Source organism: Neltuma alba, unplaced genomic scaffold (genome assembly GCF_004799145.2).
Source record: "Neltuma alba isolate B1F8T4 unplaced genomic scaffold, ASM479914v2 tig00003792_pilon, whole genome shotgun sequence".
NCBI classification, from domain to species: domain Eukaryota; kingdom Viridiplantae; phylum Streptophyta; class Magnoliopsida; order Fabales; family Fabaceae; genus Neltuma; species Neltuma alba.
This window is the reverse complement of record NW_021633428.1, coordinates 1-66630: the sequence shown is the minus strand read 5'-3', so window position 1 is coordinate 66630 and position 66630 is coordinate 1. Positions and strand designations below refer to the sequence as shown.

Genomic DNA, 66630 nt, shown 5'->3' with positions numbered 1-66630 from the left:
AAATTAATACAATCATGCTATTAGTGCCGCCCTTTAATTTTAAAAAAAACGGAGGAGTATGGCTTTTATGTACGACAACGGGGGGAGGCACAGGGAAAAGCACCCTTTCGCAAAATAAATAAATAACGTTTCAGGTCACCTCACCCACTTTTGCGTCTCTCACGTGTCTCTTTCTTAACTTTCTGTTTAAATAACATTCTGCTGTAAGCATACTTGGTGCTTGGGTTAGCGCGCCACAGGGAGTCATGGAGAGCAAGTGGTGGCGCCGGTGGAGTTTGTTGGCTTTGGTGATCATAGTTGGCGCCGAAGCTTCCGACGTCACCTACGACGGAAGATCTCTGCTCATCGATGGCCAGAGGAAGATCCTCTTCTCAGGCTCCATTCACTATCCTCGCAGCACTCCGCAGGTACCGATTTACTCAATTCATTCTTCTTCTTTCGTCTTCATTCGTCGCTCGAACTAATCAATGCGCCTTCCGATGAGTTTGTAATTTCTGTTATTAGGATTAAGTTCTCATGGATTCGTTTCATTAGATTTTTTTTTGGGCCAAAGTTTCATTGGATTCATTCAACTAGTTTGCGCGCATCTTGCGATTTCTGAATTTAATGTATTCAGTAGTTGGCATTAGAACAGGGGAAAGGTATGAAGCAGAGGAGCTCATGGCCTTTTAGTTTCAATTTTCATCATTAGTCTCTCTTGGTAGGTGAGGTCCCCTCGAAGCAAGCGCTCACTCCATCCTCGTGTCCTGATTTTCGTTTCAAAAAAGCTTCACTGTTGTGTGGTAGGGTCTATAGCAAAGCTCTAATCCCTCGGTACAATTCCTATTGGAAAAAGAAAAATTATTTACAAAAAATTTGGCATACTCTATATTCATGCGTGATCTTCTATGATACATTGGAGGTGTGTGAATATTTTGGGCTGATTATAAAACCAAAATTTTGCTCCAAATTGGGATGGACTTTCCGAGAAAATAATTATTGGGAAACTCAAGCTACAAATTTAACAGAACTCACGGAGCTGTCCCCTGGCCAGAATAACGCAAACTCCTCTCGAAGCATTTACAGCTGTAGTATATTTTCCTATCGCATCACGGGTAAAATAGATAATTGAAAAGTTTTGGCTCCAACCATTTTGGAATCATCATTGCGGATGCTTGTGCGGAGAATAAAACAAAGGATTGATTGGAATGAGCAAATTAATGTTTGTCAGTTGTCACGAGTGAACTTAAAGTGTTACACATGAATTGCTTAGAGCGAAAAAGTACAAAAACAATAGGAAGAAAGCAAAAGAGTACGGGACGATAACGAATTCATAACCATAGAAGCTTGAATTTGATGCAGATGTGGCCATCATTGATAGCGAAGGCCAAAGAAGGAGGAATAGATGTGATTCAGACCTATGTGTTTTGGAACGTCCATGAGCCACAACCTGGTCAGGTCAGTGCTCTCTCCCTCATCGTCTCTCGACTGTAAAATTAAGATGGCATGTCTGTTTCTGCAACTAAAAAGACATGGCACAGTATGATTTCAGCGGCAGATATGATTTGGTGAGGTTCGTTAAGGAAGTCCAAGCACAAGGTCTCTACATTACCCTTAGGATTGGACCTTTCATTGAGAGCGAATGGACCTATGGGTACTTCTCGTTTCCTTTTCTCCACCTTTATTTTTATAAATGGAGTTCAATTACGGGCGATGGCCGAACAAAGAAAGAAAGAAAGAAAGAAAGAAACAATTCAATTACTAGACTTTAGCTCTAATTACTACGTATTTTTTAATACACGCACCTTCCTCCTTCTGGTTATGAAAACATACGCAATAATTTCAAATTTAGCTAAGAATATATATTATATAATTTATTAGAGCATATGGTTCTTGAAATTATATATATAAACATTCAATGTATTAGATGAGTGGTCAATATCATGTTATTTTCGGGAAACAAATGCAACTAAATTTTTTTGCTGTAGAGAAATTAGGGAACTGCTGCTTATTTTTAAAGTACATGTGTGAAATTTTAAAAATAGACAAATCTAGTATTCAAATATGTTTTAAAAGAGTAGGGCAGATTTTTTTTTAAAATTTTTAGAATTTTAATTATTCAAACTGTTATCAGTGTAATTTACGTTAGCTTTTGTTTCTTGATTAAACTTTGAAACTCCTATATGAATATATTATTCTAACATTTCAAATATGTATAATTCTAACCAATCATGAAAATCACTTGACATAAAATAATTTTGATTTTCTTATTTTTTATTAACACATTTCACGTGTTAGAATGACATATAAGATTACTGTAACAACAAGTTTTTAACCAAAAAGTAAAATAAAAAAGAATTAAAATTAAAATAACCTTGTGAAAATCCTAAATAAAGTAAAATGACAAAAGAAAACAACAGCTAAACATTAACTTAACATTATCGCACCAAACAATACGATTTCTTTATATTTAATTTAGTAAGCAGATGAAATTTCACCCTTCTTTTTCATTATGGAAAGTAATAGTAGTAAAGTTGCAGAGGCTTCCCCTTTTGGTTACATGATGTCCCGGGGATAGTCTTCCGAACGGACAATGAGCCTTTCAAGGTACGCATGGCGATGGTCCCCTTTCAGTCTCTTCTTAATTTTTAGTAACGTAGGAGGCCGGCGAATTTGATCTGATTTGACTTTTCTGTTTAAATTTTCGTCAAGTTATTCATTCATTTCAATTTTTTTTTTTTCAATTTGTGTATTCATATGTTTAGTTTTACATGCAAAATTTCACGACAAAAATAGTGGATACGATGAAATCAGAGGGTTTATATGCCCCGCAAGGAGGCCCCATCATACTGTCACAGGTGCGAACACAACCAAAAAATGAGTGACATTTATATGTGTATTACTTTTTTTTTTTTGGATCTTTGTTTATTTCTCAATATGGTAAATATATTCAGTTGCTGAGAACAATTATAAAAATTCAGATTGAGAATGAATATCAAAACATCCAAAAGGCGTTTGGTCCAGCAGCATCCCGATATGTTAAATGGGCTGCGCAAATGGCAGTGGGCCTCCAAACTGGTGTACCATGGGTTATGTGCAAGCAAACAGATGCTCCTGATCCTGTGGTAAGCCCAATTCTTTTAACCGAATAATTTTCACGCTCAGGAGTTATTTTCAAAAGAAAAATATCCAATGTTTATGCAGATTAATACATGCAACGGAATGAGATGTGGAGAAACTTTTACAGGGCCGAACTCGCCCGATAAGCCCTCGTTGTGGACAGAGAACTGGACATCTTTGTAAGTTTCATCATCAAATTTTCGTATTCGTTTCACACCTTCAGCTAATTTAAACTAAAAAATGACATGTTATGAAATTATTCATGACATTATTTCTCAAAAGACATTATACTTTTAGTGCCCCCTCATTTGTTCTGTGTTATACCTTTTTTATTTTTTAATTTTTGTTCCCAGCTATCAAGTTTATGGTGGATTGCCATACATAAGGTCTGCAGAAGACATTGCATTCCATGTCACTCTTTTCGTTGCAAGAAATGGAAGCTATGTCAACTACTATATGGTACCTATACTCCCTTTTCAAACAATCGTTCACTTTAATAAAGTCCTCTTTCAGTCTGAAGATTCATTTCTTTGAACTGACGATAGTATCATGGTGGAACTAACTTGGGGAGAACGGGCTCTGCTTATGTTATAACAGCCTATTATGATCAAGCTCCCCTGGATGAATATGGTAAGCAATTATTGTACAATTTTAGTGAATTTTCATTGCTGCTTGTATAGTCGGCTCGTACATTCTCTTCTTCCATTACATTAATTGATCAGAGTAATATAACAGTTCTACTTTCTTTTCTTTTTATTCTTTCTTTCTTTGTTTTTTAAGGTCTGCTAAGGCAACCCAAATGGGGACATCTTAAGGATTTGCATGCTGCTATCAAGTCTTGTTCTTCAACCTTATTGCAGGGAGTGCAGAAGAATCTCTCGTTAGGACAAATGCAAGAGGTGGACTCTCATTTCCTTTCCCACTGTGTGTTAACAAATTTTCACTCATTAAATAAGCATCCCGATATCCAAGTTATTTTTTCTCTTTAAATTCAGGGTTATGTTTTCGAAGAAGAGAAAGGAGGATGTGTCGCATTCCTAATAAACAACGACAAAGAGAATAATGTTACCGTCCAATTCCGCAATAGATCATACGTATTGCTCCCGAAGTCCATAAGCATCTTACCAGACTGTGAAAAAGTGACTTTCAATACTGCAAATGTAAGTAACAGATTGTTTTGATCAAAGGGTGTTATTAGTTAACCACCTTTTAAAACATTTTATTTCAAACAGTTCATGTTTTTTATTTTGTTAAATTTAATAGTATTCCATATTCTTGTATATAGGTAAATGCAGAGAGCAACAGAAGAATCGTGACTCCTGCACAGAATTTCAGCTCAGCCGATATGTGGGAGCAATTTCAAGAAGGAGTCCCGAACTTTGATGACACTTCATTTAAATCAAACTCACTACTTGAGCATATGAATACAACCAAAGATAAATCTGATTATCTTTGGTATACTCTTAGGTACCTGTCTTCTCTTCTAACAGACATGATGATCATTTATTATGCTATATCTAACATGTCATATAATAACCATTTTTCATGAACAGGTTTGAAAATAATTTATCTTGCAATGCACCAACACTTAACATTCAATCCGCTGCACATGTTGCCCACGTTTTTGCGAACGACACTTATGTAGGTAAATATAAACAAATATTGTTCAAGTCAGTAGATGTGAATGGTTAACCAGAAATTTTAAGTTCAAGTCTCTTGCATGTAACTCATTACGAACCCTTTTTAATATATCGCCATACATATTTGTAAAGTTAATTTTTCTTCAGGATTGAAGTTTTTTCTTGTCCATCCTAACTCTGTCAGGAGGGGCACATGGAAATCATGATGTAAAGTCATTTACCTTGGAACTCCCAGTGACACTAAACGAAGGGCCAAACAACATTTCCATACTCGGTGCTATGGTTGGATTACCGGTAATGCCTTTTGTAAGGAAATGATTTAAATGAATTAATTGTTCTTTCTTTCCCCTTCATAACCACAAAAATTGAAGTCTCATAAACAAGTTTGAGGTTGATGGATTAATGTTCTATATGAAAAGGATTCAGGGGCATTTCTTGAAAGGAGATTTGCTGGCTTAACCAGCGTTCAGATTCAATGTAGCGAAGAAGAGTCTTATGATCTTACCAATTCTACATGGGGATACCAGGTTGTCTTCTTTCACAGTTCTATTTTACAACTCTACTTTAACCTATGCTATGCAGTGCAGAATAATTTCCTTTTCTGACATAGGTTGGATTAGTGGGAGAGCAACTACAAGTTTACAACGAACAAAATAGCGGTAATGAAGTACAATGGAGTCAACTTGGAGATATCAATAATCAAATGCTCACTTGGTACAAGGTATATTATTATGCCTGCATGAAGTTATGATCAAAATTGGCACCATTTTTTTTAACTGCAATAAAATGAATAAGATCGGTTTATTAAGGTAGAAAATTAAATGAACTGGAAAAAGAATTTCAGTAGAATTAAAGCAGCACCCACGGTTTATAGTGACCGAATAAGAGTTGGGCTTTGCCCCGTATCATTCACCAAAAGAAAAAAAATTTGCTGAGTATTTCCCGGAATTATTGAAGAGGGAGAGATATTTCATATGGGCTCTTATCCTTTTTCCTTTTGCTTTTGGGAGCCGGGGGGCCCTGGGCTTTGAGTTTTTTTAATTTTGGGAATGTGGGAAGTGTATGCAGTGGAGTGGACATGAAACGAAAGTGGTCTTTTCTGGTGGATTAAAAGATTTGGTACCACTAATAGGATTGTATTTAACGAAACGGATTAATTCTTCATAATATAACAAATTAAGGATTAAATTTTTATTAGAAAAAGTACTCATATTTAGTATCATATAACTCCTCGAATAGAATTACTTCTATTAGGAAGATACTTATACATATACATAGTGAAAAAATGGACTTAATATAATATAAGAAATTTTGGCCAAAAAATATAGTATAAAAAATATTTACATATTTTTTAAAATTTTTTATATAATATTTTTTTATTTTAAACATAAAATATGAAATAAAAACATTTATTATTCGCAAGAAAACTGTTTTTTGTTGAAACTTGAATATTTTCATCTTATATTTTTTTGAATATATTAAAAATTTAATCTGAATATTTAAAATTGTTTTACTTAGAACAACAGCATGCAATGGAGAATTTACTTCCAAACAAAACATACTTATGCGTGAGTACGCTGGCCCAAAAAAAATAAAAAAGCGCGAGTAGGGTGAACAGTCGGATTACCTCCCTTAAAAAATGGGATAACATGTAGAAAAGTGACAAGTGTCTGTTTTCCTTCCTAAGCTGCACGCAACAACGACGGCAATAATAATTTATGAAAGACAATGTGACATAAATTTCACATGAAATATTGATGCCTACTCACATAAGGCTTTTCGATCCAAGAAATTATACGCACAATAGTCAAAATAATACGACTTAGCAACTGTATCATTTTGTTTCTGTGAAAGATCACCTCGAAATTTATATGCTGTAAAGTTCTTATATTTGTTCATAATAGTGGTCGGTCAACAACAGTTACACGATTTGTTCATAATATAACAGTGTCCGTGTATTACTACTGTAAGTACCTTTGGCCTGGTCCGCCTATTAAATCATTAGTCTTATAACTAATCTCTTCAACCAAAAAGACACAAATTATGATCGACTATTTCGGCTGCAAATACCATGGGCTACAGTGAATAGCTGTGCATAAGTACTACTGTAAACAGAAATAAACGTGCATTATTTTGTTACTACTGTAAATACGGGGGACTACAACTTCTGATACTGTAGCTCAATATTTCTATATACTGATATATCCCTTGGCAGACTACATTTGAGGCACCTGAGGTAGATGAGCCGATTGCCTTGGACCTTGGCTCCATGGGAAAAGGTGAGGCCTGGGTAAACGGCGAAAGCATCGGTCGTTATTGGATCTTGTTCCATGATAACAACGGCAACCCTTCTCAAGCACTGTGAGTTGCTGTGTCCTCTCATTTTATACTAGTATATTCATACATTTAATTCTGGTTTACTCCCTCCCTCCTCTATTAGAAGATCTTTTTAATTAAATGACGCGTTTTAAAAAAACAGTTAAAATTAGTTAAAAGCAATTAATACGTAACAAATGTAATTTTTTTTTCAATATACCCTTATATATATATATGAGTAAATGTGAAAGAGTAATAGTGAGATAAATGAAAAAAGAGGATGTATTTAATGCATTAAATTAGGGGTAAAATAGATAATAATGTATTAAATATTTAAAACAAACTCAAAGAGAATCTTATAAAAAGGGATAGACCTATTTAAAAAATTGAATCTTATAATAAGGGAGTATGTGGCTTCCATTGTTCTGCTACTTCGTTTATAAAAGAAGAACACTGTGAGAAACACTATGTCCAATATTTAATTAATGTTAATTAAATATGGACATTAATTATCATGTGTTGCGATAATTGATACGACAGGTATCATGTGCCTCGGTCCTTCCTGAAAGCATCCGGAAACGTTCTGGTTGTAATGGAAGAAGGTGGTGGGAATCCTCTTGGTGTCTCCTTGAACACTGTTTCTGTCAAGACTACTTCACATGAACATTTTCCCAAATTGTCTTTTCCTTCTGCTACCTAGTTTGTTAATTCTACGCAAAGAGTTACAGCAAAACACACACTCATGGGCACACACAGAATCTTTTTTTTTTTTGGGGGGGCGGTAATTGGGCCTGGCATACACACAATGCATAATTTATTAACTCACTCCGAATAAAATACTGAGTATTCTGGCATGGATTCTTCTGTTGCATCCACCACTATTATATTTACTCTTCGATTTGTGCATCCACACGATCGGCACACATTTCCAACAAAATTCTTCTGTTTCAAACAGTTAATTCAACTCTCTCTATCATTTGTTACCCCAAAAAAAAAAATTCCGCAATTATTTTTCCTGATATTCTTTTCTTTCTTTTACAAATATTGTCATATAAATATTTTCTTTTTATATACTAAAATGTATAAAACCATGTACTATATCATATGAGAACATCAAATCCATTTTTTTTATTATTAATAATTAAATAGATATCCAAAGTACCTCCCGTATGTTATAATATAGTAGAAAACAATGCAAATGGAGAACGTGGGATGACTGGGATCACGTCAGGAGGGTAAATGGCGGTCAGGTTCTTAAACAGCAGAGATACGTCGCACTACGCGGGAATTTAATGCAGGGCCTTTTTCTGGTGTCATGCGCGACGTGCGAGAGATAATAATAAAAATAAAAAATATCAATTAAAAGTAGAAGCATCATCTGCACAAATATGTTAAATTCTCTAATTACACATAATCATATGTTTTTTTTAATTTTATGTGAATTTATAATTAAATATTATTAAATACTAATATTAAAAAAATTACCACATGGTCATGGGTGAGTAGACAATTTGACATAATAAATAAAAAGAATTTGATATAAGTATTGTCCTACATATATAATAATATGTTTAGCTAAAAGAATTAATTCCTAATAACAAGATGAATTACATTTTAAATTTTATTAAAATATGTTTATATTTAGAGTAAAATATTTTGATTACTCTTCTAGTTTGCATCAATTATATAGATCTTTCTTCTATTTTAAAAATATACAGTTTAATCCAATATGTTAACATCGTTAGAAATATTCTGAATCTAAAAAAATTATTTTAACTAAAATTTATATTAAAACAAATTTTACTTACTATTTTACCCTTCATTTTAGTAAATTTATAAATTATATTTTTACAGGATTAGATGAATGAATGGAGTCACGCCTTATGTCTCCCAGTGCTTGTTGCTTGACACCAAAGGCAATACCCCACAGAGAAACGCGCTGACACTGGTGAGAGCTGTATCATGGCTGTCTTTGTCTTCACTCTGTGTCGGTTCATCTTTCCCTTGGCCTTGCGGTTTTATTTTTATTATTGTTTTTCTTAAATAAATGGACTCCATATCCACTCATAATATATATAATCGATATTCGTTTTCTTAAGCAGGGAGGTCATACTAGGATCTAAGAAAGATCAATCCAATAAAGATTTAAGCAATTTGTTTTCGCAGATCAAATTTGGGGTTGGGGCTCCTTCTGCGGGGCCTACCATATTCACCACATTTCCCCCTAACATGATATGTATAGATAGATACTAAGGTAAAATTCAGATCATTATACATTTAATTAGGCTTTTTTAAATCATAATTCTCACATTCACTGTAGTCTCACAATCTCATAACTAAAAAGAATTTTAAAAAAATGTTCACTCTAATTCGGATAACTAGTACGGTATTATGCAATAAACTGATATGAATTAATAGTCTTTTATGTACCATAAAAACTTGAATCATCACATAGTTAGTTAAAAAAAAAACATTTTTGCTTTAAGTCATACTTTCAGCTTAATATCAATAAAGTATTCATAAGTTTTTAAAGCGTGCAAAATTTTTATATATATATATAAATTCGTTATCGGCCTTTTATTGCTCAGTGTTATATCCGATATTTAAACAAAGCCTACTATTCCACAGTTTGGCTTCTTTTGAGAATTTAATCTTGTTAAAATTAATGCATATTCAACATCAACAAATCCAATTCGAGGAGAATTCTTAAAACGACAATATAACAAAATTTATGTAATCAAGAAGTTCATATTCAAGTTTAAACCCATGTATAAGAATAATGTGCAAATATAGTACTCTTTCCGGTTCTAAATATAAGACTTATTTTATAATGTAATTTATACTATAAAATAGGTCTAAGGAAGAGTAACGTATAGGTAAAATGATAAAAGGAACAAAGTAAAAACCCCATTTCATAACTCTACTATACAGAGCGCTATTATTTTATGAAGTTTATTTATTTATATAAATTTTTTTTTAACAATTATGATTGTTTTGAAAATTAAACGTAATATATTATCATTTGAGAATATTTTATCAACATTTAAAATCTCAATGTCATTATTTTTTGTTAATAATTTTAGGGTTAAAAGACTAAAAATATAATTTTTTAAAAATTAAAATACCAAATTAAAATTTTCTATAAAATTAAAAAACCAAATGTATATTTTAACTTTGAATTAATCAACACTAAAAATATGTTTGTAGTTTGCTTAAAAATGCATTTAGGAGTCAAACAAAGGAGTTGGTAATGCGTTTAAATCGGCACCATTATTAGGTAGACCAGCGATGAGCCTTTAGCGTTGGCAATAGCATATGTGTTGACTGTTGAGCTCTGCCGATAGAGTCAAAGCACCAACTTGACTGTTGTGCTTTGACCGTACTCATATGCCACTTTTCATCTTCATACTCTTTTAAGTATATTAATGATACTATTTCCTGTTTTAATTATAAGACCTCATTTATAATTTACAAATAAGGCCTTATAAATACGATCAGAAGTAATACAAGAAAATAAGAGAAATTTTAATTAATTCAATTTTTATTAAAATATTTATTTGATCAGATTCTAGTTTTGATCTATATAATTTCAAATAAGTAGATTTGATCCCTATATTTTTGTAATTTTTTGTTTGAATTTAACGAATAATCTCTACAAAGAGTTTAGGTTTTAAGTCCTAACAAACTCCTTATGAAATTATAGGAACTAAATAAAAATTTGATCAAACTATGAGGACTATTAATGATATTAATCTTTACAAGAATTTAACCGTTGTAGCTGATGTAAAGTGTTTATTAATTCTTGTTAAAATCATAAAATGTTCCATTTGGATGGACATTCCCATCAAAATATATAAATTTCTAACCACCTTCTAAATAATTTATTTTTCTATTTTAAGCCATCATTATATTTTAAAATTCATTACCACTTAAAACTTAACGACTTGTTAAAGTTCCTGTTATATTTTCTTTAACGATTTCTCTATATTTATATGGAATTTATTTTTTTTCCCAACATATTTATATGGAGTTTAAATGAGGTTCATTACTCACAATAGATACATTATTGATGTTGGAGGATGTAAATATTTTCGGATATTTATTGTTCTATAAATAGGACAGGATATAAATATTGCTAGCAGATCAGATCAGAATAATTATTAATCTATTTGCGCGCTGGCCACAATACATACGCTGATCTTCTTTCCCATCGAAATGTGTTCCTGAAGATTTCCCCAAAAACAAATAAGATAGGAGTAAAATTTAGCAGTCGGTGACGTTGAGAGATAGAGAGAGACATCTACGCACACAAAATTAATTAATTCACCTTTATTAGGTGGGAAAGCGGGATATTAATTATTCCGACTTCATAAAAACAAATTTCTATCGTTATTTTTCAATTTTTTTTGCCGGAGTTATTTTTTAATGAAAATGACAATGCCATTTGTGGCATGATAAATTTTAATTACGAGATGTATTGCATACTGATATAACTTAATTTATTTAATAATATATAACTTGAAATACTTAATTTTTCTAAACTAATTTTTATAACTTATAAATTAATATATAATATAATATTTTAAAAATATTATTTCTAATTTATTAAAAATTAAGAAATTTTTTAATTATTAATAACTTTGGCAAAAAAAAAATCTATATAACTAGTCATTCCTGTTCTAAATATAAAAACTAACGTGTACTGTAAATTATACTATAAACTAGATCTTATATTTATGACTAAAAATAGTAGTTCTTTAGTCTTTCATGTATGACCTAATTGGTGAGTTGATCTTTGTCGTAAATATAAGACCTATTTATCATATTTATTAATTTTTTTAAATTATCTTTACTAATACTCCTTCAACTATACTTAAGTAGAACATGGAGGGAGGGTATTAAAAAAGATGATTATGGTATTTTAGGAAAAATATATCATATTTTTTATAATTAACTAACTTAGTTAACTTTTTTAATGTAATTAAATTAATTAAATAGGTCTTATATTAAGGATCCGAGAAATATCTTATGGGCCAATTTAAAATAAGTTATAAATAATTTATAAATAATTTATTAATTATGATTTACTAAATATAAGATAAATATATAAAATTTTTTTATCTCAGTTTACGAAAAATAAAATGTGCTTATAAAAACTAGCAGTGTAAATCTTTGACTATTAACTATTTAACTAATGACAGGAAACTGCTCATTAAAAATTTACTCGTATAAAAAAATATGGATAAAATAAATCATTAGCGCTGCCACTCTGTTTCCCACTCTGACATCTTTCTTCGTTATAAGTTTGCGCCTCAGACTGAGCGAAAGGCAAGAGCTTTCTGAAAGCTCAAAGCTGTATTGAAAGCAAGATGAAGCTATCCTTCCTATCCATTGTGCCTTTCGTTTTATTTCTTCTATCTTCTTCGTTTTCATCGGTTTTGGCTGGCAATGTAACATACGATCATCGCTCTCTTATCATCAATGGCCAGCGAAAGCTCCTTATCTCTGCTGCCATTCACTATCCTCGAAGCGTTCCTGCGGTGAGGCAACTCCTACAGAAACTTCTAACTTGTTTGAACTTTACTTTTGATTTCTCCTCAAAGGGAGCGAAGAGGTCTTGTTTCTATTTTAGTCTGTACCAAACAATAAGCTGGAGTAAGCATTGGGGGGCTTTATCAATCTACTAATTCTACTTTCCAGAAATGTTTCCTACCACCAAACTGACTCTTTATGCAATGGGGCTTTACTCTTTTGGATAAATTTTAATCTAATTTATTTCCTCTCTTCCTGTAGTCTGCTCTGCATTTTCATTCAGATTGTTATTGCTTGGTGTCAGTTGAGCATTTTGTATTTTGATGCCTAGAAGTTAATATCTTTCAATCATGTGCTGTGTGGTAGATGTGGCCAGGGCTGGTTCAAACAGCGAAGGAGGGAGGCGTAGATGTAATCGAAACCTATGTTTTCTGGAATGGGCATGAGCTTTCTCCAGGAAATGTGAGTTGTAAAAAGTTATCTAGATGTAGTAATTTTAAGATACATACACCTAGAGCATACCAGAACGTGTTGTAAGATATGATTTTTTAAAGCTCAATTTCCACTGAAGGTTTGTTATCTGGCAGTATTACTTTGGTGGTCGATTCGATCTAGTGAAGTTTGTAAAGATTGTTCAGCAGGCTGGGATGTTCCTGATTCTTCGGATAGGTCCATTTGTTGCTGCAGAATGGAATTATGGGTATGAGTTATTATGCTTGCTGCAAGTTGTGGCTCAGGACACCAGCTAATTTGGGTTCAACACTTAACACTGGCTGTTGTTGTACATACAATGGAAAAATTAATTGATATTAAGGGCTGTTTCAAACTCAATTATGGCTTCAGAAGTCTAAAGCATTGCTGTATGTGACAGGGGGGTACCAGTATGGTTGCATTATATTCCGGGCACTGTATTCCGGACTAACAGTACGCCATTTATGGTATGTAAGGGGGATTGTCGATTTTATCATGTTAAGGTTCAAATATCTATTTCATGAATTTGATTGAAGTACAATAACTACCATCACTGACTTAGTTTGATTGTTCCTCGTGTTCAGTATCATATGCAGAAATTTACGACGTATATTGTGGACCTTATGAAACAAGAGAAACTTTTTGCCTCACAAGGTGGCCCAATCATCTTAGCCCAGGCAAGTATAATCTCAAGGCTTTGATTTATTATCAGCGTGGCCACAAAGAATTCCAGTAGTTCTTTTTCTTCATTGTTCTTCTCTACATAGTCGTCTGATGACCAGTGTAAAATTGCAGGTAGAAAATGAATATGGATACTATGAAAAGTTTTATGGAGAAGGAGGAAAGAAATATGCCATGTGGGCTGCTAAGATGGCTGTTTCTCAAAATACCGGTGTCCCTTGGATAATGTGCCAGCAATGGGATGCTCCAGACCCTGTGGTGAGGTTATATTTTTGCAGAATTGTTGTTACATTGGCAATTTTGAAAAGTTTTCTGGTTCAAGTTGCGTTAGTATGCTTTTAGATTCATTTCATCTTTAAATCAACATTCTTAGCTTTTTTTTTGTTTGTTTGTAAATACTACTACAAAAATTAGCTTCTCTCTCCTCCTTGCCTCTCCCTCCCTTCCCTGATATATTTATGCAGTAAGTGGCATTTAGATAGACAACTACACATACAAACGAACGAGTCATAGGCTGACTATTGATGATTCCTCTGCAGATTGATACTTGTAACTCATTCTACTGTGACTCTTTTACACCTACGTCTCCAAAGAGGCCCAAAATTTGGACTGAGAATTGGCCAGGGTGGTATGTTGAAATTCATCTTATCTGCATCTTGCATATTATTCTTATTTGGAATCTGGAAGATCATTTTATTGTTATGTATACCTGCACGTTTTGAAAATTCAGTCTTTTATTTAGAGCCCTATTTATAAGGGTAGTCCTCCCTCCTTCGTTTGTTTAACCAAATTTAAGCATTAAAAAGTGAGCAAAAGGCTAATTGTTGGTTTTGATTTAGTAAAGGAGGCAAAGGTACTGACAATTTCTTCTACTTATAGGTTTAAAACTTTTGGGGCCAGAGATCCTCACAGGCCTGCAGAAGATGTTGCCTTTGCTGTTGCCCGCTTCTTCCAGAAAGGTGGAAGTGTACAGAATTACTACATGGTACAGATGATGGCTTCCTTTTTTTTTTTTTTTTCCTTTAAAGGAAAAATTCTTTTACCATTATGATTCTAGGTAATAGAAGACATTTCATTCATGAATCAGAAAAGTTTCATGATAAACTTGGAACTTGGAATTTCCTTCAGTATTCTACTATTGCTTTAAGTTGACCTCTTTTTCTCATCTTTGTGGTTTAGTATCATGGGGGAACAAATTTTGGGCGAACAGCTGGTGGTCCGTTCATTACTACAAGTTATGACTATGATGCCCCAATAGACGAGTATGGTAAGCTGTCACAAGTCTTTCTGTCTCTCTCTCGTTGAGGGCAAAAACGTTCTTCTCTACGCTGAAATTTATAATAATGAGTGAATTCATCATTTAATTATAGGGTTACCTAGACTTCCAAAGTGGGGACACCTAAAGGAACTTCACAAAGCTATCAAGCTATGTGAAGGTTTATTGCTTACTGGAGAATCTAAAAACATTTCCCTTGGTCCTTTCCTGGAGGTAACTTTCATGCTTTCTAACCTTTGATTTTCTTGGCTACTAAAATAAAATATTGATTTGTTTAGCTGTGAACCATCGCACCCAAATCTTGTTTTATTGCAATTTGTTTTCAAGCATCTTATATGAATTTGAATTTATGCTTACTTTATCTTGGAGACTCTTCAGTTGCTGTCAAGGTTCTAGGATACTTCACACATGTAATGTCATGATTCAAATTTTTAGTTCAATCATGTCATTTCATGTGTTTGTTATTTTTTTACAAGCTCTGTTCATATTCCATGCTATCTAGTGTCTATTTGCATTTAAAGGTACCTTATGATCTGCTTGTTTGTTAGTTGGAAGACGTTGTTCTAACCATGCTGCATTTCAGGCAGATGTATATACTGATTCATCAGGAGCGTGTGCTGCTTTTATTGCTAATATTGATGATAAAAATGATAAGACAGTCAAATTTCGGAATGCATCATATTACCTACCAGCATGGTCAGTGAGCATTCTGCCCGATTGCAAGAATGTAGTCTTTAACACTGCAAAGGTAATTTATAGTTACCTTCAGAGTAATGTCCATATTCTAATATTTGAAGCCAAAATTATATTAGCCACTTAATTTTGCCTCTAAAAATTTTAGCTTTTGCTGTATGTGAATGTCAACCTCCTGTAACTGAGACGTCTGCAGCAGAGCCAATGCACGAACAATTTTATTGTGAGAAATGTGTCACACAGTTAAATTGATTGACAGAGGTCTCTTTGCAGTCAATGTGTTAATTTAATTTTTTTTCTTTAAAAAATTTCCTGTAGTTACAACTAATGTGATACTCTTAAAGTACTGATATAATTATCAATATAGTTACAAAAGCTATTGATCTTTTGTGGAATTCTTTTTCTAAACCCTTCACTCAGACATGTGATATGCAACAGGTTAACACCCATACACACATTGTTGAAATGGTTCCAGAGAAATTACAACAGTCACATGAAAGTGTAAAGACTTTAAAGTGGGACATATTTAAAGAGAATGCAGGGACATGGGGAAATGCAGACTTGGTGAAGCATGGCTTTGTTGATCACATTAATACCACTAAAGATGCCACAGACTATCTGTGGCATACAACAAGGTTTGTTTCAATAAAAAATTGTCAAGAGTGTATGATCAATAGAAATGGACCTTTTACTGTTTCAGTATATTATTCTCTGCTCCTGTAGCATCTAGAAATAATAAACAATGAAACGCGTACGTAGTTTACTATTCTTGACATGAGAAGTAGAATCATTTGCATATATTTTCTTTTGTTTGATTAGCAGCTACTAAGATAACTTAACATTGTCTGCTGTAACAATGAAGCAGTATGTAGTTAAAATATTGTTTTATCATTATAGCTGAAGTGCTCGATTCTTATATATTCTATAATTCGATTTCAATGCATATCGAAGGACCTTGTTGGGTTGCCATGCTTTAAGTTTCGGGCATTCGCTACAGCCTATCAAGCCGCTTCCTAGTTGTTTTGCAAACTCCATAGATTATTATAAGCTCCATTACATTTGATGGAAGGGAAATGTATAAGAAATTCAAACATGCATAAAATATTGATGTGCAGTTAAAATATTGTTTTAAACTTTTTTTTTCCCTTCCTTTTTTCAATTCATGGCAGTGTATTTGTTGGTGAAAATGAAGGGTTCTTAAAGAAGGGAAGTAAACCAGTTCTTCTGATAGAATCCAAAGGTCATGCACTCCATGCTTTTGTGAATCAGGAATACCAAGGTTACCTACTCTAATATTCTGAACTTTTGATCTCATGGATTTGTTTATTTATCAAACATCTGATATGCAAACCTGTAAACAAAATATAATGTGGTTCAGCAACATATTTTCCTTCTCATCAGCAGTACAAGTGACTTCACGCTATTTCATTAAATTACAAGCATTTTCCATCTTCTTTTGGACATCGGCTACAATCACGTTATGTGCTTTGATTCTCAGTTTATTGAATGAAACATTTGATTATGTATGATAACTCTTGAAACCGCTTAGTTGTAGCAACTTTCCTTCTGTTGCTCTCTTTAATCATCATGGATGAAACACTCAATGTTTATAGTTATGTTAGTTTCTCTGTGATTTACATGAATACATATATTATTATTTCTTGGTGATACAGACATTTTAATATTCGATTACAAATGTTTTCTTTTTTTCTTTCAGTTTCTTAACTTCTTGTTTTATAGGTTCTGCAACTGGAAATGGTACCCATTCACCATACACTTTTAATCATCCAATCTCCCTCAAGGCAGGGAAAAATGAAATTGCTTTATTGAGCATGACTGTTGGCCTCCCAGTGAGTGTGTTACTCTGTGTAGAACATTCAGCCTTATTGAATGGCTTGTCTAGAAGCGTATTGTTGGTCCCCTTTAAATGCCTTGAAATCTCATTCCTCATTCCTTGTTACTTGCAGACAGCGGGCCCATTTTATGAATTTACAGGAGCAGGACTGACAAGTGTAAAGATTAAGGGATTGGACAATGGGACATTGGACTTGTCTTCTTATGCATGGACTTACAAGGTATATTTTTGTTTCTGCATATATTAAAATTTTACTCATCTAAGTTCTATCTGTTAGAGAAAATCATTGTCTTAGGCTGCTTCTATGACTTTAATAACACGGTGGGTGAAAGTAGTATTACTATCCATGAAATTTTTACTAGCCTTTGATGTCTTCCATTTCCTGCTTTGTTGCAGATTGGGGTGTACGGAGAACACCTAAAGATATACCAGGGAGATAGTTCAAATAATGTAAACTGGACTCCTACTACAGAACCACCAAAAGGGCAGCCATTGACATGGTACAAGGTAATGACTTTTTTGACCTCACCTGTGTGAGAAATTATAGAGAATTCTTTCGTTTGGCAGCTGCAGTGTGGTGGAAAATCTTAAAAAGAAAGTTCTTGATCATGCAGCTAATTGTCGATGCTCCTCCAGGGAATGAACCTGTTGGACTGGATATGTTACATATGGGAAAAGGTCTAGCCTGGTTAAATGGAGAAGAAATTGGAAGATATTGGCCTAGGAAAAATTTACATCAAGAGTGTGTTCAAAAATGCGACTACAGAGGCAAATTCAATCCTGACAAATGTGATACCGGCTGTGGAGAACCCACCCAGAAATGGTAAAACTGTGAGCTAATGGTTTAATCGAAGCTGAGGAATTAGATATGTAGCAACCTCTCTTCAATCTTTTTCCTTGACTTCTCTTACTTTAGAGATCTAGTAACTACAAGTGGCTGGAATAAAGCTTCTTGCCAAACTGCACAACACTAGTATGGGCTGGAAGAGTACTGTAATAAGGCTTTCGCTTGTGTACAAGTTGGTCTTGGTCACAAAGCAACTGAAATCCTTAACAGATTCTATAATTGATCAAAAAGCAAAAATACTATTCATGAATAGTATATATAAGAGGAAACGATTGAAAACTAACTAAATTTTATACCTTGTGGTCAGGTTTTTCTGGAAGCTTTGCTTTTTCCTCAGCAGCCATGACCAATTTATATGATAGTTATAGTCTCGTAGATTTAGTTACTTGCGTGGTATTTTGACTATCCTAATCTTACAAGTGGGTTAGATTAGAAATCATCCGTCACAAATTGCTAATATATTATGTGCTTATTGTAGCTTATACGGACTCAGTTATGATCTGTTTCTTCTCCTCATAAAATATTGTGTATTTTTTTTCCTATGTATCAGGTATCATGTTCCAAGATCTTGGTTCAAGCCGTCTGGAAATGTTCTTGTTATTTTTGAAGAGAAAGGTGGTGATCCAACAAGAATTAATTTCTTAAGACGAAAAGTTTCCGGTGCATGTGCCCTTGTGGCAGAGGATTATCCTTCCCTGGGGCTTGATCTTGACGGTGAAAATAAACTTGAGAATCACAAAAACACACCTTTTGCCCGTTTAGCATGCCCCAAAGATACTCGCATATCTGCTATCAAATTTGCTAGCTTTGGAACTCCTCTAGGAACATGTGGATCCTACAGCATAGGAGATTGCCATGATCCAAATTCTAGTATACTTGTTGAAAAGGTATCAATTTCTGGAATTTGTTCTTTACATTGTCCATTTGGTATGAAGGAAATGGAGAGGAGCAAAAATTTTAATGAGATCGATTTAAAAAATTGAACAAATGAGGTTAAAAGCTTTTGATTAATTTTTACTATTTTAAATCGAGCTTATTAAAATTTTTCCTTCCCTCTCTTCCCTCCTCCTCCATTTCTCTCATGCCAAACATAGTGTAAGTCATTCTCTTCAAACATCCGATCAAATCTCCAGTTCCGAAGCTACTTGCACAATTAAGACATGTAAAGATTTTTATTGGTTTGAGGTTTAATATACAACTAGTTCTGTTAGGCATCATCTACTAAGATAACTTGATGTGTGCATTTATCAAATCAGTTGGTGAACTGATAATAATTTCTGCAGTGTTACATGATTTGAAGCTTTAACTCTGCTATCTGCCTACTGATTATTTATTGGGGTGTGAAGGGATGATATATTAACTTGTAATCATGCTTACTTTGCTCTCTCTCTCTCTCTCTCTCTCTTTTTTCTTTCTGTTTTAAAAGATTTTATTTTATTTTTATATGTTTTATTGCTTTTGCAGGCATGCTTGAACAAAAAGGAATGTGTCATAAAATTGAATGAAGAGAATTTCAAGAAAAACTCGTGTTCTGCCGGGTTAACTAGGAAACTGGCAGTGGAGGCAGTGTGTAGCTGATACTAAGAATTCTGAAGGGTTATTGCCTTACACCATTTATACTGAACCTTGGGAGATGCAAACACAAGAGAGTTTTGCCCATCTTGTCAGCAATTTAGGCTTTTCCTTTTTTTCCCCCTAATTAATGATGATAATAATTTTGGTTCGTGACTATCTCATCGGGATTAAATATATATCGGTGTTTTTTTTCTTAAAATAAAATAAAAATTTAAAAATATATCATAAAAGAAAGTTTTGTTTTATTGAGACTCAACTACGGTGAAATGAGTTGGCATCATAAATCTTTATATTATTGTCAACTTTACCCCCAATGAAAAAATAAATCAATTTTTGTGGACCCATCGTATCAAGCCAGGGGTTTGGTTACCTTTTGCGCCTTTGTGGGGTCTACTATATTTTTCTCCAAGAGGATATAGATAGATATTAGCCTATCACGTTAATCATAATTAGATTCTAATAAAACTTTTATAAAATAACTGAAGAAAAAATTCAGATCATTATAAATTTAAGAGTTTCACATTACGAAGTAGGCTTTTTTTTTTTAAATCATAATTCTCACATTCAATATACTCTTTACATAGCTTTTAAACTCTCAGTTTCATGATTAAAATAATTTTAAAAATGATGTTTATTCTTATCTATTTAACATTTAAATTCTATTGGAATACATGAAGAGATGTTAAAAAATTCAGAACAAAGTTGCGTAAAACGAAAAGGAAAAAATTGTAAACAAAGATGGAAATGATAGGAGAAAAAAGTTATATAAGATGAAGAAGAGTGACGTTGTTTATATTTTACAACATGTGAATAGTGTGGCCCTCTGTACAACTTTTATCTTATATTATTAATAATATTAATATTTAAAGATATAGCTAAGTTTTCCACCCCCCAAAAGCTTCTTTTTCTACTGGGGCTCTAAATGCAATCTTCTCTTAGTTACTTCATTATCATTGGGCTTTGGTCTAAAATGTATTTGATGGGTTTGTCCCAAAACGTTTTAGTCCAATATATTTCGACACTAAAGCAACCAAACTGTGTGAGATAGCTAGTGGGCTTATTTGTTAATGTTACTGGCCCAAACCAACCCAATTTAGCGTTTGTACTTTTTTGTAGCTCGTTAGTTTGAATTCATTGGGTCAACAGAAGTCAAATATCCATAAAATTTCTATTTGTGGCTTGAATGTGAAAGGTTATTTGGAGTAGATTCTTTCAAGGCCAATATGACCGAATAATTTCTTGATACATTGCTGGTGGTGTTTCTCTGCTATGTAAAATCTGTTGGCTGGAAGAATCTGGTACTACTATCCCATTTAGTTCTCTATATTTAGATACCTTAGCTAAACCAGCCTGTGTTTTATTGTAGTAGTATATTCCTGATCTAAATTGTGTTCCCATAGCGATCCCCTACAATCATTAGTTAATACAAAGTCAAAGTGAACGAAGAAAATTTGAGGAGATCCAGATATAAACAAGAAGACATTTTAGAACCAAAACGTGAGGAGAGTACCTAGCGATTGAGAGAGGTAGGATCATGGCAAGACCAGAAATAGGAGAGAAGATTGTTGTAGAAACTCACTTGTGGGTCAAACTGGACTTAGACAACGTCTCCATGGTTAGTGGTTTCAGAGTGCACCTTGTCGTAGTCCGGATTGGAAACATGACCTTAAGAGTATCCCACTTCAGTCTTGATGACACTAGGGAGTCACTGAAATTGGGTTCTACTACCCAGAAAGGCACCAGCCCTGAATTGAGTGAACTTGTGGGTCAGGTTGTTAGGGAAATTTTGAATTCGGATCCAAAATAGGGTTATGAGTGGTAGGAGTCACTGATTTCAAGTGACAGGGAAGAACTAGTAGTTTTGACGTTTCAAAGCATTATCACCCAACTATTACTCCTATTTATTTGGTCCCACATAATAAAGTAAAATTATAAGCAAATCATAGGTCAGTAGAGCTTATTTCATATGTCAGAACTTGAAATGCAAAACTACTGTTATTATGTGAACTAAAATAAAAATAAGTAGCTCATAACTTATCAAAAGGTTGGTCAACCTTGTGATTTTCCAACACTTTGAATCCTTGTTTTTTCATGCTTAAGGGTTTAAGTAGATTACCATATTTTTGTTTAGCTTTCTTGGGGGTGAGTCTGTTTAGATTAGTTATGGATTTGTGGAATCTTTTCCTTGAGGATTTGTACTATTTTGGTATCAGAGTTTTATTTCTAAACGTAAGTTATAACTCTCTGTTCTTTGCTTAGTGTCCTTTGGGTGACTATATTTTAAATTGGTTTTTTTTCTTATGGGCTTGCACTATCATGGTATCAAAACTTTAGTTCTAAACTTAGATCATATCATTCTATTATTTGTTTAGCTTTTCTGGAGTGAGTATATTTTAAATTGATTATAGATTCATGGGATCTTTTTCTTATGAATTCGTACTATCTTGGTATCAGATCTTTCAATTATAAACTCAAATTATATCCTTTTGTTGTTTGTTTAGTTTTTTTGGGGTGAGTATATTTTAGATTGATTATTTGGTTTGTGGGATCTTTTTTTTATTGGTTTGCACTATTCTGGTATCAGAACTTCAATTCTAAACTTAGGTCATATTCTTATGTTGTTTGTTTTTAGACTTATTGTAGGTTTATGGGATCTTTTCTTTGTGCGTTTATACTATCTTGGTATTAGAGCTTCAGTTCTAAACTCAGGTCACATCCTTTTGTTATTTATTTAGTTTTTTTTGGGATGAGTATATTTTAGATTGGTCGTAGGTTTGTTAGATTTTTTTCTTGTGTATTTGCACAATCTTGATATCAAAGATTGAGTTTTAAACTCAGGATATATCCTTCTATTGTTTTTTTAGTTTTTTTGGGGTGAGTATATTTTAGATTGGTTGTAGGTTGATGGGATCTTTTTCTTATCAGAGCTTCAATTTAAGCTCAAGTCATATCTTTCTATTATTTGTTTTTATTTTTTTCTGTGTTTTGTGTTTTTTTTGTGCCTGTTTATCTTTTTCATTTCAATGCATCTCTAATTGTTTTGCTCGACCAATTTTTTTGTGTGTTTTCTGATATCTAATAGGCTATTTTTATAGTTTAAGATTCTATCTTTTTGCTTGTTTTAAAATCATCTCAATCAGAAGTTTCTCCTACTAGAAAGAAACTTATGAGGCCAATACCGCCAAAGCAGCCAAATAATTTTTTGATGCATTGTTGGTGGTATTCCTCTACTATAAAAAATTTCTTCGCCAGAAGAATCTCTATCATTATCTTCCCATTCACTACTCTTTGTTTAGAACTCTTGATTTCTTTGCTAAATCAGCTTGTGTTTCATTGTAGTAGTATATCCTTGATCTAAATTGTGCTTTCATAGTAAGCCTTTACAATCAATATCAATAGTATAGAATTATAATTGATATAAAGTCAAGAGGTTCACAAAGTCAAGTCAGTGGAAAAAATTTAATGAGATCCAGTTATTAAAAAAGAAGAAGAAGACATTTTAGAACCAAAGGACTCAATCAAATTAACGAGAGGAACGCAAAAAGAAGAGAGTACCTGGTGATTGATAGGTATGAGATTGTGACAATACCAAAAGCAGGAGAGAAGATCTGTGTAGGAACACTCTTGCGAGTCAAACTGGAACCGAACAACCTCTACGTGGTTAGTGGTCCCAGAGTGCACCATGTAGTCCGGATTGGGAATATGACCTTGAGAGTATCCAACTTCAGTCTTAACGACACTAGCAAGTCGTTGAAATGGGGTTTTGCTCCCAGAAGGAACCAGCTCCGAACTGAGTGAACTCATGAGTCAGGTTGTCAGGGGAATCTAAATCCGGATCCAAAGCAGGGTTATGAGTGTTGAGAGTCATTGAGTTGAAAGTGACAAGAAGGAAGTGGTGAGTGTGTTTTAGATTGTTTTTGGATTTGTAAGATCTTTTTCTTGTGGGTTCGTATTATTTTGGTATCAGAGTGTTAGTTCTAAACTCAAGTCATATCTCTGTTTTTTTGCTTGGGTGAGTATATTTTAAATTGATTTTTTTATTAGTTTGCATTATGTTGGTATCAGAGTTTTCCTTTGACAGTAATATTTACAAATGAATATTGCAACTTCTTTGCAAACAAGAACTAAAAAGAGGAAGTATTCAAGTTTGAGCTAATAATTGAAGCACTCGTATTGATTGGGATAGAAATATGATCGTGACTCATGGCTGAAAACCTAACCAAACAAAGAGGCTCAAGTTATTTTCGTAAATTATTTTAGAAATTAGGAAATACTATCTTTACAATGCCCACAGTCTATGAACAAGCCTAACCATATATTGAAAGAACACAGTGGTTATTCATCTCCGAACCATATTTTTTTTAGGCTAGCATAGCCAAAACTGCCAAATAATTTCTTGATGCATTACTGGTAGTATTCCCCTGCCATGAAAAAACTTTGTTGAAAGAATCTCTGTCGCTACCTTCTTATTTACTTCTCTCTCTTTAGATTCCTTTAATTCCTTTGGTAAATCAGCCTGTGTTTCATTATAGTAGTATATTCCTGATCTATATTATGTTTCCACAGCAATCCCCTACAATCAATATCAATAGTATAGAATTATAATTAACACAAAGTCAAAAGATTCAAAAAATCAAGTCAATGAAGGAAATATAATGAGATTGAATTATTAAAAAAGAACAATATTTAGAACTAAAGGACTCAATCAAACTAGCGAGAGGGACGAAATCGTGGCAAGACCAAAAGCAGGAGAGAAGATCTGTGTAGGAACATACTTGCGGGTCAAACTGGATCTGAACAACCTGTATGTGGTTAGTGGTCCCAGAGTGCACCAACATTTAGTCCGGATCAGGAATATGACCTTGAGAGTATCCCACTTCGATCTTAACGACACTAGTGAGTCGTTGAAATGGGGCTTTGCTCCCTAGAAAGAACCATCTCCGAACTGAATGAACTCATGAGTTAGGTTGTCAGAGAAATCTAAATCCGGATCCAAAGCAGGGTTTTGAGTGGTGAGAGTCATTGAGTTGAAAGTGACAAGAAAGAAGTGGTGAGTGTGTTTTAGATTGTTTTTGGATTTGTAGGATCTTTTTCTTGTGGGTTCATACTATTTTGGTATTAGAGTATTTGAGCTAATAATTAAAGCACTCGTGTTGATTGGGGTAGGAATATGATCGTGATTCATGGCTGAAAACCTAACCAAACAAAGAGGCTTAAGATATTTGTAGGATCTTTTTCTTGTGGGTTCGTATTATTTTGGTATCAGAGTGTTAGTTTTAAACTCAAGTCATGTCTCTTTTTTTTGGCTTAGCTTTCTTTAAATGAGTATATTTTAAATTGATTTTTTTTGAGCTTACATTGTATTGGTATCAGTACTTTAGTTCTAAACCAAAATCATATTCTTTTATTGTTTGTTTAGTTTTGTTGGTATAAATATATTTTAGATTGGTTGTAGATTTGTGGGATCTTTTCAATGTGGGTTCATACTATCTTGGTAATAGAGTTTCGGTTATAAACACAGGTCATATCCTTCTATTGTTTGTTTAGCTTTTTTGGGATGAATATATTTTAGATAAATTATAGATTTGTAGAGTCTTTTTTTTGTGGATTCGTACTATCTTGGTATCAGAGCATTGATTTTAAATTTAAGTGGTATTCTTTTATTCTTTATTTTCATTTTTTATGTTCTTTTTTGTGTCTATTCATCTTTTTTTATTTTTGTACATATCTAATTGTTTCACTCGATCAGTTTTTCTTTGTATTTTCTGACGTTTAGTAGGTTATTTTTATAGTTTAAGATCCCATCTTTCTGGTTGTTTTAAAATTATTTCAATTAGAGGTTTTTATAGCAAGTTTCACCTCTTTGGAAAAAAAATATGCATTTTTGAAATGGGTTAAACTACATTTTTACTTCGAAATTTTTTGCGAAGGAGTTGTGGGTATTTGAAAGTTTTGTCTAAAGCAATGTTACTTTGAAAGTGTCGGAATTATAGCAATATCAATCTATCCTAACAAACTCAAATAGTCAACTGTTAGTTGATCACTTAGTTGAGGTGGGTTGGGCCACATGGCATCCACCTTACTTCTCTTTTTCCAGCTCATATTCACAAGTTATAAAAAAATTAAAAAAAATGCATTTCTTCTCATGCGATTCAGTTTACTTAGGCTCCGTTTGGCAGGGCTTTTGGAGGGCTTAAAAGAAGCTTATTTGTAGTGTAAGCCCGATTGGAAAAATTACCCTGTTTGGTTGGGCTTAAAAAAAAAGCAGCTTATGGGATTTAAGCTGTTAAACGTACGTTTTGGCCCAAGCTTTCTTTTCTGGCTTATTGGATCAGTATAAGAGCTTATTTTTTACTGTTGAGATGTCAGATGGTTATTTTTCTCTTTCTTCGGCCAATATCCCTCATTTCCTCAACTCTTCTTTTTTTATCTTTCGTGTCAGAGCTCTCCATTCTTCACGACCCGCGAGCTGCCTCCCCTCATCCTCTGTTAAATTTTTTTTCTTCTTTCACTTTATATTTAAAATATTTTTTTTTGATTTCTCTAAAATTTTAAAATTTAATTCACTTCTTCATATTAAATTATTTTAATTCCATTGTATTATGTGAAGTCATTTTTTTTCTTTTTTCATTATTTATTAAAACTCATGCCTATTTTGGTCATTTTATAACCAAACTTACTTTTACTTAACCATAATCCAAACAACTTTTTACCAATCTCACTTTTGCAAATGGGCTTTTCTGAACTCAAATCCAAATATAATTCAGCTTATCCAATTTAGCTTTTACCCAACTTCACTTATCTATAAGCTACTTTTTCAATAAGCAGCTTTTCTAATCGCTGATCCAAACAGGCACTTATTCTCTGAATCGTATGTCACCTGCCCAACACCGTCTCAGTTGCTGCCGCTCTTCTTCCAGCCTTAAAGATCTAAACCACCACCATTCTTCCTCTTGTCTGCTTATCCATCTCATTCTTACCTCTAAAAGAAAATTATGGAGTATGAGTCTGAATGAGTCAATGTGCGACTTTGAAAAAAGTTCAAATTAGAGAAGAATCTTTGATATTTGAATTGGGAAATCTACAAAAGTATGTGGAAGGAGAGCAACTTGCCACCAATTGGCCCGCATGGCTTACCGCCGTCGCCGCCTCCACCTCCTCCTCCCATGGCTTCAACTCTAGGTCTTCTTTATTCTTTAAAAATGTCTAGATGCATGTTATGCTATCTTTCTTTTGTACTTTTTTTTATGATAAATTTATAGATTTCTACAATATACTAGTAGAAAAAGCTTTCCCATCTTCCTATAAAACTTATGATCCTAAAGGTATTATTATGATGAGTGAATGTAGAATTTATCTAAGTGATTGGAAATTAGAGCAAGAGAATAAAGTCAACAAAGATATTCAAGGCATTCACATAGAGTACTAGGCTCTTGATTTCTTTATCAAGTTCTGATCTTTGAGTTAGATTTGAAAAAACAAAGTTGTGAGGAAAGTGTTTTTGAAGGCTTATAATTTTAGAGAACCAATGTGCTATCTTCGCCCAGATCGTGTGCTCATCCTCTTCCCTTTAAATCTGAGTTTTTTGGTTTCCATATCTTTTTCCCCCCTAATTTTAGACATGGTTTGGTTATTCCACTCTATTTTGATTTTGTTGATGAATAAGTGGGAAAGTTATTTTCTTCTTACTGTGATTTTTTGAGACTTAGAGTTTAGGAACCAAAGAACCATAAGTAAAAGCACTGGTGTATTCCATTATTATTTTTAAGAAATAAGATTCAGTTTACCTTCTCTCTCCTGCAATTCGTGTTATTTTGCAACCAAAAAAAATCTGGTCGTATCTTCTTATATTGCAAGAAATTTAAGATTTAGTAGAAAAGAATACACACACATATAAAGTGATGAGATCGCAAAGCATAAAATAAAATTATATATGCTAGTAAAAAAATTATATATATATGGAGGAGATGAGTATTAAAAAGAAGTGAATCACCAAGAGTCTTCTTCAATAAGGTGAGAATTGAATTCAGTTCACAGTTATTAAATAAAATTTTCTCTCTGCTCCATAAATAAGACAAAATTGTAGTCTCTTTCTATTCTATAAATAAGATCAAATGAGTACTAAGCTAAGATAGTATGGTCTTTTAACATTCATAAAAAATTATAATTAAGTCTAAAAAATCTTGAATATATTTTTGTAAATTTATAATGCTTATTTATTGATAAATTTCTTATTTGGCACAAAGGCACAATTTTGGCACGGACAATCAAGATATGAAGGGAATGGATCAGGTACTCTAGAAGAACACACCCCATATACCATACACGTAGCCACATGCCTGCGGCGCCCATCCACTTTCTCTCCCCATTAGAGGTGAACAAGACCGAACTGTAAATGATTATCAAACCAAATCTAATATATTTTCAGTTTTTCGATTTGTTTATTTTGGTTTCGGTTTTATTTTTCTTAAATTTGGTGATCGGTTTTTGGTTCAGTTATTAAAAAAAATTTTGGTTTAAAACCGAAAAACCAAAGTATGATTATATATATAATATTATATACGTGTGTGTGTGTATATATAAAATAAGAAACTAAGCTAGCTACAAGCTAATAGGCCCAAGTATATTTCTAAACCCACCTCAATATATCCAAACCCCAAAGCAAGACAACTTACTATTTTTTCTTTTCTCCCATCAAAGCCTCCTCATCCCATATTTCCATCTGCCGCGCGGCCTCTGCCTCCCCACCACACAATTTCAGAAGCGTCACTTTCTTCTTGCTAAGGCTGTTCACGGGACGGATCGAGATCGGGACAGGCTCGTCCCGGTTCCGTCCCGATAAACAGTAACGGGACAGATTTTCTGTCCCGTGTCCCGACCCGTCCCGGGGTTGTCCCGGTCCCGGTCGGAACGGGACGGATCGGGGACGGGACCGGGACGTCTCGAACCTCTTTTTTTTATTTAATTTATTTAATTTTTTTTAATTTTTTTAATTTTTTTAAATAAAATCTGATTTTTTTAATTATGTTTTTTTGGGTTTAAACCTTATAAAACATCTTTTTATTTTCTTTTTTATTTGTTTGGGTACTCTTAAACAAAAACTCAAAATATTACATATAATAATCATTAAAAACTCTAAATAAAAGCTTTTAACACAATAAAAACTTGCTAAAAATTCTAATCATCAATAATCTCAAATCATTAACAAATAAAAACTCTAAATAAATATATCCATAGTTCTATACAATAGTCTCAAATTTTAAAAAATATGAAAAAAATAATATTATATAAATGGGATAAAAAAATAAAAAAAAGGACCGGGACGGGACGGGGACGGGACGACCCCGTCCCGTGTCCCGTCCCGAAAAATTTCGGGACGGATCCGTCCCATCCCAATAAGACCGGGACCGGAACGGGCTGACCGGGACGGATCCTTCTTGAACACCCCTACTTCTTGCCAACCTATCTTAGAGCATCATCAGCCTCAACTTGCTCTAATGCTCTCTCCTTCACGTTCTCTTACTGATATTCTTCACCATCACGGTGTTGCCTTCTTCTCTCTCCTCATATTGATATATTGATGCTTTTGCTCTCTTTTTCAATGCAATGTCTGTGCTTATTAGTGCATCCATGCTTTTCTTCTCCTCCTCATTGTTTGGCATCAAACACAAACACACACACTTGCTAAGTTGTCGTTCATGTTTTATCTCTGTCTCATTCTTTCATTTGCCAAGTCACCGTCCTTGTTCAACATCAAACGAACACATTTGTGACTGCATGGCAGGTTTAAACAGGAGAAAAACCAATATTCCTATTTACCGATTGAACTAACCAAAACCGAACCGACATATTTCAGTTAGGTTTCATTAGATTATTAAGAGAAGATCAGTTTGGTCTGGTTTTGAAAAATATTTCAATTCAGTCATCGGTTAATTCAGTTTCCAGACCGAACTGAGCCGAGCTGAACAATGGATTGCACACCCCTACTCTCCATTGACACAAAAACGTACTAAATTTGATAAACGTGCTTCCCAATTAAGAAATCTTTTTTTTTTTTTAATTGTACTTGCGTGTTAGAGATGAAGTCGTTCTCTGTGAGAATGAGTTCATTTTTCTTGAAATGAGACGCCCTGTGTCACGGAAATGAGGAGGTGAGGCATATTATAATATGAATAATTATTAAAAATTATCAACAGTGACTCTTTGCACAGGTTCAAATTTTTATAAAATCACAAAAAAAATTTTTAAAAAATTGGGTATCCTAAAATGTTTTTTAATAATACTCAATATCTTAAAATAATTTTTAATATATCTAGCATATTAAAATATTTTTTAAATAATACTTGGTGGTGTAAAGTAATTTTTTGTGTATTGAACGTCCTAAAATATTATTTCAATCCTCAACATAAAAACTAATTTAACTTTTAATTTGATCTTAAATATAAAACTCTAATTCATTTTGTTTCTGATATTTATTCATTTTTTTAAAGAAACTCTTGTAGTAGTTATATATGTTAAAATTTTTATCAAATAGTAGTTTTAAGATAACAATTATTTATTATAAATAACTAACTTAACAAACTTTCTTAATTCACTCCAATAAGTTAATTAGCTCTTATATATGGACCAAATGTAGTATTTTCTGTAAAATTTCTTAGTATCTTAGTTTTTTTTTTGGGGTCAAATTAGTATCTTAAGTTTAGAGTTCCCATTGTTACTGGAAAAATACTTTAGGAGAAAAATTAGACCAAATTACTTTTAAATTCTGGGCGTTACTAAAAGCTATTTTAGAGTTTTAAATGCATAAAAATTACTTTATAATATTGATTACTTCTTGTAAAATATTTTAAAATTCTAAATACACAAAAAATTACTTTAAGCTACTAAGTACTATTTAAAAAATACTTCAAGATGCTAGCTATATTGAAAATTATTTTAAGATTTTGAGTACTACTAAAAAGTATTTTGGGAGATTACTTAACGCAAATTTTTTTAATCAGTTAATTTTTTAAAATTCTTTGTGATTTTATAAAAATTTGAACCTGTGCAAAGAGTCACTGTTGACAATTTTTAATAACTATTTATATTATAATACGCATCACCGCCTCATTTCCGGGACACCGGGCGCCTCATTTCATCGTTGGGCCATTTATTCCCTCGCGTACGGTGTCGTTTCTTGGCAGCGGACAGGCAGCGGAGGGAAAAGGTAAAGGAGAGAAGCTGAATCCCATTTTTCCTGATGTCTGAAAGTAAACTCAATCTTATTAAGAATGACCAGTTTGAAACTTCAAACTGCATGATTTTAAATGCAGCATCTAGATAAATATTTTTGATTGGATGGGATCCGGGGAACTTTTTTCACTGTTTGCAGTATGAGTGAAAAAGCCCGTACAAGGTACAAATTTGTGATTGAGAGATCTACGGCAGCAAGAAAGGGAGAAGACAACACAAAACAAACCGATTTTGATTGAGCTGGCAGGAACGAGGGGCCATAAGTATATACTACCTCGAGAAGGTAGTATTTATTTACTAATTAAATAGGTATTTATATATTTCCTTCTTTTAAATCCACAGTTGGAAAAAAAATCAATTATAAGATACAAAGCCAAAAAGAGAATTTCGCCAAAAAAAAATCTACTCGTATCAAGTACTATCTCCGGTTCTAATTATAAAACTTTGTTTGTTGTCTGTAAATCAGGTCTTATCATTAAGATCAGAGGTAGTACTTAAAACCCTACCTATAAAAAAAAAAAATCCCTCAAGAGACCATGCTTGCGACCTCTGAAAAGTGGATGCAACCACTTCAATTTCACAACAAAATACTACTCATACTAAGACCTTATTTGACTTAGCGTTTGAAATCACTTATAAGCATATTTTACATAAGTCGAGATAAAATTTTTCTCACATAGTTGTCTTGTATTTTGTTAATATTAAAAAACTACTTATAAATCATTCTAAACAAACCTTAATTATTTTAAAGCTCAACTCACTATTTGAAGAAGTGCCTTTGCATGAATTATAACTCGATCCTCTAAGAACTCATCCAACTAGATCCAATCTGTTTTATGCTTTTGCCTGGACTCGAAACATAATGCTTTCATGAATTCTCTGTAACGACTCTCAAGTCTTAACTAAATCTAAGGAGTTGCACCCAACGCTTAAAGAATTAACTGCAGATAAACAGTAATTATGCAGTAAATTTGAAAATGGTTTACCAAGACTAAACTCATGTGAAATGAGTCGACATCATAAATTTTTACGTTGATTGTCAACTTTACTTCCTAGGAAAAAGTAAATCAAATTTTTGTGGATCCATCTTAAAAGTGAGATTTTATTTTTAACTTTTCTTATTTTTCTTTAATGACTCCCTATCACTTTTCCTAAACCGAAGGCGAATCACCGTTCAATCCCATCATAAATGAGATTTTATCTTATTACCATTTATTGTTACAAGGATATTTTTACTTGATTTTTCTTATTTATTTACCATAAAGGGTGGTTTTCAAACTTGACTTTCAAAGAAGAATCAAAGGATTTTTCTTCTATTATCTTTTTGTTATTTTTTATTTGTTATTTTTATTATTTATTTGTGAGCCCATCAAGATAGGGTGTTAACCATAATTCTCTATTTTTACATAAAATTGAATTAATATATTCACTGTCTGAATCATTTTTCATATAAAGAGGAAATAAATCTAATTTTTATATAACACTAGTTTAAAATAAATTAAATTAGTGTTGAAATTTAACACACGAATGCAATTTTATTTTAGATATATTGGTTAAAAGAATTAAATAATTTTGACTGAATGGTACTTATCACAGAGAAAGTTAATTTCATTTACGGAAAGGAATTTGTTAAACAGAAGTATCAAACAAAACATATCAAATTTAACACACAAATTGAATAAATGATACATGTTATGAAATGACAAAGAAAGTATAATAGAGATGAGATGAAGTCAAGAAATGAGAGAATTATATTGTATTCCTTCACTTGCTTCATTTCCATTACAACACAATGATATGCCATATTTATAGACATAGTCTTATATATAAGTTACACTTACACTTAATGATAGATAGTGGATAATCAACTATATGAATGTGAGTAGGAGATGCGTTCTAAAGCTACTTGCACAGTTAAGACATGTCAAGGTTTTTATTGGTTTGAGGTTGAACAAACAACTTGTCTTGTTAGGCGTAATTTACTAAGATAACGTGATGTGCGCTTTTATCAAATCAGTTGGTGAACTTATAATTTTTGTAGTGTTGAATGATTTGAAGCTTTAACTCTGCCATCTGCCTACTGATTATTTATTGGGGTGTGAAGGGATGATATATTAACTTGTAATCATGCTTGTTTTATTCTTCTTCTTTTTGTTTTAAAAGATTTTATTTTATTTTTATATGTTTTGTTGATTTTGCAGGCATGCTTGAACAAAAAGGAGTGTGTCATAAAATTGAGTGAAGAGAATTTCAAGAACAACTTGTGTTCTTCTGGGTTAACTAGGAAACTGGCAGTGGAGACAGTGTGCAGCTAATACTAAGAATTCTGAAGAGCTATTGCATTACACCATTTGTTGAACCCTAGTTGAACAAGAGATGCAACTACAAGAGGGTTTTGCCTATCTTGTCAGCAATTTAGACTCTTCCCTCTTTTCCCCAATTATTAATAATAATTTTGGTTCTTGTTGCGAGAAGGAAACGAGTAAAGTTCTTCTCGGATATTGAATCGTGCTAGGTTATGATTCATAATTGGACTATCTCGTCGGGATTAAATCTAGATTGGTGTTTTTTAAAAATAAAAATAAAAATATGAAAATATATCATGAAAAATAGTTTTGCTTACCAAGACTAAACTCATCTCATGTGAAATGAGTTGACATCATAAATTTTTATATTGATTGTCAACTTTTCTTCTAAGTAAAAAGTAAATCAATTTTTGTGGACCCATCTTAAGTGAGATTTTATTTTTAATTTTTATTTTTTTTAATGACTCCCTATCACTCTTCCTAAACCGGAGATGAATCATCGTTCAATCCCATCATAAATAAGATTTTCTCTTATTGCCATTTATTGCGACAAGGATATTTTTACTTGATTTTTTTTATTTATTTACCATAAAAGGAAGTTTTTAAACCTGACTTTTAAGGAAGAATCAAGGAATATTTTTCTTCTATTATCTTTTTTGTTATTTTTTATTTATTAGATTTATTATTTATCTGTGAGCCCCAGCAAAATGGGGTGTACATGTTAACTATCATTCTCTATTTTTACATAAAATTGAATTAATATCTTCGCTGCCTGAATCATTTTTAATATAAAGAGGAAATAAATCTAATTTTTATATAATGCTAACTTAAAATAAATTACATTAGTGTTGAATTTAACACGTGACTGCAATTTTATTTTAGATATATTGGTTAAAAGAATTAAATAATTTTGACTGAATGGTACTTATCACAGAGGAAGTTAATTTAATTTACAAAAAATAATTTGTTAAATAGAAATATCAAATTTAATTAATCTATACTAAATATATAAATGATTCGTTAAACAGAAATAAATATAAAGCTGACCCAAAGCAAGAGACCAGAAACCCAAGGCCGTGAATGATCTTAGCAGCATTCCCCTGGGGTGGTAAAGAATTGCTCAATTATTTATTTATGAATTATTTTGAATAGCAATTCAAACTCTATATTATTTTGTTTTTTGCATTTAGAATTAAAATTTCAAAATAAAATGAAAATATTAAATTGCAAGAAAACAATCGGAATCTCTTATGGATAAGCTGAATCAAAATATGAAATACAAATTGAAAATATTGGTACTCTGTCAAGATATTTGAGACTATTATATAATCTGAATAATCTGAAATACTGAATTTCCTAAGAAGTCCGATAACCTACATATTTTATATTTTATCTGTTAATATATAAACTTAAAATACCAATCTTCTGATAAACCTTTGGCTTATCTGCGGCATACAACAAGGTTTGTTTCAATATAAAAAATTGTTAAGAGCATACGATTAATCGAAATTAGAAATAGATCTTTTACTGTTTCAGTATATTATTCTCACCGGTAGCATCTAAAAGTACTAAACAATGAGACGTGCATAGTTTATTATTCTTGACATGAGAAGTAGAATCATTTGCATACATATCGTTTTCCAAACAAGGAGGTTGTTCACCAAAGTTTCTGATCAATGACGGTGGATGGCAAGATACAGTCAATGAGTTCCACAAAGAAGGCCAACCATATATTGAAAGAAGTGATTATGCATCTCCGGACCAGATTTTTTTGAGGCTAGCACTGCCAAAGCCGCTAAATAATTTCTTGATGCATTGCTGGTGGTATTCCTCCGCCATGAAAAATCTTTTTGCTGGAAGAATCTCCGTCGCTATCTTTTTATTTACTTCTCTCTCTTTAGATTCCTTTAATTCCTTTGCTAAATCAGCCTGTGTTTCATTATAGTAGTATATCCCTGATCTATATTGTGTTTTCACAGCAATTCCCTACAATCAATATCAATAGTATAGAATTATAATTAATACAAAGTCAAGAGGTTCAAAAAATCAAGTCAATAAAGAAAATCTAGTGAAATCCAGTTATTTAAAAAAAATGACATTTTAGAACCAAAGAACTCAATCAAACTAACGAGAGAAACGCAGAAAGAGGAGAGTACTTCGTAATTGACGGGTGTGGAATCGTGGCAAGACCAAAAGCAGGAGAGAAGATCTGTGTAGGAACACACTTGTGGGTCAAACTGGACCCGAACAACCTCTACGTGGTTAGTGGTCCCAGAGTGTACCAACATGTAGTCCGGATCTGGAACATGACCTTGAGAGTATCCAACTTCGGTCTTAATGACACCAGCCAATCGTTGAAAGCGAGGCTCCGCTCCCCAAAAGGGACCAGCTCCGAATTGAGCAAACTTGTGGTTCGAGTTGTCAGGGGAATCTGAATCTGGATCCAAAGCAGAGTTGTGAGCAGTAGGAGTCATTGAGTTCAGAGTGATGGGAAAGGAGTGGTTTTGACGTTCCACAATATCATCACCGGACAATTTCTCCCATCCATTTGGTCCCACATAATAAACTGAAATCATATGGAAAGCTTATTTGTGCATTGTCAGTGGATAATAGTTAGTAATTAAACACACTGCTATTATTATGTGAGCTGGAAAGCTCGCACCCTACTAATTTCACAGAACAATAATTACAATCACGAGATTATAAGAATGAAGAAAGGGAAACATGAGCCGAAAGCATGTGCATGTATAAGTCCTTTTTTTTTTGGTTGCTGGGGCTTTTGAGCAGGGGGAATGTTAGGGAAGTCTGCATACCAATGAAAGTGGATCAAAGGAAGAGTAAGATAAAATACCGCTAGCATCTCCGCCAGCAGCCCCATCACGACATGTTGCATGATAAATTGCTCGTCGGGCCAATTCTGCAGCTTCATCAATTGACATGGAGTAGCAGTACCTAGAACCGAAAGAAACATGTTAACCAATTCAACAACAGAGCTGCATAGTTATGGTGAAAAGCTCAACTAACCCCCTGTCCACTTCACCATAAGCAGGCGGTGACCCGGATCCAACACAGAAACGGGTGCCCGTCATTGTTCCATACACCCTGTTGTCGACATGATAAAGACCAGGACCCTGAAAAATGTTCTTCCCTAGTCAGAGAAGTGATATTCTATGCTACTTCTTGTCCTAATTATAAGACCTCATTTACGGTCTATAAACAAGGACCGGAAGTAGTATTTAGCACCTAGAATATGTGATTTACCATCTCATCCCATCCCGCAATAATGGTCGCAACAGGTAACCCCATTTCACCATAGGAGTATGAAATTTGTGCAAGTAGTTCTGACGCTACTTCAATTGAAATCCTTCTCTTATTTTCCAATTCATACTGCCGGCACTAAAATAAAATGACTGAACTAAGAAAACTATTCATGAAAATACGTAAAACAAGGGCAAGACAGACAAATATAAAAAAGTTTAATATAAGATTGCATTCATTACCTTGTCATAGAGATCTCTTGCAACTCCTCCAGTAACTCCTCCAGACACAGTGACAAGCGTATATTGATTAATTTCGATAATTTTCTTCACAGGTTGAGATGCTGTAACACAAATGTTGAAATTATGAACTAAAATCATGTTCAAAAACAGACTCGTATCTAAATAAATAAATATGAGATATCAGTACCTACCTGAAGAACTTCCCATACAAACTGGAGAACCGGCAGCTACTATGATCCCCCCTTTAATAATAAGGGCAAGAATGGTAGCATCATCGGCGATCTTCACCATTTGAAAACAAAAAACAAAAAGACCTTCATAAATCTTTCCTTTGACGATAATCGCTACAAATCAATTGCATCCTCTTTACAAAGAAAAACTATAAGACGGACTACTAAAAGTTCGAGCTAATAATCAAGCACTCACGTCAATGGGAGTAAGAAGCCCCATAGTCTTTAAACAAGGCGTACTGGTTAGAAAGTTGTGACCGAGAGATCAGTGGCAGCGAGAAAGGGAGAAGACGACGCAGAGCAAACCGATTTTGATTGTGCTGGCGAGAACGAGGGCTATGAGTATATATTTCCTAATTAAATAGGTTTTTATATATTTCCTTCTTTTAAAAAATCAATTATAAGATACAAAATTAAAAGGAGAATTCGCAAAAAATATCTACTCGAATCTTCTTATTTTGCAGGAAATATAGAAGAATATATATATTTATAGTGATGAGATCGCAACGCATAAAATAAAATTATACTCGTATATATATATGGAGGAGATGTGCATTAAAAAGAAGTGAATAATCTTGGCAAGTGAAAGATTATGATTATAATAATATTATATCTGTTATCTATTCCCCATCAATCTATCTATATTTATAAGGTTAATATTATCTTTGGCCTCTAAAATTTAATCTGGTTTTGTTTTTAGTTCCTAAAATTGGAAAAACCTTATAGTTTTGTCCCATTTTGGATCAAGTCCCTAAACTTATTTTCTATTTTATGGGATCGTTAATGTTTTAACTGTTTCATCCATTAATCCTTCCGTTTGAAAAATGTTAAACTAGGGTTAAACGCCGTTGAAGATGCTTATATGGAGGACAAGTAAATTAGACGGGGTGACCCATCCTCTTTCATCACTGTAGAAAACTACCGCCATTGATTTCCAAGAACCTTCTTCTCCAAAGGTCATTACTTGCAGAGGGCAACTTCAAGTTTGACGCTCCTCCAAACATCATCATGCCTAATGGCGACGCTAGTCCCGCTAGATGCAGCCGATGCTACTGGTGGCTCTGGCGTGGTCTCTTTTGCCATTCGCTGCTAAAATCAAGCTCCCTTTCTGCCACTTCCACCACCAGCCTCTTTGATCAAACTGTAGATTTTGGAGTTAAAGATTTATGTTGGGATTTTCAGGTCATGAACCGTACTTGCTTCAGCCCCTCCTCCATTTTCTTAAGTTTCAAAAGCCATCCTTCTTATCCCTATAAATCCTTCGTCCATATCAAACTACTGCATCTCACCATTTGTGAGCTTTCATGTCTCCAACTGCTTTAAGTTGACAAAAAAAGGAACTTTTTTAAGAGACAAAAAGGACGACAAGGCTAGCTTGGTTATATATATCATAAGCTTGGCTATTGAGAAAATGAGGGATAATTCATTTTGAAGGGGCTTGAGATAGCCGCACAGTAGGAAAAGTACAGTTGGCTAGACTCTAAATCTATCAATTTATTAGCCTTAGTTCTTAAGTTCCAGGTCACTTTCATGCTCTAGAAACAAAAATTATGTGCATGTTTGTTTGAAGAAATGCAAATAAAGGGAGGTTTGGTGAGTTTAGAAGCTTATTGTTAATTGCATGAATAGCAGAGGCGGTAGAGAGAAGATGTGAGAGTCTAGGAAGGAGAGGTAGGATTTTAATGGGCATCCTTAAACATCAAATGTGTGTGACATTCAACCCGAATTCGAAGATGTCATCAACTTTTATTGGGAACTGGGCATCAATTTAGGAAATGTTTAGGAGGGTCAGCGAGTTGTTCACTACGACGCACCAGAAATCAATGCTACGTCTAATCCACTTGTCCTCTATATTAGCATCATCAACATCGTTTAATCCTAGTTTGATGTTTTTTGAACGGAAGGACTAATGAATCGAACGATTGAAGCATTAAGGATCCCATAAAATAGAAAATAACTTTAGGGATTTGATTCAAAATGGGACAAAACTAGGACCTGCATATTAGTTTTCCCAAGCTTTTTTGACCAGCATGTTTTCTTTCCGAAGCTGCACTCAACAACGACGGCAATAATAATTTATGAAAGATAATGTGACATAAATATCACATGAAATATGAAGCCTAACTGCACAAGGCTTTTCGAACCAAGAAATTATACACAAAATAGTCAAAATAATACGACTTAGCAACTGTACCATTTTGTTTCTCTGAAGGATCACCACGAAATTTATATGTTGTAAAGTTCACATATTTGTTCATAGTAGTGGTCGGTCAATAACAGATACAGTATTTGTTCATAACATAACAGTGTCCGTGTATTACTACTGTGAGTATCTTTGGCCTGGTCCGCCCATTAAATCATTAGTCTCATAACTAATCTCTTCAACGTGAAAAGACACAAATTATGATTGACTATTTCGGCTGTAAATGCCTTGGGCTACAATAAATAACTGTGCATAATACTACTGTAAACAGAAATAACCATGCATTATTAATTAATTTATTACTACGGGTTACTACCGTAAATGCCAGGGACTACAACTTCTATTGTAGCCTATTATTTTTATATATTGATATATCCTTTGGCAGACTACATTTGAGGCACCTGAGGGAGATAAGCCGATTGCCTTGGACCTTGGCTCCCTGGGAAAAGGTGAACCCTGGGTAAATGGCGAAAGCATCGGTCGTTATTGGATCTTGTTCCATGATACCAATGGCAACCCTTCTCAAGCACTGTGAGTTACTATATCCTTTCATTTTATACTAATACTATCTCCGGTTCTTAATATAAAATCTTATTTGATTTTTATTTTGATCCTAAATATAAGATCTCAATTCATTTTGTTTATTATATTTATCTATTTTTCTCAAGATAGTCTTTCTTATAATGGTATTCTAAACAATAAACTTTGATTAGTAAGGATATTTTAGAAAAGACAACATCTATTTATTACAAATAATTAACTTAACTTATTTTCTTAATATATTCAAATTAGTCAACTAATTCTTATATTTAAGACCGGAGGTAGTATATTCATATATTTAATTCCAATTTATGTCGCTTCCTTTGTTCTACTACTTCGTTTATGAAAGAAGAACACTGTGAGAAACACTAGGTCCAATATTTAATTAATGTTAATTAAATATGGACATTAATTATCACGGGTGTTGCGATAATTGATACTACAGGTCTCATGTGCCTCGGTCCTTTCTGAAAGCATCCGGAAACGTTCTGGTTGTAATGGAAGAAGGTGGTGGGAATCCTCTTGGTGTCTCCTTGAACACTGTTTCTGTCAAGACTACTTCACATGAACATTTTCCCAAATTATCTTTTCCTTCTGCTACTTAGTTTGTTAATTCTACGCAAACAGTTACAGCAAAACACACACTCATGGGCACACACAGAATCTTTCCTTTTTTTTGGGGGGGGGGGTTGCATACACACGCAAAAAAAAGAATTCAGCAATTACTTTTCCTGCTATTCTTTTTTTTTTTTGCAAATATTGTCATATAAATATTTTCTTTTTATATACTACTATAACATATAAAACAATGTACTATATAATATGAGAACATCAAATCCATTTTTTATTATTAATAATTAAATTAAATATCCAGATTACCTCCCCTATGCTATAATACGGTAGAACACAATGTGGCCAGAAAAAAACAAATGAAGAACGTGGGATGGCTGGGATCGCGTGAGGAGGGTAAATGGGGGTCAGGTTCTTAAACAACAGAGATACGCCGCACTACGCGGGAATTTAATGCAGGGCCTTTTCCTGGTATCGTGCGACGTGCGAGAGATAATAACAAAAATAAAAAATATCAATTAAAAGTAGAAGCATCATGTGCATAAATATATCATATTCTCCAATTACACATGATCATATGTCTTTTTTTTTTTTATTTTATGTGAATTTATAATTAAATATTATTAAATACTAACATTAAAAAATAATAAAACATGGTCACGGATGATTGGACAATTTGACATAATAAATAAAAAAAATTTGATATAAATATTGTCTTATATATATGATGTTAGGTTTAGCTAAAAGAATTAATTCCTAGTAATGTGATGAATTAAATTTTAAATTTTATTAAAAATATGTTTATATTTAATACTCTATATATAGTATCACGAACATATCTTTAGTAGTAAGAGAACAGGTGGGGCCAAAAAAAAAAAAAGAACTTCTAGGATTAGATGAATGAATGAGGGCTGGTAACGGGCCAACCTGCAGGTTGCAGGTTAGCCCGTGATGAGCCGCAGGCTACACGGTGCGGCTTAAAAAGCCTTTTTTTTACGAGTTGGCAGAATTCACTAACCTGTCAGAATTTATATTTTCTTTTCTTTCTTACATTTATGACTGAAAATAGTGTAGTATGACTGAAAATACTCCTTCACGTCTTGGTCAAGGAAAAAACGAGATGTATTAGTGATATTTTTCCTAACCCACTACTTCACGTCTTGGTCAAGGGAAAAACAAGATGTATTACATATTGATATAACTTAATTTATTTAATAACATATAACTTGAAATACTTAATTTTTCTAAACTAATCTGTATAACTTATAAATTAATATATAATATGATGTTTTTAAAAATATTATTTCTAATTTATTAAAAATTAAGAAATTGTTTAATTATTAATAACTTTGGCAAAAAAATCTATATAACTACTCCTTCCTATCCTAAATATAAAAACTAGTTTGTAGTGTAAATTATGCTACAAACTAGATCTTACATTTATGACTGAAAATAGTGTATTATGACTGAAAATACTCCTTCACGTCTTGGTCAAGGTAAAAACAAGATGTGTTGGTGATATTTTTCCCAACCCACTCCTTCACGTCTTGGTCAAGGAAAAAAACGAGATGTATTGCATATTGATATAACTTAATTTATTTAATAATATATAACTTGAAATATTTAACTTTTCTAAACTAATTTGTATAACTTATAAATTAATATATAATATAATGTTTTTAAAATATTATTTCTAATTTATTAAAAATTAAGAAATTTTTTAATTATTAATAATTTTGGCAAAAAAATCTATATAACTACTCCTTCCTATCCTAAATATAAAAACTAATTTGTAGTGTAAATTAAACTATAAACTTGACCTTACATTTATGACTGAAAATAGTGTATTATGGGCCAATTTAAAATGATTTATAGTTAACTTTTTAATTATGATTTACTAAATATAAGATAAATATATAAAAAAAATTTTTATCTCAGTTCATCAAAAATAAAATATGCGTACAAAAACTAGCAGTGTAAATCTGTAACTATGAACTAATGACGGGAAACTGCTCATTATAAAATTACTCGTATAAAAAAATACGGATAAAATAAATCATTAGCGTGTTTCTCACTCTGACATCTTCCTCCGTTATAAGTCTGCGCTTCAGACAGGGCGAAAGGCAAGAGCTTTCTGAAAGCTCGAAGCTGTACTGAAAGCAAGATGAAGCTACCCTTCCTATCCATTGTGCCTTTCGTTTTATTCCTTCTATCTTGTTCGTTTTCATTGGTTTTGGCTGGCAATGTAACATACGATCATCGCTCTCTTATCATCAATGGCCAGCGAAAGCTCCTCATCTCTGCTGCCATTCACTATCCTCGAAGCGTTCCTGCGGTGAGACAACTCCTACAGCAACTTCTAACTTGTTTGAACTTTACTTTTGATTTCTTCTAAAAGGGAGAGAAGAGGTCTTGTTTCTATTTTAGTCTGTACCAAACAGTAAGCTGGAGTAAGCATTGTGGGGCTTTATCATTCTACTAATTCTACTAATACAGCCTGCTCATCTTTTGGGTTGCGGATCAGGCAAGGACCCAACCCTGTCCATGTGTAGCCTTAGTTTTTATCATTCTACTAATTCTACTTTCCAGAAATGTTTCCCACTACCAAACCAAGTCTTTATGCAACGGGGCTTTACTCTTTTGGATAAATTTCAATCTAATTTATTTCCTCTCTTCCTGTAGTTGGCTCTGCATTTGCATTCAGATTGTTATTGATTGGTGTCAGTTGAGCATTTTGTATTTTGATGCCTAAAAGTTAATATCTTTGAATCATATGCTGCGTGGTAGATGTGGCCAGGCCTGGTTCAAACAGCGAAGGAGGGAGGCGTTGATGTAATCGAAACCTATGTTTTCTGGAATGGGCATGAGCTTTCTCCAGGAAATGAGAGTTGTAAAAAGTTATCTAGATTTGGTAATTTTAAGATACATACACCTAAAGCATATCAGAATGTGTTGTCAGATATGATTTTTTAAAGGGAAAATTAGAAAAAGGGACCAAGTGGAAATAATATTTATTAAAAAGGATCTTAAAAACCTTAATTATTTAGAAGGACCAGATATTAAAATATAAATTTAAAAAGACTCAAATCACCCTTATTCACACCAGACCTCTATCATTTAGTAGAATAATTACAATTTTTTTGAATTAATTCAAACTAATTTAAATTTTAAAGTCAGATACTAATTCTAATTAATTAAATTAATCACCAACATTAGTTAATTTATTTTTCTATTATTTTTAATTAATAATTTCTTATAGGCTTTCTGAAAAATGAGCAGGGCAGCAAAATAAAAAACAAGTTGCTCTATAGCCATTTCATGCTATTATTTTATTTGAACAAGTTGAATCCTTTTTACTTAATAAAATTTAAAATTTAAAATAAAAAAATGACATAAAAATTATTATATCAATAAATATTTTTCATAATAAAAGTAGTTATAATAGTTTGAGTAAGAAAATTTAAGCTTAAACCTACATGATTTTGTATTCTCATTAATTGTAGATAAGTTATATATTATTTATTATTTTATCACTTTTTTTAATTTTAAATTCAACTATATGATTTTTATCGGCTTATTATTCAGGAAGCCCAAAAAAAGAGTTTTATTTTTTTTTAAAATGATGGATGAATAAATAAATAAATAAATTATTTAGAGTTGTTTCGTAACTTTGTAATTCTAATTAGTTTGAATTAATTTGAATAAAATTTAATTATTTTTTTAAAAAAATTAAAGGATGTGGTGAGAGATATTTGTTAAGGGCAAATTGGTAATTTTAAATTTATATTTTAGTATTGGTCTTTCCAAATAAATACAGTTTTTAAGATCTTTCTTCATAAATATCGTTGCCACTAGGTCCCTCTCCCTAATTTTTCCTTTTTTAAAGCTCAATTTCCACTGAAGATTGTTATCTGGCAGTATTACTTTGGTGGTTGATTCGATCTGGTGAAGTTTGTAAAGATTGTTCAGTAGGCTGGGATGTTCCTGATTCTTCGGATTGGTCCATTTGTTGCTGCAGAATGGAAGGTATGAGTTATTATGCTTGCTACAAGTTTTGTGCTCAGGACACCAGCTAATTTGGGTTCAACAATTAACATTGGCTGTTATTGTATATACAACGGAAAAATCAATTGATACTAAGGGCTCTTTCAAACTCAATTATGGCTTCAGAAGTCTAAACATTGCTGTATGTGACAGTGGGGTACCAGTATGGTTGCATTATATTCCGGGCACTGTATTCCGGACTAACAGTACGCCATTTATGGTATGTAAGGGGGATTGTTGATTTTATCATATTAAGGTTCAAATATCTATTTCATGAATTTGATTGAAGTATAATAACTACCATCACTGACTTAGTTTGGTTGTCCTTCGTGTCCAGTATCATATGCAAAAATTTACAACATATATTGTGGACCTTATGAAACAAGAGAAACTTTTTGCCTCACAAGGTGGCCCAATCATCTTAGCCCAGGCAAGTATAATCTCAAGGCTTTGATTTATTCTCAGTGCGGCCACGAAGAATTCCAGTAGTTTGCAGTTCTTTTTCTTCGTTGTTCTTCTCTACGTAGTCCTCTGGACATATTTGATGACAACAAGTAAAATTGCAGATAGAAAATGAATATGTATACAATGAACAGTTTTTTGCAGATAGAAATTTAGATTGGTTTTTTTCTTATGGATTTGTACTATCTTGGTATCAAAGCTTTACTTTTAAACTTAGATCATATCATTCTATTGTTTGTTTAGCTTTCCTGGAGTGAGTATATTTAAATTGATTATAGATTTGTGGGATCTTTTCCTTATGGATTCGCATTATCTTGGTATCAGAGTTTCGATTCTAAACTCAGGTCATATCCTTTTATTGTCTGTTTAGCTTTTTGAGGTGAGTATATTTTAAATTGGTTGTTGGTTTGTGTAATCTTTTTCTTATGGGTTTGCACTATTTTGATATCAAAACTTTAATTCTAAACTTAGGTCATATCCTTATATTGTTTGTTTTTAGACTAATTGTAGGTTTGTGGGATCTTTTCTTTGTGGGTTCGTACTATCTTTAGTTTTTTTAGGGTGAGTATATTTTAGATTGGTTGTAGGTTTATGAGATTTTTTTTCTTGTGTATTCACACTTTCTTGGTATCAAAGATTGAGTTCTAAACTCAGGACATATCTTTCTGTTGTTTCTTTAGCTTTTTTGGGATGAGTACATTTTAGATTGGTTGTAGGTTTATGGGATCTTTTCCTTACTGGTTTGTAATATCTTGATATCAGAGCTTCAATTCTAAGCTCAAATCATATCCTTCTATTCTTTGTTTTTTTCTGTGTTTTTTGCTTTTTTTGTGTCTGTTTATCTTTTTCATTTCTAAGCATCTCTAATTGTTTTACTTGACCAGTTTTTTTTGTTTTTTCTGATGTTTAGTAGACTATTTTTATAGTTTAAGATCCTATCTTTCTGCTTGTTTTAAAATAATCTCAATCAGAATTTTTATAGTTTCTACTTGAAAGAAACTTATGAGGCCAATACCATCAAAGCTGTCAAATAATTTTTTGATGCATTGCTAGTGGTATTCTTCTACTATGTAAAATCTCTTTATTAGAAGATTCCCTGTCATTACCTTCCCATTCACTTCTCTCTGTTTAGATTCTCTTGATTCCTTTGCTAAATCAACTTTTGTTTCATTATAGTAGTATATTCTTGATCTAAATTGTGTTTCCATAACAAGCCCTTACAATCAATATCAATTGTATAGAATTATAATTGATACAAAGTCAAGAGGTTTAAATAGTCAAGTCAGTAAAAAAAATCTAATGAGATCCAGTTATAAAAAAAAAGAAGACATTTTAGAACCAAAGGACTCAATCAGATTAATGAGAGGAACGCAAAAAGAGGAGAGTACCTGGTGATTGACAGGTATGAGATTGTAATAAGACCAAAAGTAGGAGAGAAGATCAGCATAGAAACACACTTGTGGGTTAAACTGGACCCAAACAACCTCTACGTGGTTAGTGGTTCCTGAGTGCACCGACATATAGTCCAGATTGGGAATATGACCTTGAGAGTATCCAACTTCGATCTTAACAACACCAGCGAGTTGTTGAAAGTGGGGCTCTACTTCTTAAAAGGAATCAGCTTCGAACTGAGCGAACTAATGGGTCAGGTTGTCAAGGGAATCTAAATCCGGATCCAAAGTAGGGTTATGAGCGGCGAGAGTCATTGAGTTCAGAGTGACAGGGAAGAAGTAGTGAGCATGTTTTAGATTGTTTCTGGATTTGTAAGATATTTTCCTTGTGAGTTCGTACTATTTTGGTATTAGAGTGTTAGTTCTAAACTTAAGTCATAACTCTTTGTTTTTTGCTTAGCTTTCTTTGGGTAAGTATATTTTAAATTAGTTTTTTTTATTAGTTTGTACTATATTGGTATCAGAGCTTCAGTTCTAAATTTAGATCATATCTTTCTGTTGTTTGTTTAGCTTTCTTGAGATAACTATATTTTGATCCCTCATTTGGTGTTCATATTTAATTTGGAGAAATGAAAAGTTGTATTTTGTGCTTTAATCATTTCAAAGAACACAAAATCACTAATTTCAGACCCTAGATTGTGAGAATGATGAAAGAAAAACATGAGCTGAAGGCATGTGCTTAATGTGCTGATTATATTGATTGATTTCTAGAATTTTCTTCGCGGATTGAAATTCTATAATGCAAATGTTAAAATTATAAATGAAAATAATTTCAATAGGAGCTCAGTACTTGCCTACACAACTAACCGTAGTACGGGTGGCTACTATGATGCCCTCCTTAATTATATATAAAAGCAAGGAAGGTAGTATCCTTGGTGGGCTTCAAAATAACACAAGAAAACAATTATACCTTCATAAAAAGCCTAGCCTGATGGATGATTCAAAGTCGTTGCAAAATCTATAAATAAATCTTTCCTTTGACACTAATCTCTACAAATGAATATCGAAACCTCTTTGCAAACAAGAACTAAACAGAGGAAGTATTCAAGTTCGAGCTAATAATTGAAGCACTCGCATTGATCGGGGTAGGAATATGATCATGATTTATGGCTGAAAACCTAACCAGACAAAGAGGCTCAAGTTATTTTCGTAAATTATTTTAGAAATTGGGAAATGCTATCGTTACAATGCCCATAGTCCACGAACAAGGCCAACCATATACTGAAAGGACGCAGTGATTATTCGTCTCCGGACTAGATTTCTTTTTTTAGGCTAGCATAGCCAAAGCTGCCAAATAATTTCTTGATGCACTGCTGGTAGTATTCTTCTGCCATGAAAAATCTCTTTGCCGGAAGAATATCTGTCGCTACCTTCCTATTTACTTCTCTCTCTTTAGATTTCTTTAATTCTTTTGGTAAATCAGCCTGTGTTTCATTATGGTAGTATATTCCTGATCTATATTGTGTTTCCACAGCAATCCCCTACAATCAATATCAATAATATAGAATTATAATTGATACAAGGTCAAAAGGTTTAAAAAATCAAGTCAATGAAGAAAATATAGTGAGATCCAGTTATTAAAAAAGAACAACATTTTGAACCAAAGGACTCAATCAAACTAATGAGAGGGACGAAATCGTGACAAGACCAAAAGCAGGAGAGAAGATCGGCGAGGAACATACTTGTGGGTCAAATTGGACCCAAACAACCTCCACGTGGTTAGTGGTTCCAGAGTGCACTAACATGTAGTTCGGATTAGGAATATAACCTTGAGAGTATCTAACTTCGATCTTAACAACACTAGCGAGTTGTTGAAAGTGGGGCTCCACTGCCAGAAGGAACCAGTTCCGAACTGAGCAAACTCGTGAGTCAGGTTGTTAGGGGAATCTAAATCCGGATCCAAAGCAGGGTTATGAGCGTGAGAGTTATTGAGTTTAAAGTGACAGGAAAGAAGTGGTGAGTGTGTTTTAGATTGATTCCGGATTTGTAGGATCTTTTCCTTATGGATTCGTACTATTTTGGTATCAGAGTGTTAGTTCTAAACTCAAGTCATATCTCTGTTTTTTGCTTAGCTTTCTTTGGGTGAGTATATTTTAAATTGATTTTTTTTGAGTTTGCACTGTATCGGTATCAGAGCTTTCCTTTGACAGTAATATCTACAAATGAATATCGAAACCTCTTTGCAAACAAGAACTAAAAGGAGGAAGTATTCAAGTTCGAGCTAATAATTGAAGCACTCGCATTGATCGGGGTAGGAATATAATCATGATTTATGGCTGAAAACCTAACCAGACAAAGAGGCTCAAGTTATTTTCGTAAATTATTTTAGAAATTGAGAAATGCTATCTTTACAATGCCCATAGTCCACGAACAAGGCCAACCATATACTGAAAGGACGCAGTGATTATTTGTCTCCGAACCAGATTTCTTTTTTTAGGCTAGCATAGCCAAAGCTGCCAAATAATTTCTTGATGCACTGCTGGCAGTATTCCTCTGACATGGAGTAGCAGTACCTAGAACTGAAAGAAACATGTCAACAAATTCAACAACAGAGCTACATAGTTATGGTGAAAAGCTCAACTAACCCCCTGTCTACTACACCATAAGCAGGCGGTGACATGGATCCAACACCGAAACGAGTGCCCATCATCGTTCCATACACCCTGTTGTCGACATGATGAAGATCGGGACCCTGAAAAATGATGTTCCCTAGTCAGAGAAGTGATATTTTATGCTACTTCTTGTCCTAATTATAATACCTCATTTACAGTCTGTAAACAAGGACGGGAAGTAGTATTTAGCACCTAGAATATATGATTTACCGTCTCATCCCATCCCGCAATGATGGTCACAACAGGCAACCCCATTTCACCATAGGAGTATGAAATTTGTGCAAGTAGTTTTGAAGCTACTTTAATTGAAATCCTTCTCTTATTTTTGAATTCATACTGCCGGCACTAAAATAAAATGACTGAACTAAGAAAACTATTCATGAAAATACGTCAAAAAAGGGCAAGACAGACAAATACAAAAAAGTTTAATATAAGATTGCATTCATTACCTTGTCATAGAGATCTCTTGCAACTCCTCCAGTAACTCCTCCAGACACAGTGACAAGCGTATATTGATTAATTTCGATAATTTTCTTCACAGGTTGAGATGCTGTAACACAAATGTTGAAATTATGAACGAAAATAATGTTCAAAAACAGACTCGTGTCTAAATAAATAAATATGAGATATCAGTACCTACCTGAAGAACTTCCCATACAAACCGGAGAACCGACGGCTGACGGCAAGAATGGTAGCATCATCGGCGATCTTCACATTTGAAAACAAAAAACAAATAGACCTTCATAAATATTTCCTTTGACGATAATCTCTACAAATCAATTGCATCTTCTTTACAAAGAAGAACAAAAAAGACGGACTATTCAAAGTTCGAGCTAATAATTAAGCACTCACATCAATGGGAGTAAGAAGCCATTGAAGCGAACTTGTATCAGGATTCATGACTGAAAACCTAACCGAAAACAGAAGATCAAGTTATTTTCGTAAATTATTTTAGAAATCAAGGAACGTTATCTTTACAATCCCCATAGTATGAACAAGGCGTATGGTTAGAAAGTTGTGACCGAGAGATCAGTGGCAGCGAGAAAGGGAGAAGACGACACAGAACAAACCAATTTTGATTGTGCTGGCGGGAACGAGGGGCTATAAGTATATATTTCCTAATTACATAGGTTTTTATATATTTCCTTTTTAAAAAAAATCAATTATAAGATACAAAATTAAAAAGAGAATTCGCAAAAATATCTACTCGAATCTTCTTATTTGCAGGAAATATAAAAGAATATATATATTTATAGTGATGAGATCGCAACGCATAAAATAAAATTATACTCGTGTGTGTACACACACATATATATGTATATGGAGGAGATGTATTAAAAAGAAGTGAATCACCTTGGCAAGTGAAAGATTATGATTATAATAATATTATATCTGTTATCTATTCCCCATCAATCTATTTATATTTATAAGGTTAATACTATCTTTAGTTTCTAGAATTTAATCTGGTTTTGCTTTTAGTTCCTAAAATTGCGAAAACTAATATGCAGGTCCTTATAATATTGTTCCATTTTGGATCAAGTCCCTAAACTTATTCTCTATTTTATGGGATCCTTAGGTCTTGTTTGGCATTAAAAATAAAGGATAGGGATTGAGATTAAAAGTGTAAAATTTTATTAAAAAGGTATTTAATATGAGTAATTGTACGGGATTAGACAAGCCCATATATGTGTAAAATTTCAGGCAGATGTATATACTGATTCATCAGGAGCGTGTGCTGCTTTTATTGCTAATGTTGATGATAAAAATGATGAGACAGTCGAATTTCGGAATGCATCATATCACCTACCAGCATGGTCAGTGAGCATTCTGCCTGATTGCAAGAATGTAGTCTTTAACACTGCAAACTTAATTTATTGCTACCTTCAGAGTAATGTCCATATTCTAATATTTGAAGCCAAAATTATATTAGCCACTTAATTTTGCCTCTAAAAATCTTAGCTTTTGCTGTGTGTGAATGTCAACCTGCTGTAACTGAGACGTCTGCGGCAGAGCCAATGCACGAATGGTTTTATTGTGAGAAATGCATCATACACTTGAATTGATTGACAGAAGTCTCTTTGCACTCAATGTGTTAATTTAATTTTTTTTCTTTAAAAAAATTTCCTGTAGTTACAACTATGTGCTACTCTTAAAGTACTGATATAATTGTCAATATAATTACAAATGCTATTGATCTTTTGTGAAATTCTTTCTTCTGGACCCTTCACTTAGACATGTGATATGCAACAGGTTAACACTTATACAGACATTGTTGAAATGGTTCCAGAGAAATTACAACAGTCACATGAAAGTGTAAAGACTTTAAAGTGGGACATATTTAAAGAGAATGCAGGGACATGGGGAAATGCAGACTTAGTGAAGCATGGCTTTGTTGATCACATTAACACCACTAAAGATACCACAGACTATCTGTGGCATACAACAAGGTTTGTTTCAATAAAAAATTGTTAAAGAGTGTATGATCAATCGAAATGGACCTTTTACTGTTTCAGTATATTATTCTCTCCTCCTGTAGCATCTAGAAATAATAAACAGTGAAACACGCACGTAGTTTACTATTCTTGACATGAGAAGTAGAATCATTTGCAAATTTTTTCTTTTGTTTGATTAGCAGCTACTAAGATAACTTAACATTATCTGCTGTAACAATAAAGCAGTAAGTAGTTAAAATATTGTTTTATCATTATAGCTGAAGTGCTCGATTCTATATATTCTATAATTTGAGTTCAATGCATATCGAAGGACCTTGTTGGGTTGCCATGCTTTAAGTTTCGGGCATTTGCTACAGCCTATCAAGCCGCTTCCTAGTCATTTTACAAACTCCATAGATTATTATAAGCTCCATTACATTTGATGGAAGGGAAATGTATAAGAAATTCAAACATGCATAAATTATAGATGTGCAGTTAAAATATTGTTTTAAACTTTTTTTGTTCTTTTTTTAATTTATGGCAGTGTATTTGTTGGTGAAAATGAAGGGTTCTTAAAGAAGGGAAGTAAACCAGTTCTTCTGATAGAATCCCAAGGTCATGCACTCCATGCTTTTGTGAATCAGGAATACCAAGGTTACCTACCCTTCTATTCTGAATTTTTGATCTCATGGATTTGTTTATTTATCAAACATCTGATATGCAAACCTGTAAACAAAATATAATGTGGTTCAGCAACATATTTTCCTTCTCATCCAGCAGTAAAAGTGACTTCATGCTATTTCATTAAATTACGCGCACTTTCCATCTTCTTTTGGACATCGGCTACAATCATGTTATGTGCTTTGATTCTCAGTTTATTGAATGAAACATTTGATCATGTATAATAACTCATGAAACTGCTTAGCTGTAGCAACTTTCCTTCTGTTGTTCTCTTTAATCATCATGGATGAAACACTCAATGTTTATAGTTATGTTAGTTTCTCTGTGATTTACATGCATACAGATGTTATTATTTCTTGGTGATTGGTGATGCAGACATTTTAATATTCTATTACAAATGTTTTCTTGTTTTCTCTACTTTTCAATTTCAGTTTCTTAACTTCTTGTTTTATAGGTTCTGCAACTGGAGATGGTACCAATTCATCATACACATTTATTGAGCATGACTGTTGGCCTCCCAGTGAGTGTGTTACTCTGTCTAGAACATTCAGCCTTATTGAATGGCTTGTCTAGAAGCGTGTTGTTGGTCTCCTGCTTAAAGTTTATGGGCCTGCGTTCTGGAAGTAACAAGGAATTAGTAATGAGATTTCAAAGCATTTATAAGGCTGAATGAGATTTCTCTAACAAATAGCGTGTTGTTGGTCTCCTGCTGTGTGGTGGAAAATCTTAAAAAGGAAGTTCTTGATCATGCAGGTAATTGTCGATGCTCCTCCAGGGAATGAACCTGTTGGACTGGATATGTTACATATGGGAAAAGGTCTAGCCTGGTTAAATGGAGAAGAAATTGGAAGACATTGGCCTAGGAAAAATTTAGATCAAGAGTGTGTTAAAAAATGCGACTACAGAGGACCATTCAATCAGGACAAATGTGATACTGGCTGTGGAGAACCCACCCAGAAATGGTAAAACTGTGAGCTAATGGTTTAATCGAAGCTGAGGAATTAGACATGTAGTAACCTCTCTTCAATTTTTTTCCTTGACTTCTCTTACTTTAGAGATGTAGTAACTACAAGTGGCTGGAGTAAAGTTTCTTGCCTAACTGCACAACACTAGTATGGCCTGGAAGAGTACCGTAATAAGACTTCCGCTTGTGTATAAGTTGGTCTAGGTCACAAAGCAACTGAAATCCTTAACAGATTCTATAATTGATCAAAAAGCGAAAATACTATTCATGAATAGTAGATATAAGAGGAAACGATTGAAAACTGACTAAATTTTGTACGTTGTGGTCAGGTTTTTTGGGAAGCTTTGCCTTTTCCTCAGCAGCCATGAACAATTTATATGATAGGTATAGTCTCATAGATTTAGTTACTAGTGTGGTGTTTTAACTATCCTAATCTTACAAGTGGTTTAGATTAGAAATCATCCATTACAAATTGCTAACATAATATGTGCTTATTGTAGCTTATACAGACTCAGTTATCATCTGTTTCTTCTTCTCATAAAATATTGTGTATTTTTTCTTCTTCTATGTATTAGGTATCATGTTCCAAGATCTTGGTTCAAGCCATCTGGAAATGTTCTTGTTATTTTTGAAGAGACGGGTGGTGATCCAACAAGAATTAATTTTTAAGACGCAAAGTTTCTGGTGCGTGTGCCCTTGTGGCAGAGGATTACCCTTCCCGTGGACTTGATCTTGACGGTGAAAATAAACTTGAGAATTACAAAAACACACCTTTTGCCCGTTTAGCATGCCCCAAAGATACTCGCATATCTGCTATCAAATTTGCTAGCTTTGGAACTCCTTCAGGAACATGCGGATCCTACAGCATAGGAGATTGCCATGATCCAAATTCCAGTATACTTGTTGAAAAGGTATCAATTTCTGGAATTTGTTCCTTACATTGTCCATTTGGTATGAAGGAAATGGAGAGGAGAAAATTTTTTAATGAGATTGATTCAAAAAAATGAAAAAGTAAAGTTAAAAGCTTCTAATTAATTTTTATTACTCTTTTATTTTACATCTTTTTATTAAAATTTTAAAACCTTGCTTCTCTAATTTTTTAAATTGAGCTTATTAAATCATTCTCTCATACCAAATGTAGGGTAAGTCATTCTCTTCAAACATCTGATGACATCTTCAGTTCTGAAGCTACTTGTACAATTAAGACATGCCAAGGATTTTATTGGTTTGAGGTTGAATATACAACTAGTTCTTTTAGGCATCATCTACTAAGATAACTTGATGTGTGCATTTATCAAATCAGTTGGTGAACTGATAATAATTTCTGTAGTGTTACATGATTTGAAACTTTAACTCTGCTATCTGCCTATTGATTATTTATTGGGATGTGAAGGGATGAAATGTTAACTTGTAATCATGCTTGCTTTATTCTCTTTTTTTCCCCCTGTTTTAAAAGATTTTATTTTATTTTTATATGTTTTATTGCTTTTGCAGGCATGCTTGAACAAAAAGGAGTGTGTCATAAAATTGAATGAAGAGAATTTCAAGAAAAACTTGTGTTCTGCTGGGTTAATTAGGAAACTGGTAGTGGAGGCAGTGTGTAGCTGATACTAGGAATTCTGTCATCTGCTCTTTAGAGGCCTCAACGAACAATAAAAGGCCATTTGCAAAGAGTAAGTGAGAAAAGCTAGGCCCATTCTTTCCTAGCATCAGCTATCCTAAGGTTCAATATGCATTTACAAAGGTCGTCTACTCTTATTTTGCAGGAATATAGAAGAATATATATATATATATATATATATATATATATATAGTGATGAGATCGCAAAGCATAAAATAAAATTATATATGTGTGTGTGGAGGAGATGTATGTATTAAAAAGAAGTGAATCACTGCCAAGTGAAAGATTATGATTATAATAATATTATATCTCTTCTCTATTCTCCATCTATGTATTTATCTATTATATTTATAAGGTTAATACTACTTTAAGTCTCTAAAATTTGATCTCCTTTTAATTTTAACCCCTAAAATTTAAAAACAACAATTTTGATTTCTGAAATTTTACTTTATTTTGTTCCTCTAATAAAACACAATTTTTATATATATATTTATCTCATCTTATTCATATATTTTTATCATAATCTTAGGCTAATTTGGGTTTATTACATAATTTTAGAATAACAGATAATGTTGGAAAAGAATATAATTTTGAATCAATTATGAGTTTATTGAGTTTTAATTGCTTATATTGTATTTCCTTATTTTGTGATATGTTAAATATTTTCAAATCTTTAAAATGATGACTTACCTCATTAATTCTTATAAGTTAAGAAAGAGCATATTAAGAAATTTAAAATGATGATTGCGCTGGCGGCAACGTAGGGCTATAACTATATATTTCCTAATTAAATAGGTTTTCATACATTTCCTTCTTTTAAATCCACGGTTGTTAAAAAAAAATCAATTATAAGATACAAAATTAAAAAGAAAATTTCGCAAAAAAATATCTCCTCGTATCTTCTCATTTTGCCGGAAATATAAGATTTAGTATAAAAGAGAATATATAATAGATATAAGTAGAGGAGACGTGTATTAAAAAGAAGCGAATCAACTCGGCAGGTGAAAGATGATGATTATAATATACTCTATTACTTCTGGTTTTAATTATAAGAACTAGTTGATTAATTTGAGAAGATTAAGAAAATAAGTGTTGCTTTTCTAAAATATCATTACTAATCAAGTGTATTGACTAGAACTATTATTATTAGAAGAATTAACTCAGAAAAAAAATAGAGATAAAGTAGATTGGAGTTTTATATTTAGGATCAAAATATCAAACAATATATTATATTAAGGACGGGAGGTAGTATATTATCCCTATTGCCTATTCTCCATCTATCCATAATCTATTATAGTTATAAGGTCAATATTATTTTAGTCTCTAAAATTTGATCTTGGTAATACTTTTAGTTTATGAAATTTGACTTCGTTTTGGTCCACTGATAAACACAATTATATTATTATTATTATTATTATTATTATTATTATTATTATTATTATTTCAGGCTAATTTAAGCTTATCAAATAATATTTAGAGCAACGGCCAATTTTATGAAAGAATATAATTTAGAATCAATTATGAGATTATTGAGCTTTAAGTGCTAATATTGTCTTTCCTTATTTTTGTGATAGGTTAAATATTTTCAAATCTTTAAATGAATGATTTATCTCATCAATTCTTATAGATCAAGAAAGAGTACATTAGGAAATTTTATGGTATAGAATGACTAATTTTAAGAGGCTTAAAAAAAAAAAAAAACCTCAGGAGACCACGTCTGCGACCTCCTTAAATGCACAACCCGCGAGTTCTCTTTTATAAAATGCAACGTGATAAAGTACCGAAAGGAGTTGTGGAGACCGAACGAAGGAAATTTATTCGGGGAGAACAAGACGGAAGGAGGAAATGGCACGCTGTAGCTTGGGATATGTTATGTTAAACCAAGGCTGAAGGGGGAGCGGGGATGAAATGATGAAATCGCTGGAAACAATGAATGAGGCATTTTTAACGAAGCTGCTGTGGAGAATAAGAAGAACCCAGAAGATTTGTGGGTGAAAGTGCTAATGGGGAAATATTACAGATGCGACGGGGATGGAAATATGGAGATAATAGCCAAAAGCACTGATTCAACATTATGGAAAGCCTTAGTTAAAGGACAAGAGCAGTACTTACTTAGCATTAGAAAAGAAGTGAAGAATGGTAGAGACACTGATGTCTGGCGAGATCGATGGAGTGTTGAGGAAGAACAGCTGAAGAACTATAGCTAGGTTGCAAGAGGGACCATTTGATCAGGACCTAAAAGTGTACGAGCTTGTAGACGAAAGAGGAGTATGGAACCTGCATTCATTGGAAGGAAAAATTCCAAGGGATGGAGAAGATATTGTGAAATGGAAAAGGACTAAGGATGGAGACTGTACCGCTGCTTCTGCTTGTAAGTTTCTACAGCGAAGAGATGGAAGCCAGTGCTTGAAACAGTGGATTAAATTGTGGAAGTTACAAGTACCTGAAAGAGTCAAACTGTTCGTGTGACAAACAAAACACAACAGACTTCCAACGAAGCAAGTAACTAGTCGTTGGGATGGAGGACGAGGTTACTGTACTGTCTGCAAGCTAGCAGAAGAATCTCATATACATGTGTTGCGGGACTGTCGAGTTGCTAAGAATCTGTGGAAAAAACTAGTGACTTGGGAGAGACAAGGAGAATTTTTACGTGTGGGTTGGAAGATTGGTTAGGTCAGAATCTGACTAGGATCGGGAAAGAGCAAGAAGAGATATACTGGCCGGAGTTATCTTTTAATTAGAACAATTTTCACAATTTTTCTGTTATAATGTGTTACGATGACTTGTCAAAAGATACCTAACGTTTTCAGTTGACTTGTTTAACTTGAGGATTAAAATAATGAGTCGAATATACTTGTAAGGAAAAAGTCTCAACTCACCAAAATGAAAATTTAATCGGATTTAAGTCATTTTATTTAATAGTCCTAAATATTGTGATGCTCGGTCAAAACTCAAAACAATTGTTTTCTTACGTTAAGAGAATAACTAGTAGATAACTAAAAACATTCATTCTTGACTTTCCTCGCATGAAACTAACTCTGACTTTATAAATAGATCGCTTGGTGAAGCCATTGAAAGCAAGAATTCAAACTGCGGATCAACTACTCGAGAGAATTTATCCGCAACAGTCTCAATCAATTTTTCGAGAAATAGCTGCCACAGAATAAACTTATTTTCCAACCGACCCCACAAAATCCTAGAATTTCACTGCATTTCTTGGGTCAAAAAGAAATTACATTTTGTGGATGTAAAGACAATAATACTCTTGCAAAGAGGTAAACAAAACAAAAAAAATGAATTCACAAGAGGACTTAAGACTGTTTACATCTGGAGTAAAGCCATTTATAAGTGAAGCCAACATCCACAATAAATCAGGGAGTTGGTAAAATATGAAAATTTACAATCAAGATAAGATGATTCACTTGAGGAATTTGGGAATTTACAGTAATTTTACAAAGAAGATGATGTTTTTTAGTAATTAAAATCACATGCACAATCAGCACGTCATGTCAACAAAATAAATGGCGTTTGTAACATCACAAATTTAACACGGTTAAATTTGAGTCCAAGTCCTTATTAAACTACAGGGACTAACGTTGTAAATAGAATAAAATTTGAAAAACTAAAACCTATAATTTGAAATTAGAGAGACTATAACCAAAATGAAGACAAATTATAAAAACCAAATATTCTTTTTAGTATTTACATTTTTTCAACAATACATAAACTCTTTTATTTTTATAATTTTAATTTTAATATTTCTCTCAAAGTTATCAAATTACTCATTATATATATGTATTTTAATAAAACTCATCTTTTTAGTTATTTTATATCTAAACCGCTTAAACAATTTAGTTTGTTAATTTGACTTTTTTTCTCAAAAATATATCCAACTGACTAACTGTTTTAAATCACAGCTCACTATTTGAAAAAGTGGCTTTGCATGAATTATAACAAGAATCCACCCAATTACACCCAATCGTTTTTATATGCTTTTGCCTGGACTCGAAACATAATGCTTTCATGACTTCTCTTTTTTTTTTTTTTGATGAAACATCAGGATATCCACCGACAGACCCGGTGACTAATCCCTTCACTAGCTTGTAGGCACCTTGATGGATGGGACAATTGGCCCAAGATTTTAAAACTTTTCCATGCCCAAGACAAGGATCGAACCCTGATACTTGGTTAAGGGAAGATGAGTCCTCACCGCTCAACCACATCCCCGGGTTCATGACTTCTCTTTAACGACTTTCAAGTCTCAACTAAATCTAAATCCAGTTGTACCCAACGCTTAAAGATTTAATTCCAGAAGAACAGTAGTTGTGCAGTCAATTTGAAAATGGTTTACCATGTTTGTCCTTTTGCATTCCTTTAATAAGATATTTCATAGCAAGTTATTCTCTTCAATTAACACAACAAACAGATACCATCTAGATGATACAAAATTATCCTCATCATTATAAATTGCCGTAGGCAGAGTTACAATTTCCAAAATCCTAGCGTGAAACAATCAGCTCAAACCACATTCAAGTCTTCCTACAGATGCTTTTCTTGCCCCAACTCTATTTGCTTGAACCTCATGTCAATTCACCTACCAGTGGCTTTGAAGACTATATTTCCTCCTCAAGGCAGAAATTGGATTGCTTTACAAAATTTTCACCGTCCAATCATCTGCAACGCCAACATTAGGCTTCCGGATGGTCATAGCAAGTGGCCCATGAGACCTTTGAATCCAAAGAGGGGAATTCTCAATCTCAACCTTTTCATTGGATGGTTCAATCAGTGCATTCTTTGAGCGTGAGGAGTATCCTAAGAGGATAATCCTCTCAATGAGAGCGTTTGTATGATATCGAGCACTGCCCTGGGAAGCAGGTGCAAGATTCACAGAGGTAAGCTTTCCATCAGCGAAAACAAAACGGCGGTGGATATAGGCCCCTTGCAGGAAATTAAAGCTGCTGCCGTCATCAATATAGAGTTCACCTTCTGCTGCTTGAGAACTGTTCAGAGCTATGACCTATCAAAGTGAAGTGACAACAATAATGTCACCAACTATCATGATGCAAACAAACAGTCTAATTTCCATGACAGCAGTCTCCTTAAGGTACTGGCAAAGGAGTATAAATAAGACAAGAGAAGCCAAGGAACTCAAGCTCGAAGGATTTAATAAACAAGCTACTCAGGTTTGTCTGACAAACTCAAATGAGATAAAAAAAATAAGATCAAAGTCCACTTAAGTTGCTCAATACTTAAATGACGAAATTATATGAATAGGCATGCAGTACATTAAGTAATACAAATTCTTCATGCTCCTTATCCCATTAATTCTACAACAAAATACACAAACCATACACTTGCGCACATCCTTGTTCATCAGCATAATTCTACTGTGGTCAGGTGGCGACAGAAATATAACACAACAACAAACATTTTTTGCAAACATTCCTGAGTGTTCAAAAGTGGTAGGTAATTAACAGGACCAAACTCCATGGTAACCTATATATGAATGCAGAGTTTAAATGAAAAGCCAAAAGTCCAAGACCTCCTATATATAAACAGAAAAGGGTAAGACAAAATAATTTCAGAGATGAAGTTAGACATGTGACTCCCACCCATTCATGCGTAAGGTTTGCAGCAAATCAGGAACACATACCAGAGTATAAGGATCATTTATCATCTGTGTGGAACTTCTTCGGAATCGGTCTTTTCTTGGTATAATGGTTCCAGCCCTCTGGAAAGCAGGGATACTCTCCTCAGTAGCCTTCAACTTGTGGGTCAATCCTCCCTTGTACACAGTTCCAGTTCTTAGATCATACCATGATTGCTTTCCAGGTAAATAAACTGATACATGTTTAGCTCGCTGGAAGGAAGGAAGAAACATAAAACTTAATTCAAGAGCTGCTGACGAGAATAAATGAAATGAAAAGGATATGCAAACAACTGAAAGAAATTAAAGAAGTAGTCAGTGAATGACTAGAGCACCTCAGTATAAATTCCTTGCACTAAAAGGCTGTTTCCAACCATAAAAGCCTCATCATTGCTAAAAGTAGCCTCATCAGACGGGAATTCCATCCACAATGGTCTTAGGACTGGAGTACCAGTCAAGTTAGCCTCTCTGAATAAAGTGTAGAAATATGGAAGCAAGGCATAACGAACATGTATTGAATCCCTTATAACTTCTGTATTTTGTTCTCTGCAGTAACACAGGGACCATTAGTGAACAATCTTCACAAAAAGACTAGCATGACTAGGCTAAATTTCAAAATCAAGAGATGAAAAGGTAAATATTGGGACATGCAATTCAACTTCTGTCAATTATTAATGTGGCAGGGCCGCAGGGGTGGCAAATAATGGATTTCAGCCATCTAGCACCTATGTTTTAGATAGAAAATAGCTCCAAGAGTGGAGACACAGCAATAAATTTACACCAGAAATTGGTATAGCACATCAGGGGACAGGTTTACCTATTTCAGAATGTGCTGACTTACAATATCATGTCTTTTTCACAAGTAATCTTAATCTTAATTATTTTAATAAAATCTTCAATATATCCTGGAAAGGGGAAGAAGAAGATCATGACAACAGTTGCCTAAAAGGTAGTTCATAAGATAGGGCAGTCAGGTTTTGATAAGGGAAAGAAAAGGGTACTAAACGTTTGTAGCTTCTTTGAACAAATAAAAAAATAGAAGAGTATAATAAAAAGTCAGAAATGGAAATTTTGGGTTGGTACCAGGGAATAAATCTTAAAGTAATACATATCCTACCCAAACAGCCATGGTTCTCGTCTTGTAGTGTCATGATGGGCATGGGCCCTGAAGAAAGGATAGAAAGCTCCTAATTGATACCAGCGAACCAATAACTCAGTTTCAGGATTCCCAAAAAAGCCCCCAACATCAGCACCTGAAAGATGTAAATGAGATATAAGCATGTAGTAAAAATAAAAATTCAAAATAATAATAATAATAATTTAAAAAAAAAAAAAAAAAAAGAACGCCGGCAACTGCAAGAGCACATTGACTATAAATCCCAACCTGAGATTGGCAGTCCAGTAAGTCCAAGGGTTAATATCATTGGAACAGAAACTCGAAGGTGATCCCAATCAGCTGAGTTATCCCCAGTCCAGACTGCTCCATACCTTTGAGTTCCAGCAAAGAATGCCCTTGACAAAACAAATGGCCTGTCCTTCCCCTCCCCACGTTTCACTAACCCTTCAGATGTTGCCATGTGGAAGTAGTAACCATAGGCATTATGCAGTTCACGGTGTTCCACACCTCCATAGTGTAAACAATCTCTAGGCATCGTCACCTGGATACAAGTCAAGAAGCAAAGCATATATTTGGTTTTCTGATCTAGAAGTGGAGATAACATTTAAGTGACATGCTCAAGATTCGGAAATTAGATAAGCCCTCTTCCCTTGTGCGTATTACAAATAAACCAAAAGTTGCTATCCGCATCCAGATTGTCATATAACCTTAAAGCCGACATTCAGTAGAAGCAATACTATACGCGTTAATGATTCAAGGTTCAGAAGTATATACATCATCCAAGAGTTTAATCAGACAGAACAGACATCAAAATAAGAACTTACAGAATTGCATGGAGATACTATCCAACTGTTATTGTTTGAGATTAGAGATTAGAAATTTAAGAACAGCATGAAGCTTATGCTAGCATAGCATATGGCATTTCCTAGTTAAAGGTCAGGAATTAACCAGAATTGGGATCACTAAAAATTACAGTATTATTAAGAAAAGAAGAAAATGACTACAGTATTATGCTGGCGTTCATCAGACCTGTAGGATCATGAGAGATATTAATTTTCATCACATGTTAAGAGATGGGATTTTTCATGCCAGCACAACACTTCATTGACGAAATCCCAACCTAAAACTCAAGACCATGATGCAATTTTATTTATAATTACTATGTGCATCGATATTATATATTAGATACCTTTGCTTCATGTTTTCAGTTTATAAAACGAAAAAAAAAAAAAAGAATGTCTCTATGCTAATTAAGAATGAAGCAAATAACGATGCATTTATCTTGGAAAACATTGCAAAAGCAGCTTGTAAACGTATACTATGATAAGAAGCATGAAATGATGAAGCCGTAAAAAAATTGCATCTTTGAAGTCATTTACATACCTCTGGACCATTGAAGACGGAGGGTTCATTCATGTCATTCCATATATATAGTGAAGGAGTTGAGCCAACATAATTTTGCAAAGAGAACTTATCAGCCCACCATGACCGTATCTCCGGATTTAATGTGTCAGGGTATGATGATGAACCAGGCCAGCACCAACCATCGTAGTCATTGCCTCTTGCATCCTTTACATAATACCCTTTCTGGGTGGCCTCCTTGTGCAAATGAAATGACTCGTCTCGCTTAATGTGAGGATCCACAATGGTAACCATGTGCCTACCTTTCGCAGCCAACTTTCTCTGCATCTCTTCAGGATGTGGGAAAAGAACACTATCCCAGGTAAAATACTTCTTCCCATCTGTGTGCTCAATGTCAAGCCACAAAACATCATAAGGAATGTCATGTTCATCAAAATTTGAATCAACATTCTCAACGTCCTCTTCATCCCGATAGTTCCACCTGCATTGATGATATGCTGTTGAGAATAGCTGTGGCATCGCTGGAGCACCGGTCACAGATATATACTGTCGCATCACATCCTTGGGCTCAGGACCAATAAAGAAGAATGCATCCACAATACCAGCCTCACTCATCAAAAGGTATCGACCCTGCTTTGGGACGAAGGAAGGGTAATCCCGGACTCTGCATCCCACCCAATTCCCAGAACATCAATCTGCATTTCAGCCGCATTCAACCAAAAGAACCCCGATGTTCTCCCAGACTTGCCATGTGAAATCATATAAGGTATCGACCCATAAAGTCCAAATGGCGAATCATGAAGATACTCAAAAACATCCAAATTAAACAATCGATAGGGTTCTGATTCCTCGACCTGAGGACCTCTCGTGGGCTTTAAAGCAAAGCTGGTAGCATGCTCGGGGATTCCATACACAAAATCAGCCCCATAAAAGGAGACATCAAAACTTATCGATTGAGGGCCATACGGCCTAGTATCTGTATGCGATCGGAATCTCTCTTCCCAATCATCCTCTTCCTTTTTCTCTCTCAGCTGCTCAAAATCAAATAATCCATGAGAATTCAAGGAAGCCACTCGATTACCAGCTCCATCACGCACGTAAACCTCAAATGGATCGGGACGAAGGACCGCTTCATGGCCGTCCGATAAATACACAATTGAAGAAGGACTAGGATCTGCACCGATTGTCTCTGTTGAAAGCCTCTGGAGCCAAAGCTTCTTGCTCGAAAATTCAGACACAACCACGTCGGGAACCTCGAAGCGCTTCTTTGGTGTCCCCAGAGAATGATCCTCGTCAATCTTGAGCCGCATTATCCCATCTTGGTACACAGAAAGGGTGAGAATCAAGGGCTTGGTTTCACTTTGACCTTCAACAATTTCTGGGTTTATGGAAACAAGCTTGGCGACGAGGTCGCCATCGGAAATGGAAACGTCGCGGGCGACAAGAGAGCAGGAACCCGGCTTGCGGGCTCGAGCTCGCTTGCAAAATGGGGTCTGGTTACAGTTTCTAAACTCATCCTTTTTCCATGCGAGGACGGAGCTCAGATGCAAACCGAGGAGAAGGAAGGAGAAGAGGAGAAGATGAAGATTGAGGTTTCTCATAGGGGTGCTAGGCAGCTGAAGAACATAGCAATGAATTGAAGACCAAGAAAGTAGGAAATGAACAAATGTGGCTATGTGCCGGATAGCGAAGGCAGGGGAAGCAGAGCTCAACTAGCTTGGCACTTTAATGCGAAGGCTGCTAATCTGGGTTCCTTACGAATTTTGGGCTTTCATTTGGGCTCAATGAATAGTCCCTATCTATGAATGCAAAAAAAAGGGGGGGAAATTAAAGAAAAGAAAGGGAAAGAGAGCGAGCAACTGGGCGAGAGCATGCATGGCCAGGTTTGGAGGCAGAGGTTTTTTATTCTGTTAAATTAATTAAGCCATCACCAACATGGCAAATTTATGTGAATAATTTAAATGTGAGGTGTTTGAATTAGCTTTTTAAAATTATTTTAAAGGTAAGCATATGAGAGAGTTTTAAAAACACTTCGCTTTTTGTGTTTTTGATCTTATTTCGTTTCCGTGAACTGTGTGTAATGTAATAATTCCATTTACAAAATTCTCGTCCAAGAGCATGAATTGATCTATATAGAAGTTTGTGATGATCAAATTATCAAACATTCATTGAATTTTTTTGTTTTTGAATTGGAAAGGAGGCCAAACTGTCCCCCTGGAGGTAAAACCCTCCACCTCTCCTGTATAATATAAGACTGGCCATATGCTCAGATTTTCCCAATGAATCTCAGAGATTTGCCTCGCGGTAATTTTTTTTTTTTGCCAAAAAAAAGGGTAATTGTAGTTTCCAGTATAAGTCAATTAATCCTAAAAAATCCTTCGTCTATTTATAACTTTATGGTCCTTCATAATGAATAGAGTTTGTAATAAAAACTCTAATGGAATTTTCCTTTTTCTCCTCTTGGGGGAAAAAAATATCAGGGCCTACGTAGACATCAAATTCAAATATCCACACTACACAAAATGTAAGATATCAATACCAAATGCTTAGAGCTCCTCAATCTCATGCACCAAATCATAGGACTAATAGGGAGTACAACTCTCATGGATTAAAGAGACGATACAAATATAGCTGCATTTTCCTTTCTAGCATACGCACATGAATGAAATGATAATAAGAGCATATACAAAATCTTATTCTAATCATTAATATAAGAGCTAGTTGACTAATTTGAGTAGATTAAAAAAATGTTAAGCTAGTTATTTGTAATAATAATTATTATCTTCCCTAAAATACCTTTACTAATCATAAATATCAACTAAAACTATCATGGGATAGAAACATTTAATATATATAACAACTACTACAAAGACTACTTTAAAAAAAAAAAAAGATAAATATGAAAAACAAAGTGAATTGAAATCTTATATTTAGGATTAAATTAAATACAAAACTAGCTCTTATATTACTTGATCATATGATTATTTGAAAAACCAATTAACATACAACATTAAATAGATGGCGTCCTCAGCAACTAGCATCACACAAACAAAATTATTCATATCTAGAAAAGGGGCCATTCAGTCCCCAGAAATTTTTCTGTTAGATGATGAAGGATGAGGGCTATTCAGAGGAAAAAAATACTTTATAAGCATTGACACAGCTTTGACTGCCAAAGCCTGCCTGGTTATCTTTTTCCTATCAGCGAATCAAGAAGGGCAGCTTCTTCCTCCTGTTAGTATGGCAACACCAAACAGAGAAATTAAAAGGTCAAACTCAAGGTTTGCCAAAGACAATGATGGTATGGAAGAATAAATCACATACCACCAAGGCATTGAACTCAGTTTCCTCATCTATAGCGCTAATGATGGCTGGGTCCCAAGCAGTTCCTGTTCTCAGATTTTGATGTTAGAAACTTCTAGACATTTACGAAAAACAAAACTTATATCTCATGCTTTGCACTCACATAAACACTAAACCCTTAAATGATGGGAAGGAAAATAATAAATTTCAGATTATGACTCCACATGTAAGCATATTCAAGCAAGATTATTTGGAAGAGGATGAGAATGGACATGATATTATTAGAGTTGAAAACGCAGATAAAATTATAGGAAACATCAAAGACAAGATCTTAAAACAATCCCTCGATGTGGCGTTCTAACCTTTCG

The 66630-nt window shown here is 33.6% G+C and overlaps 4 protein-coding genes and 3 pseudogenes across 5 annotated transcripts; 3 read left to right on the top strand and 4 right to left on the bottom strand.

Moving 5' to 3' along the window:
* The first annotated feature begins 226 nt into the window (after positions 1-226).
* LOC114742514 (beta-galactosidase 6-like) lies at positions 227-7930 on the top strand. Its single transcript, XM_028930757.1, has 18 exons — positions 227-407; positions 1342-1437; positions 1521-1633; positions 2520-2586; positions 2745-2837; positions 2961-3104; positions 3184-3278; positions 3453-3558; positions 3645-3729; positions 3880-3998; positions 4095-4259; positions 4385-4566; positions 4653-4744; positions 4924-5033; positions 5159-5266; positions 5350-5460; positions 6955-7100; positions 7596-7930. The coding sequence occupies exons 1-18, from the start codon at positions 246-248 to the stop codon at positions 7753-7755; spliced, it is 2154 nt and encodes a 717-aa protein (XP_028786590.1). The 5' UTR covers positions 227-245; the 3' UTR covers positions 7756-7930.
* A 4442-nt stretch (positions 7931-12372) lies between these two features.
* On the top strand, positions 12373-20141 carry LOC114742512 (beta-galactosidase 10-like). 2 transcript variants are annotated; one of them, XM_028930755.1, is made up of 19 exons: positions 12373-12595; positions 12954-13049; positions 13175-13287; positions 13459-13525; positions 13643-13735; positions 13854-13997; positions 14279-14367; positions 14619-14724; positions 14919-15006; positions 15110-15228; positions 15599-15763; positions 16147-16343; positions 16878-16987; positions 17449-17558; positions 17676-17783; positions 17960-18070; positions 18178-18386; positions 18961-19297; positions 19875-20141. In XM_028930755.1, the coding sequence occupies exons 1-19, from the start codon at positions 12425-12427 to the stop codon at positions 19986-19988; spliced, it is 2547 nt and encodes an 848-aa protein (XP_028786588.1). In that variant the 5' UTR covers positions 12373-12424; the 3' UTR covers positions 19989-20141. The 2 variants fall into 2 exon arrangements, with proteins under 2 accessions (XP_028786588.1, XP_028786589.1); XM_028930756.1 differs by lacking the exons at positions 18961-19297; positions 19875-20141 and having other exon boundaries at positions 18200-18361.
* A 1037-nt stretch (positions 20142-21178) lies between these two features.
* On the bottom strand, positions 21179-23853 carry LOC114742510 (uncharacterized; annotated as a pseudogene).
* Positions 23854-24389: 536 nt separating this feature from the next.
* LOC114742515 (peptide methionine sulfoxide reductase-like) lies at positions 24390-25008 on the bottom strand (annotated as a pseudogene).
* Positions 25009-35269: 10261 nt separating this feature from the next.
* On the bottom strand, positions 35270-37473 carry LOC114742509 (proteasome subunit beta type-5-A-like). The gene is made up of 8 exons (XM_028930753.1): positions 37450-37473; positions 37215-37305; positions 37024-37124; positions 36785-36919; positions 36548-36654; positions 36375-36475; positions 35680-36089; positions 35270-35509 (listed from the first exon to the last, which is right to left on the bottom strand). Exons 1-8 carry the CDS (start codon positions 37471-37473, stop codon positions 35270-35272), a joined length of 1209 nt encoding a protein of 402 aa, XP_028786586.1.
* Positions 37474-42730: 5257 nt separating this feature from the next.
* On the top strand, positions 42731-54927 carry LOC114742507 (beta-galactosidase 10-like; annotated as a pseudogene).
* A 4344-nt stretch (positions 54928-59271) lies between these two features.
* LOC114742516 (probable glucan 1,3-alpha-glucosidase) lies at positions 59272-64634 on the bottom strand. The gene is given in 7 exon segments (XM_028930758.1): positions 59272-59850; positions 60487-60693; positions 60816-61026; positions 61598-61733; positions 61865-62138; positions 62981-63576; positions 63579-64634. Coding segments are annotated over 7 exon segments (2775 nt in total). The 5' UTR covers positions 64561-64634; the 3' UTR covers positions 59272-59481.
* Between the last annotated feature and the right edge of the window lie 1996 nt (positions 64635-66630).

Coding starts and splice junctions, on each gene's coding strand:
- LOC114742514 (XM_028930757.1), top strand. CDS start 246: ATGGAGAGCAAGTGGTGGCGCCGGTGGAGTTTGTTGGCTTTGGTGATC. Junction 3,730..3,879: donor AGCTCCCCTGGATGAATATG/GTAAGCAATTAT, acceptor TTGTTTTTTAAG/GTCTGCTAAGGCAACCCAAA. Junction 4,260..4,384: donor TGACTTTCAATACTGCAAAT/GTAAGTAACAGA, acceptor TCTTGTATATAG/GTAAATGCAGAGAGCAACAG.
- LOC114742512 (XM_028930755.1), top strand. CDS start 12,425: ATGAAGCTATCCTTCCTATCCATTGTGCCTTTCGTTTTATTTCTTCTA. Junction 16,988..17,448: donor TGTGAATCAGGAATACCAAG/GTTACCTACTCT, acceptor CTTGTTTTATAG/GTTCTGCAACTGGAAATGGT. Junction 18,387..18,960: donor GGAGAACCCACCCAGAAATG/GTAAAACTGTGA, acceptor CCTATGTATCAG/GTATCATGTTCCAAGATCTT.
- LOC114742509 (XM_028930753.1), bottom strand. CDS start 37,473: ATGGGGCTTCTTACTCCCATTGAC. Junction 37,125..37,214: donor TTGTATGGGAAGTTCTTCAG/GTAGGTACTGAT, acceptor TTTGTGTTACAG/CATCTCAACCTGTGAAGAAA. Junction 36,920..37,023: donor CAAGAGATCTCTATGACAAG/GTAATGAATGCA, acceptor ATTTTATTTTAG/TGCCGGCAGTATGAATTGGA.